The 72,089-nt window shown below is 44.8% G+C and overlaps 1 protein-coding gene across 4 annotated transcripts; it reads right to left on the reverse strand.

The window, feature by feature from the left end:
- Positions 1–4,780: 4,780 nt before the first annotated feature.
- Positions 4,781–35,334, reverse strand: ATG101 (autophagy related 101). 4 transcript variants are annotated; one of them, XM_086963771.1, is made up of 3 exons: positions 35,088–35,334; positions 31,423–31,709; positions 4,781–5,417 (listed from the first exon to the last, which is right to left on the reverse strand). In XM_086963771.1, the coding sequence occupies exons 1-3, from the start codon at positions 35,137–35,139 to the stop codon at positions 5,013–5,015; spliced, it is 744 nt and encodes a 247-aa protein (XP_086819897.1). In that variant the 5' UTR covers positions 35,140–35,334; the 3' UTR covers positions 4,781–5,012. The 4 variants fall into 4 exon arrangements, with proteins under 4 accessions (XP_086819897.1, XP_086819901.1, XP_086819900.1 ...); XM_086963775.1 differs by having other exon boundaries at positions 35,051–35,096; XM_086963774.1 differs by having other exon boundaries at positions 31,423–31,711; positions 34,932–35,089.
- Between the last annotated feature and the right edge of the window lie 36,755 nt (positions 35,335–72,089).

A 72,089-nucleotide genomic window follows, 5' to 3' on the forward strand; every position in this document is an offset into this window, starting at 1 on the left:
GAATATCCATCGTCCACAAATCCACCCTCAAAGTCGTCACCCACGTAGACGACACCCTCAACACCGCCGAACACCTGCACTTCCGGATCCACACCGACCCCAACACCACCCTCAGAGGAACACTCATCTACAGACCACCCGGACCCCGAGCTCAATTCAGCGACTCCATCGCCGACCTCGCCAGCACCCCGCACTTGAATCCACGGAGCACATCCTCCTCGGGGACCTGAATTTCCACCTCGAGAACAACGACGACGCCAGCTCCACCACCCTGATCGACAACCTCGGCTTCAGACAACTCGTCACCGCACCCACCCACGCCACTGGCCACACGCTGGACCCCATCTTCTCTACAGGCACCCACGTCACCTTCGACCACACCACCGAACTCCACTGGACCCACCACCACTGCATCCATTTCACCTTCAACAAACCAACCACGCACCACCGCACCCAACAGCTGCCCCGCCGCTGCTGGAGCAAAGTCACTGAAGACCAGCTGATCACCACCCTTGCCCAAAACCCACCCACCGACACCACCAACCCAGACACCGCAGCCCGCAACCTCAGACAGTGGATCGACGACTGCGCCAACACCCTCGCCCCACTCAAGAAACCCTCCAACAACCACGCCAGCAAGAGAGCCACCTGGTTCACCGACGAGCTGCAGACCTCCAAACGCGCCTGCCGGAAACTGGAGAAGATATGGCTCCACGAACGCACTCCGGACAACCACGCAGCTCACAAGGATGCAACACGCAGACATCACCACCTCATCAGATTAGCCAAGAGATCCTCCTTCAAAGACCGCCTGGATAACAACGCACACGACAGCAAAGAGCTCTTCAGCATCGAAAGGAACTCTCCAACCACAGCGCCAACGACATACCGCCCTCACAACAACTGTGCAACTCACTAGCCATCTTCTTCCACCGCAAGATTGCTGACATCCATGACAGCTTCAACACCATGACCGCCCCGAACACGCCAGACCCCACCTCCCCGGTGAACACCACCAGCGCCAATCGTCATGAATTCCATCCACTCAGGATCTCCGTCAGACCCGTGCCCACACCGCGTATTCAACAAAGCAGACACTGCCATCGCACCCCAACGACGGAAGGTCATCAACATCTCCTTTGAAACAGCGACATTCCCGGAAAGCTGGAAACACGCAGAAATCAACGCCCTCCTCAAGAAGGCCAAGGCGGACCCCAAGAACCTCAAGAACTTCCGGCCCATCTCCTTGCTCCCGGCGAAGGTCATCGAGAAAATAGTCAACATGCAACTGGCCCGCCACCTGGAAGACAACAACATCTTGGACCCGTCCCAGTCCGGGTTCAGACGAAACCACAGCACCTAGACAGCCCTCATCGCCGCCACAACGTCATCAGGCGCCAACTACACAACGGCGAAACATCAGCCCTCATCCTCCTGGACCTGTCAGCCGCCTTCGACACGGTCTGCCATTGCACTCTAAAGACACGCCTCCTAGAAGCCGGAATCCAAGAGAAGGCCCTTGACTGGACCACGTCCTTCCTCTCCGGCAGAACCCAGTGCATCCGCCTCCCGCCCTTCCGATCCGAGGCCACCGACATCATCTGCGGCGTCCCCCAGGGCTCACCCTCAGCCCGACACTGTTCAACGTCTACATGGCACCCCTCGCACAAGTGGCCCGCCAACACGACCTCAACATCTTCTCCAACGCCGACGACACCCAGCTCACCCTCTCCCTCACCAAGGACCCGCACACCGCCAAAACCAACCTCCACGAGGGAGTGAAGGCCGTCGTCGACAGGATGAGGAACAGCCGTCTGAAGCTGAACTCTGACAAGACGGAGGTACTCATCCTCGGACCCACCCCCTCAGCCTGGGACGACTCCTGGTGGCCGACCACACTGGGAACAGCACCGACAACCACCGACCATGCACGCAACCTAGGATTCATCCTAGACTCCTCCCTCTTCATGTCTAAATAGGTCAACGCCATCTCCTCCTCTTGCTACAACACTCTCTGCATGCTTTGCAGGATCTACAAGTGGATCCAGACCGAAACAAGAAGAACAGTGACACAGGCCCTCGTCAGCAGCAGACTGGACTACGGCAACGCACTCTACGCAGGAATCTCAGCCAAACACCTACGACGACTACAAAGCATCCAAAACGCCCCCGCCCGACTGATCGTCAACGTCTCCCGCTGCAGCCACATCACCCCCCCCACCTGAGAGACCTACACTAGCTCCCCGTCGACTAGAGGATCACCTTCAAGCTCCTCACCCACGCACACAAAGCACTCCACAACTCCGGACCAGCCTACCTGAAGAGCAGACTCAGCTTCTACACCCCGACCCGCCAGCTCCGGTCCGCCAGCCTTGCCCTCGCCGCTGTCCCCCGCATCCAACGAACAACCTCTGGCGGCAGATCCTTCTCCTACCTCGCCACCAAGACCTGGAACACCCTCCCTACCCACCTACGGCAGACCAAAGATCTACTCGCCTTCAGAAGACTCCTCAAGACCTGTCTCTTCGAGCAGTAGCGGCACCCCCACCCCTCAGCGCCTTGAGACCCTCACGGATAAGTAGCGCGCTTTACAAGTACTCTGATTGATTGATTGCTGGTTTTGAACTTATATTTCGTTCTACATATCGGATTGTTTTACTGATATGGATGAAGAATATATTTGAGAATTCAGAGAAAATGTGTTCCCATTTTAGCTTTCTAGGCACTAACCATAATATCTATGACAAAAAGAAACCAGTCACTTTGTTCATTTCTGAAGAAAATACTTTTAAGTTTTACAGTTTTGATTCTACCAAGATTAGCCTCAGGTGTACAACAGTTTTGTCATAAATGCAGAATGTTAGAGCTCTAGTTGTTCATTAGCTGCAGCAGAATGCTGGGGAATAAACTGCTGCTGCTGGAAGTACATATTTTACTCAGAAAATCAGACTTTATTCTTATATAGCTGAGGAAGAAAGTGTGCTTATAAAGAAAATGTGCTCTCATTTTATGCTCTGGAGCACCTTCCTTAACATATATGAAAAAATCCTGAGAGAAAACAGTTTTTTTCGTCAAACATGGTTCATCAAATCTCTGAAGAGGATCAGCCTTTTTCACAGGTAAAATCACCTTAGAACACACCACAAGTCCTAAAATGAGCATGATACCACCAACAAATGACTTGTATTGTGACTAAAATATGGTGTCTCCCTTTATATGGGCTCCTTTTTTCACCGTGCTAAATAGGCTTTCACTACATTTATTTAAGTGGGGACCATGTTGTTAAGTTCTCAAATAGTTGCCACAACAAGTTGTTTCTTTGGTCTCCTTCCCCCCACCCCAGAAAATGCCCATTGGGGTTAGAGTATGCTCACCAAGCCCTTATATCATTTTTTAAACTAATTTTTCGCAAGCAGGGACAATATCCGAGTCCAGCATTGGCTACTGCAACATTTTGTTGAGGCTGTGGCCAGCCAATCATGATTGACTAGTACCCTTTAAAGTGACTAATCTGAGTCTATCTGGACACCACAGTCTAGATATACCTAACTTTTGAACCCCTTCATGATGACCCCAAGCACCACTTAAAACGTGAATTTCTGGAAAACGGTAGAAAAGATTTACACCTACTAATGAAAAGCATGCTTTCTGAGTAAAATTCTAATTTTGTCAAATTTAGTGCATGCCAATTCAGCTGTTTATTTCTTTGTGCGTAATAAGATTAATCATGGGGATTAACATGGGAATAAATGGGACTACCTTTTTTCTTGGCCCCCACTTGAGGTATCCACCCCTAAACTATCCTTCAAAGAGCTGTGGTGGATTAACTTTTTTGGGGGAAAAGTTTCATGAAGATTTGTCCACTGGCACCAAAGTTATTAGTGAAACAAAAAATACCTTTCTATTGTAAATCTGACCCAACTAGAACTACCCCGTGGCGACACGTACGTGTGTGTGTGTGTGTGTGTGTGTATATATATATATATATATATATATATATATATACATACACACACACACACAACACCTGCTCAGACGTCTAAAATAACATTTGCAAATTTGTTTTTCTTCCTGCTTAAAGCACAACTACATCTTTGGCATTATTGCATATTTACCAGCATTTTAAAATCACTCCCATATTGTTATCCCATGCTGGTGTCCACTGCACACTTAGCCTAACTGTTCAAGTAAGCTTAACATTGTTCTCAAGTTATCATATACAAGCGAGAAACTACATATTTAGTGAAATCAGCTTTCTAAAGCAGCTTTGTTCAAGGTCTTCTCACATTCCTCCCACAGGAAGTGCCAGGCAACTGCTTGTTAAAGTCTATCTGAAGTTCTTATTCATCACATGTACTTTTCTCCGATTATTGCATTGAGAAACACTGTATAAATGTAAAGGAGAAATGTATATATTGTACGTGCTCCAACTGATCTGGAGAAGCTCTGGTCTGTTGAAATGGATATGTGCACTTACAAAATGTTTTATGCCTGTTGGCTAATCGTGTATTAAATGTGTGTTAGACTTCTTTGAGATCTCCGAGTGTCTGTGTTTTTTCACAGTATTACAAGGGGTAATGCGCTAGTAGAGGGCAGTGCTCACCAAGAGAGAAGTACTAGAGGCTGAACGTTGAAACACACAGGAAGGCGTACTATACCACCCATATTTTCTACTCATGGGCATTTAAGGTACCACTGAATGAGTGAGTGCTACCAGTTCAAACTTGGGCAAAAGAAGCAAACTCCCACACACATTAATGAGATCACCTCAGAAAAGGGATGAAAGGTGCATTCCTACATATAACTAGATTTATTTTACATAAGACGTTAACAGATTTAATTATATGGAATGAAAGCCTTATTTTTACAAAAATAAAAGGAGTCCAACTCAGTCAGTGAATGAATCCTTATTGCTCCTCTCAGCCAGAAACCAGAGCTACCAGAAGCTGCTGATGCTGATCACAAGCATGTGATAAAGGAGTGCAAGATGATATGTCGTACAGCATGTCCAACTACAGAGCCAGAGTGTCCTTGATTAGCCTCCGCATTGTGGTGGTAACCGAAGTCCCCAGGGAATCAGTAATCTGGTAAGATATTTTGTATAGGTAAGGTTGGACGTCTTTCAGGCCTGTGTCGAAAACATTGTCCACCTCAGACTGGGTGGGCATCTTAGGCAGGTATTCATGCCTGTTCATCACCTCCACTATATTGATTATCTTTTCGCCAAGCTTTTCTCCCACCTTTTCCCTGCAGATCTGACGCTCCTGTTCATTGGCGAGGCTGACGACATTGACCTTGATGGTCCACACTTCCCATGGGATGCACTCATCAGAAAAGGGCCAACGGGACTTCTTTTTTTGATAGAACTCCAGGGAAATGTGACCCATTCCATCACTCCCAGAGTTCCGCAGGGCATCCTGGAAAAGAACAAAAGGTTTAGTACAGAGCTTCCTTAACCCATTCTACCAACATTTTAACACGCAAACTATTGCCCCTATTAGCAGAAATGAGACTTCTGTGATTCCATTTTACAAGCCCTTTATTGCCAATAAAACTGCTAAGGAGACTTCTTAGATACTTCTTATAATTTGCTGTGCTGTTTGTGGACAGAAGTTGGTGCACGAAAATAAAAGTCTTATCAAGTAACTTTATTTAAGCAAGGCCCTGTCCGCCCCTATAACTGCCAATCAAAACTAACATTTCATTCAGTAAACAGACATGATTGGATTTCAAGAAAGAGATGATCAACTCTGCGGGATGTTTGACAGGCTTCTCTTTATTAAAATTATATGCTAAATTGAATAGATCTTCTGATGCCTTCGACAAATCATGAATTAAAACATCTTCCGCATTTGATAATCTTCCTTAACAGGATTTTAGTGAAGCTAAAGTGTCAGTGCTGCTCCCAGGGCAGTCGGCCACCAGGAGTTGTCCCAGGCTGAGGAGGTGGGGCCGAGAATGAGGACCTACCTCTTGTCCGAGTTCCGCTTCAGACGGCTGTTCTTCATCCATTCGGCAACTGCTTTTATTCCTTCATGGAGGTGGTTTTTGGTGGTGCGAGGGTCTTTGGTGAGGGAGAGGATCAGCTGTGTGTCGTTGGCGTAGGAGATGATGTTGAGGTCGTGTAGCCTGGCAACGCGGGCGAGCGGGCCATGTAGATGTTGAACAATGTCGGGCTGAGGGATGATCCTTGGGGTACGCCGCAGATGATCTTGGAGGCTTCGGATCGGAAGGGGGGGAGGCGGACACTCTGTGTTCTGTCGGAGAGAAAGGAGGTGGTCCAGTCCAGTGCTTTGCCTCGAACTCCTGCGTCGTGGAGGAGAGTGCGTAAGGTGGCAGACCGCGTCGAAAGCTGCTGAGAGGTCCAGGAGGATGAGGGCCGCCGTCTCGCTGTTGTCCAGCAGGGCCCTGATGTAATCGGTGGAGGCGATGAGGGCTGTTTCGGTGCTGTAGTTGCTGCGGAACACGGACTGGGACGGATCCAGGATGTTGTTCTCCTCGAGATAGCGGGTCAGCTGTTTGTTGACGGTTTTCTTGATAACCTTTGCCGGGAACGGGAGCAGGGAGATGGGCCGGAAGTTCTTGATGTCCCTCGGGTCTGCCTTGGGTTTCTTGAGCACGGCGTTGATCTCGGCGTGCTTCAAGCTCTCCGGGAAGGTCGCGGTCTCGAAGGAGATGTTGATGGCTTGCGGAGGTGTGGTGTGATGGTGGCGCTGGCTTTGTTGAAGATGTGGTGAGGGCACAGGTCTGGCGGGAAGCCGGAGTGGATGGTGCTCATGATTTTGATGGTATTGTCGTCGTTGATGTTAGTCCAGATGAGCAGGGGGTCGCTGTGGGTGGTGGCCATGGTGTCTGAGGTGTCGTTGGCTGCTGTGGTGGTCTGGTCGTCGAAGCGGTCGTGGATGTCTGCGATCTTGTGGTGGAAGAAGGAGGCAAGGGAGTTGCACAGGTCTTGCGATGGTGGGATGTCGTTGGTGTTGGTGCTGGGGTTGGAGAGTTCCTTCACAATGTTGAAGAGCTCTTTGCTGTTGTGTGCGTTGTTGTCAAGGCGGTCCTTGAAGGAGGTCTTTTTGGCGGATCTGATGAGGTGATGGTGTTGGCGCATGGCGTTCTTGTGGACGGTTTGGTTCTCTGGTGTCTGTTCGTGGCGCCATTTCTTCTCCAGTTTTCGGCAGTTTTGTTTGGAGGTCTGGAGGTCCGTGGTGAACCAGCTGGCATTCTTGTTGGTGTGTCTGTTGGAGGAATTTTTGATCGGGCGAGGGTGTTGGCGCAGTCTTCGATCCAGCATCTGAGGTTGCTGGCGTCGGCGTTGGTAGGGGCTGTGGGTGGGCTTCGGACGAGGGCGGTGTTTGATTAGGATTTGTTTGCCTCTCTGTTTTTGTGTTATTGACTAGGAACGTTTTGTCTCTTAGTTATTGATTAGGCCTTGTATATGTTTCACATCAATGAAAAGTTTGGGGTTTTATTTAAAATATTGTGCAGTCATGTAAGAACTGTGGAAGTGAATGAAAATGCCTGATTAACTGATACCAAAATGAAAAAGAAATTTCAGTAAAAGTAACAAGATATATTATGAAGAAAAAGGTCCACATGTCGGTTTCTTGAAAAGGAGAATGCTACTACCTAGTGCTACTACCGGGCCCAACACCTAGTGTTGGGCCCGGATGTTTGCAGTTTGTATTTGTTGTAGAAAAGTCTTTGGAAGTCACAGGATAGGTGACTCCTCCTTTGGATCATACTGCGCATGGGCATCGGCTCCATCCCCAGATTGTTTTTCGCCATTAGGGAAGTGATGGAGTCTTACAAGAAAGTAGTGATGTCCATGTAATTTGTATCTAATTAAGATAATACTGGAACAGATAAAAGGTAGCCGGGGAGGCGGGTGGGCGTGTGTAACTCTGCAGCTCTACATGCCAAGAACAGATGCATGCTGGCAAGTAGCATTTTCGGTTCGAGGCATATGAGCTGCAGATTACACAATGTGCATAGATTATATAGCAGTACCCACTTTTAGCGGCGACCACCAGTATCTGTTGGAGTTGTTTGAAACAGGGTTTTTAGTACAGCCTGGCCCACAGTTGCTTGTTGTTTAGTTTGCACATCTACACAATAGTGTTTTGTGAATGTGTGCGGTGTAGACCATGTAGCTACTTTGCATATATCATCTAGGGGAATGTTCCCCAAAAATGCCATTGGAGCCCCTATTTTTCTTGTAGAATGGGCTTTGGGAGGAATAGATAACGTGCATTTAGCTTTGTGGTAACAGATTTGTATGCATTTAACAATCCACCTAGCTATTCCAGATTTTGATATGGGGTTACCTTTATGTGGTGGGGAAAAAGACACAAAAAGTTGTTTAGTTTTACGAAAAGTTTGTGTCCTTTCAATGTAGTAACACAATGCTCTTTTGACATCCAAGGTGTGAAGAGCTCTTTCTGCGACTGTTTGTGGTTGCGAGAAAATACGGGCAACTCAACAGACTGATTTAGATGGAAGGGTGAAATGACTTTTGGAAGAAATTTAGGATTAGTACATAGAACCACTTTATTATGATGCATTTGCAGAAAGGGTTCTTGAATGGTAAATGCTTGTAGTTCACTAACTCTTCTGAGAGAAGTAATAGCTACTAGGAAAGCTACTTTCCAAGTTAGGAATTGCAATTCACATTTATGTAACGGTTCAAAGGGGGGTCTCATTAACCGTGTGAGAACAATGTTTAAGTTCCACACTGGTGAAGGTGGTGTTCTGGGAGGGATTATTCTTGAGTCCCACCATGAAAGCCTTTTTTGGCAGGTACTCTGAAAAGAGATAGATGTTGTCTATTTTGTAAGTATGCTGCAATGGCCGCAAGGTACAGTCTGATGGACGTGTACGCTAAATTACACTTTTGAAGGTGTAGTAGGTATCCTATGATGTGTTGAATAGACACATCTAAAGGATTGATGTGGTTGTTTTGACAGTATAATATGAACCATTTCCACTTAGCTGCATAACATGCTCTAGTGGTAGGACATCTAGCTTCTTTAATAAGGTTCATACAGTCTGGAGGGAGGTTAAGGTAACCAAACTCTATGACATCAGGAGCCAGATCGCAAGGTTGAGCTGCGCTGGGTCTGGGTGTCTGATCTCTCCATGGTTCTGTGTTAATAGGCGTGGAGATGGGCTTAGTTTCTGGTGTGGTACCACAGAAAGTTGCAGCAGCGTGGTGTACCACAGTTGTCTGGCCCAAGTTGGAGCAACTAGAATAAGTGTTAGGGAATGTTGCTGTAGTTTGCGTACCACTAACGGAAGTAGTGGGAGAGGAGGAAAAGCGTACGCACATTTTCCGGACCAGTTCATCCATATCGCATTGCATTTGGAAAGTGGGTGTGGATATCTGGCGGTTAAGTTTGGGCATTTTGCATTTTCGTGTGTGGCGAAGAGGTCGGAGGTTGTCCCCACAGTTGAAAGAACAGTTGAAGAACTTGCGGATGAAGTTCCAACTCGTGGATCTGCTGTGTCTGTCAACTTAGCAGATCTGCCATGGTGTTTTGTACTCCTGGAACATGTTGGGCTAAGAGGAAGATCTTTAGTGGTATAGCCCATCTCCATATCTGCTGTGCTAACTGAGAGAGCTGCAGAGAGTGTGTCCCCCCTTGTTTGTTTATGTAATACATTGCTGTCATATTGTCCGTGCGGACTAAGACAGCTTTGCCAGACACTTGCTTTTGGAATGTTTTCAGGGCTAGAAATACAGCTAGTAACTCCAAGTGGTTGATGTGGAGTAACCTTTGTTGCAGTGTCCACCTGCCTTGCATGGTGTGATGCAGTAGGTGAGCTCCCCATCGGAGAACGATGCATCTGCCGTTATAACTATTTGAGGAACTGGCTCTAGAAACGGTCGGCCTTTTGAAAGGTTTTTGGTGTTCCACCATTGCAGAGAACGATGAGTCCGACTGTCTACCAACACTAGGTCTTTTAATTAACCATGAGCCTGGTTCCATTGTCGTGCTAAGCACTCTTGAAGTGGACGCATTTGTAGTCTTGCGTGAGGTACTATGAATATGCAAGATGCCATCATTCCTATGAGCAGCTGCATGAACACTCGAGCTGGAAGCGAGTGTTGCAGTTTGAATTTTGTTAGGAGTGTTTGTATACTTGTTATCCTGGCTGGAGAGGGATACGCTAGTGTTAATTGGGTGTTCATTGTAGCGCCCAGATATTGTTGTACATGTGACGGTTGCAGATGTGACTTGGTGTGATTCACTGTGAATCCCAAGTCGTGGAGCAGTTGAGTTGTGGCGTGAGTGTGTTGTACACACTGGCTGTATGAGCTGGCTTTTATAAGCCAGTCATCTGGATATGGGAAGACGTGAATATGCGGTCTTCTTAAGTGTGCTGCAACTACTGCTAGGCATTTGGTAAACACCCTTGGTGCTGTTGTGACTCTGAATGGGAGTACTTTGAATTGGTAGTGCTGACCGTCTAGTACAAATCTGAGATATTTTCTGTGCGCTGTGTGGATAGGAATGTGGAAGTAGGCGTCCTTGAGATCTAGTGTGACAAGGAAGTCTTCTTGTAAAAGGAGCGGAAGGACCTGTTGGTGTGACCATATGAAAGTGGTCAGACTGTTTAGGGGTCTGAGGTCTAGGATAGGCCTTAGAGATCCGTCCTTTGGGATTAAGAAATACAGAGAGTATACTCCTTTGTTTTGCTGATGCATTGGAACAATTTCTATTGCATTTTTCTGCAGGAGGGATAGAACCTCCTGTCTGAGCAGTGTCAGATGTTCTTGTGACATTGGATGCTGTCTGGGTGGTATGTTTGGGGGTGTAGATGTTAGTTCGAGACAGTAACCTGACAATTATTTGTAGCACCCACCTGTCTGATGTGATGGTTTCCCAGGCTGGTAGGTATTGTATTAGTCTTCCCCAGCCAGGAGTGGAATGGGGCGGGGGAAGGGGAGGCAAGTCATTGGCAGGGGTAGAGGTAGAGCGGGAGTTCTTGTTTTTCCCTCTGCCCTTACTGTTGTCACCTCTGTAACCACCCCTTTGGTAGCCCCTACTATAGTGGGATTGTGTGGGGGCTTTGTAAGAGGCAGAGGGTGTGTCTGAAGAGTATCCTCTTGTGGCGCCTCTGTAAGAGGAGCAGCGAAATGAGCGTTTGGGAGCCTGCAACTGCAGGGCTCCTACAGATTTGGCTGTATCTGTATCCTTCATCTTTTCAAGGGATACGTCTACATTAGGTCCGAATAAGTGTTGCTCATCGAAGGGCTGGTTAAGTATAGCACTTTGGACTTCAGGTTTGAACCCTAAAATACGTAGCCATGCGTGTCTACGCAGCAAAACACTGGTGTTAATTGCTCTTGAGGCAGTGTCTGCTGCATCCAATGCACAACGAATAGAGTTGTTTGTAATATGTTTTCCCTCTTGGATAAGCTCATTTGCTCTATCTTTATATCTATCAGGGAGGTGCTGCATTAATGATTCTAATTCATCATAATGTGCTCCGTCATATCTTGCCAATAATGATTGCGTATTGGCAATACGCCACGTTTGCTGCCTGAGACGCCGTCCTTTTACCTGATGCGTCCAGGAGCTTAGACTCTTTATCTGGTGGGGGAGCTTCACCTGTTGTTTGTGAATTTGCTCTTTTGCGTGCATTAGAGAGTCTTTTGGTACTGGGCCTTTAACATATGCTGGATCTGAAGGGGCAGCTTTATATTTTTTCTCTATGTGTGGATTGATGACCCGCGTTCTAACTGGGTCTTTGAAGACTTCAGGAGCATGCTTAATAACTCCCTTAAGCATGAGTAAAATTGACGAGGATCTTTGCGAATTATCAAAAGTATCCATTAAGAAGTATTCATCTACAGGGTCAGGGTGCATGTCTACCCCATGGTATTGTGCAGCCCTGTGTACTAGCTGATTAAATCCCATAGTGTCTTCTGGTGGGGAAGGCCTAGAGGGATATAGGTCGTCTTGAGGGATGTTAGGTACGTCTGGGGTTAGGAATAGAGGGATCATCTGCACCACCCCCTGTATCGTCAGAGCTATCATCCCTGTTGTCATCATCTGGTATGATAGAAGATGTAGGGGAGTGCTGTGGTAGGGCAGCAGGTGGTGATGGCATAGGTGGAGGAGTAGGGGAGGGTATCCTTAGAGGAGAGGTAGCAATGTCCTTCTTTGGATGAGGAGCCGGTGCAGGTGTATCCAGTGGTCGTTTTTTTGAACTAAGAGTTAGCTGACCAGCGGTTGGATCCTTAACAAGAGTCTTTTGTGCAGGGTCTGGATGAAATAAGTCCTCTGCAGGAGGCCGATCTTTAGGTGCGGATGGAGTTCTTGGCACCAAAGCTTCCTTTGGCTTTGAAACTTGTTGTTTGGTAGTGTCTTTAGCCGGAGTCTTTTTTGGCTCCGCTGCTTTTTTCTGCGTCGACGAATGTTTCGGCTCTGATGGTGTTTTGGGATCCGACGTTTTTTTCGGTTCCGATGAATTTTTCGGATTCCGATGATTTTTTCGAATACGAAGCGTGTTCGCTTGAGTCCGATTTGGGTTTCGGTGCTGAGGGACTAGCAGTAGGCTTTGGTGCCGATTGTTTCGATGTCGGCGTGGTAGCCGATGATATCTTTTCCGTTGCCAGTAGGTTTGCGCCGGCACCGTGGGCAGACAGACTCGAGCCCGAGTCGCCAGAAGGCGGGGCAGTGGAAGCAGTGTCCCGGTGTGCAACCGAGGATGAGGGTGTGACCGAAGACTTTTTTGAATGTGTCGAGGAAGGGTTGGGGTCGACAGTCTTACTTACTACCCGCTGTGTTGGAGTGATGTCCGCGACATCGGAATCTTCGGCCTCAGAATTGCTGTCGACGCCATGATGTTCTGGGACGTTGACGCCTTCTTGGAAGAGGTCGTCTGGAATTGGAGCTGATGAACGAGCCATTGTTCTCCTAGCTCTTCGGTCCCGGATATTCTTTTTGGAGCGGAAGGAGGCACAAGCTGAACAGTCTCTGGCCTTGTGCTCCGGAGAGAGGCAAAGGTTACACACCTCATGTAGGTCAGTGTGGGGAAGCTTCGACCCACATTGAGGGCACTTTTTAAATGGAGTCCTTTCCATGAGCTGGAAGTTGAGGCTTAGGTGGGCTCGAAGGCCTTCGACGACGACCGGAATCGAAGACTTCGAGTTGAAGAGTAGCGTCGACTGGAAACACGTTCAAAACTATATCGGCAAAGCTGGTGAGGATTGCGCGCCGAAGGAAATCGGTTCCAACACGGAGCGCTGGAAACACATCCGAGCCCGGTGGCGGAAAAACACAATCTGGGGATGGAGCCGATGCCCATGCGCAGTATGATCCAAAGGAGGAGTCACATATCCTGTGACTTCCAAAGACTTTTCTACCACAAAAACAAACTGCAAACATCCGGGCCCAACACTAGGTAGCCATCTATGCACAGTGTGTAATCTGCAGCTTATATGCCTCGAACACAAGTTTACAATTGATGGTGAATGAGGGTTTTTCTCTGTACTAGTGTATTACAGAATGTGCTACAAGTGAATTGTCAATACTGTACGATCCGCAAACATGACTGGCCTTATTTCAAAACAGATACTTGACATATTCATTAACCTTCTCAAGGAGAGCTGTAAATGCCAAGTCATCATTAGGCACCATGGGCAGAAACGTTTCAAGGAAGAAAACAGGAACTCCTGTGAGAACCTAGATGTGGAGCTATATAATGTAATCGATACTAGCCAAAGCTCGATCGATGTTGCTCTGTATTAAATCCCCCGGAGCCATCCATTTGCTACTAAATATCCTCCAGCAGAAGCTTCAAATTAATTTTACATAATAAAGATTATAGGTCTCTGGTAAGCCTCCCCAGCAAATGGGCATGAAGAAAGCAATCCCCCTAAAATAATCAGAAGTTAATTGATGGGGAACAACGTCACAGAAGCAAAACATAATTTCTTGTTATTCAACCCCAGACATTAGTGGGATACTGGGCTCCATTTAATGCATACGAGCCTTATGAAATGACCATCAGGGTCTGCAGGTTGTAACCTATGTTCCGGAGAGAAAGCAGTTTTGCCCCCGTGCCCTCCCAAAACCATGCCCATCTTTCTGCACTTTTACTTGCCTTTCCGATGGTATACAACTATTTGCCCATCACCTGAAAGGCTAAGGTTGTCAGTGTAGTTAAAGTCATGATTCAGTATACATCCCACTGAAAAATTCATTGATTGACAATGAATGGAAATGGATCAGCCAGCCTAGCTTGCCTTCCAATGTCGGCATACCACCTTGCATCACATGAACATCCGTACTACCCCATCCCGAAAATAACCTAGGTAGAGTTGGTCCCACAATTCCCACCTTCTTAGGAAAGGAACTGTTACCGCTGGCAGACATCTTTCGCTGTATAATGTATAAGGTGCATTGTATCATACAGTAGCTCAGCGCTCCGTTAACTGCGTTCGGCAGGTGAAGTCTGCAAAAAGTGCTTAAATGAAATGCGGATTGGCTGGTTGCAGCCTACAAAAAAGGGTGAACTGGTGGCTACAACTTGTCTTGCATTTCAAAAGGGATCAGGGATCCCCTGTGTGTGCAGTTAAGAGATGCACACACTTGCAGGGGGCGGACTAGGAAGTACCTAGGACCTTCATGTCCCACTCTCAGGGCACCCTCATAGGGCACCAGCTGTGAGCACCTCTTTGTGGCAGAGTCAGTGTGGCTCCTGACAGTCTCTTCATCTCGTGCCCATAATTAGCTGTGGTAACAATTGATAGACGGAATGCTGAATAAATCAAATATTCATCCCCAATCAAGAGATCCGAGCAGGGCTGATGCTAGGCATGGGCCATGTGGGCAGCTGCCCAGGGCCTCACGCTCAGCTAAAAAAACAGGGGGCCCAGCTTCACTGTGAAAGGCCACACTTTCACAGTTGGCCAACCTGCTCCTCCAGGCCCCCGTGCCCCACACAATCGCATTACAAATGTGAGATGTCTTGACCTTGCTGGTCAAGGCGTGGTGGCATTCCTTGGGGTGCAGGGGTGGGAGGAAGGGACAAACAGAATGAGGACGGCACAGTCAGGGGCGGGGCAGCGCCTCTGTTAAGTACCGCCCATTCTAGGCGCCCTTTCTGCATTTTGTTTCTAGGCGACAGAAGGCCCCTTTGTTTCCAGGACCAGCTGGACACAGGTAAGGAGAGGTGGGTGAGGGGTGGAGAGAGCTGCCAGATCAACTGGTTTTAATTAACCCTTGCATCACCCATAGCAAATATTTTTTTGATGTGAATGAGCAATTGAAATGTATGTAGAACTGCCAGTGGTAGGGCAGTGTTTTGCTAAAGGCCTCCTTACTGCTTCGAGACCCAGTGGAGGGGGGGGGGGGCCCTTTCCTGGGGCCTCGATGCACTGGAGCAAGCTGCAAGGTCCAAGTGTGGGGGCCTCCTTTCCTGGGCCCTGTAGGCATTACTCCCTCTTTCCTCTCCTTTTTTGTTATTTGTTCCTCCGTGAAATTGAGTTAAAAAAAAAAACTTTTGATGGAAATGTCTATTTTAGACATTTTTCTATTCCAAAGTGCAGCCTCAGGATGGAGAGAAATAAGAGGTCAAAATGTGAAAAATAACTAAACAAAGCTAGACAGAGTGGGTCGCAAATGGCCAGATTTATTTTATTCATACCCTAAGCACATCAGCACCCCTTTACAGAGTTTGCCATCGAAGCGCTATATTTGTTTTCTTGTCTTTTGTTGAACAACATTGTTTTTCCGGGTGGGGAAGTGCACCATTCCTGGATGTACTGCAATACCTGGTTGATGGATGGATTGGAAAATAAAAGGGGTACCGCAGTTCTGTGTTCATGGATGTGGTCTTTTTGAACCATACCGCTTACGTTTTGTAAGGATATAAGTAATGGACATTGAAACGGGTCCCTTCTGGCCCCTGTAGTCATGTCCTTAACTTTTCAGGCAAAAGCCCTAACTGATTTCTGAATAATAAGTGCAAAAGCATTAAAGTAACCATGTTGTTCCTTCTAACATTTCACATGCGTTAATTAATCTTGCACTCCCTTGAGTACATGCTTTTTCCAGTATGTAGTTACTTTTTTTAGGCAGCGTATTATTCTTGTCTAGTGCGTAATTTGAACTGAGTCGCATCCATGCGTTTATAGCGGGGCACAATTGGGTCGTAGTTGAAAGCAGTGCGAGTTTCTCTCAGTGAGGCAGTATTGTGTTCAGTGGGGGAGAGGATGTGGCACTATGGTCAGAGCTGCTGAATTTGGGACTGAGTAACCAGGTTCAACCATCATGAGCCGTCCACCAGACCACTCTCTTGATGGAGCAAATTCCTGTGCTAGACCTTAGAAGGCCCCCCCAAGACTTTAGTAGCCCTGGTGTCTTAGCACCAGCAGGTGGGCCCTAGCGGTGGAAAGTGTGGGTTAGCCTTGATGGCCTATCCACCACAATCCATACTGAAGTTCGCCTCCAGTCTTGCGAGCAAGCCTATGAAGCAGCACACCCTACAACGTCAGTGACTCTGTCACTGAGGTTACAGGACTCTTGAGCAGGGAAGCTCCAGGGCGGAGATCGCACTGAGCGCTGACTTTGGATGAGGGAAATCATGTTTGCAAGTATATTATGTTTTTAAAAGCACTTGCTGCCTCCTTCCTGGCTCACAGCAATCTTCTGCAACAATAAAAATGTCATGATAACTCCGGTGATTAATGTTCTTTCGAGAGAGAGACGGAGTTTTGCCAGATGGACGTTTTGACTCGTGAAAAGGTAGCGCAGAGGGTTAATGTGCGTGCTGTACAGTGAGCTGCTATTAAATGTCATTTAAGAGCTGTATACAAATGCAAGGAATAAATAAGAGCAATATGTTTCCCCCCCCCAGTCTTTGATTATCCTAATGTTGCAAAAAGGATTCTTTAGACAGAAATCAATTCTGGTTATTAAAGAGAATCCCCCCAACCATGGTATTACGTTCTAAATTCAGAGTTTGTGTTTCTCCAGGCCAATCACTATTAAACTATACTGCCTACAGTATGATTGTCATGTGGCTCCTACACATTGTAGTCCTTTGACTTTTGTAAAATTTCCTATACAGTGATTTACACACGTATGATTGATTGTCTCGGTGTAATGCGTGTGATATAAAGTGCTCTGACGCCCTACTCTGGTATCAGTGGCGCTGTAAATCAAATTAAATGCATCAGAGCGAGAATGTGGTTATGGAGACTTGAGGGGCACTGTTAAAGGCTGGTAGTGAGGGAATCCATGGCAGAAGGAGTCAGTAGGGGGGGGAGGGGGGAGACCAACAAACATTGTTGCACAGGACTCCACCAGCGCTAAAGCCAGCCACTACCACTTCCTACAGTTCTAACACCAAATTAAAGACGTTGATTTGAAAATCCCTTGAATCTGCTGCTTACCTTCAAGCCAATGTATGAATTAGTAGTGGTCTCGGCTGTTCTAATCTTTTTTTTATTTTTGTACAATCTTAATTTGTTTGCAGTGGTGTGTTGTATTTTTGCACTAAGCATAATTCTAACGAATAAAGAGACCCCACACAAAAAAGATTGTACTACTACTTAGCATGTGCGAGTGGGATACTGGTGAGAAAATTTACGTTAAAACAAATTACTAAGTATTAATGTCATCCTAAAGTAGCACAATAATGGCACGGAAAGATTTTGAAATTTGCGATTATATCCATGATGTGAGGGGTTTTCTCATTTAATTTTATATTTTGAATGATCACGCCCCTCATTACCTCGACAGGATCTCTCCCCTTTATGAGACAGAACTGTAATTTTTATCATGCACTCGTCTGGAAACAATCAGTTAACATGGAGTAAAAATATCCATCTTTGTGAGACATACACCTAGCTTTTCCATCCAATGTGACAAATGTAATCCATTTAATACACTTTTAAAATATATGGACTTATTTGATTTGTGTATTTATAGTTTTGTAAAGGTCACTGATATCCACATTAGGGGGCCTATTACGATTGCGGTTTTTCCGCATCCTCCGGGTCGGCGGAAGCCACCGCCGGGCCGGAGGATGCGGAAAAACCGCAGCGGACCCACCAAAGACCCACCGCCACATTAGGATGGCTGGTGGGTCCTGGTTTCCGTCCGCAGCTTTTCCCCCGCGGTTGGCTTACAACCGCGGCGGAAAATCTCTAATATGGTGGCGTGTCTCTCAGACACCGCCAGCCATATTAGGATGGGCTTTTAAAAATGCTTTTCCGCTGCGGGTTTTCCGCCGTGGAAAAGCATGTGAAACTTCACTGCGGGGGCCCGTTGCGGGCCCCCTGGGTGAAGGGGGTGCACATGGGGGGTACCTATGGTACCCCCCTGCATTTGTATGCAGAAATCAGCAGGCACCGCACGGTGCCTGCCGCTTTCTGCATACAAATGCAATGTATGCATTTTTACCATTGCCGCGGGTGCAGCTTGAAGCCGCACCCGCCGCAATGGTAAAAATAGAGGATGTGACCGCCAGGGTGGCGGTCACATCCTAATTGGACAGGAGGGAACTCCGCAGGCCATGTGAAGGTTCCCTCATCCTCTATGGTCGCGGACGGACACAAGTCCATCCGCGATCATAATGGGCCCCTAGGTCTCCTCAGTGATGTCAAAAAAGATCAATAGTCCTGCAATGTCACTTCTTGTGATGGTACATGCAAATTAGAGGGGCCTCACAACATCCCTTTTGCCCAGGCCCCAGAAGTTCTAGGACCACCCTGGATCAGAGTTAAATCCATTGTTCTTTTGCTCACCACGCCACACTAGTTTGGACCCAGCCATGATGTGCATATGTGTGGCGTGGTGAGCAAAAAACAATGGATTAAAACCCAATCTGTGACTGAGGGTGAATGTTTGATTTGTTCAGCATTTCATCCCTCATTTGTTCCTTTTGCTTTTGTCGCCCTAAGTGGGAAGGTTATTTCAAGACGTGGGTCCTGTGCCACTGGATTCAAGCTAGCCTGGCTGATGAGGGGTGATACCTTGAAACCAGTCCCAGGATGCTTGTTTCCGGTCCACAGAGGACCTGGCTTGGCAGTTTGAGATGGTCTGTTGCAAGATCAAGACTGATTTGCATATGGCTGGGTCCAAAGTGGGGTGGCGCGGTGAGCCAAAAAACTATGGATTAAACCCAGATCTGTGACTAGGGGTGAATGATTTGTTCAGCATTCCGCCCATCATCCGTTCTTTTTGCTAGTGTCTGTAATATAGCACAGGAGCAAAGGCAAAGTGATTTCCTTCTTTACATTGTCACGCCCTCTTACAAAGGAACACCCCTTGTTATTGCTCTCTGGCAAAATGTGCACTGGTGTGATTCCTATCATGAAAGATGCCAAAGCATCCATAGGGGGACAAAAAGAAGGTGCACATGCCGAGAGCACCGCCACGGTATTTTCTGTAAAACAGCCCTATGTGGTGACATTTGCCTGGACTTCAAGAGATCATCTTGAAGTGAAGCAGATTGAGTGTGCCACACCTCATGCTGCCAGTCAGATTTCTGAAGGCTGCCTGGGTGACATGACCATGTTGTGGTTGCAGTGGGATAACTGCACTGCACCTCCTTCTGCTGAAGAAGCCCAGAACCTGCTGGTTTTCCAGTCAGCCTGTGCATGCAGCCTTTCACCTAGTTGTGGATCATCCCGAAACTGTTAATACCTTTCAATTTACATCTGTTTTGCCAAGTAGACTCATAAGAATCAACATATCATCTCACCCAGGTCACCAGCATTGAGAGGTGTTCCCAGAACCAAACACTGCCAATCTGTAGCTTACCCAAAGCATGATTTGAAGTGTCGCTGCCTTTCAGCCAGTTGTATTACTCTGTTTGTGGATGTGTGCCCGCTACAGGGACCCAAGTTCAGTTGTTTACATCATTCCAATGGTTGCCAGCTAGGACTTTCCTCCATCTCTGGCAGCCAATGGCCCTTGCTGCAATCTAAGGGTAAGGCCCTAAGCTGCTGTATGCTCAGTTGCCACCGTTGAGCATTATTTCCCTATTTCTTCTGGCAAAGTGTGGACCTCATTCTCTAAAGCCTTGTTCAGCCAATCTTGATACTTTTTCCAAGGGCCCCAGTAGGATTAGACTAGTCATCTGGACTGCACTCCAGGATAGGGATAAATTCCCTGGGATTCATTGCGATACTGCACACAACTGCGCCCTCAGTGGAACCTTGCTTTCCAGAGGTACATGTTTATATTTCAGACATATAGTACGAGGGGGAGAGCGAGGGGCGCTAGGTGGCGCGCAACGAAGATGGCCACGAGCCTGTGAGGCTCTTCCCAGTCTGGGAGATAAAGTCTTTATAGGTCCCATCCTGTAATGCCATAAAAACCTGCAAATTACCAGCAGTGAGGGGGAACATCAATACATCACAGCGGTGAGGTTTCGAAGGCATCAGCGCCCCGTACGACCTCCTGAAGCCGCAGGAAACACCTGCGGCGGGAGGAGGAGCCTGGTGTACCCAGACGGCAGCAGAAACTACTCGAGCCCATGGCTGCTCATGTGTGCGTGGGCCTCACCGCCGGCCGCAGCGTGTCCGGGGTCGCAGGAGTAGGCGCAGCGGCGCGGACGGAGACCCGCGGGGACACCCTGGCTGCGCAGGAGAGGAGAGCTGCATTGGAAGTAAGATGGGACAGCCGGGAAGCTTCTCATTGCAAACACATGGACTGTCTGAAGGGCCGGTGGGGAGAGTCCCTGAGTGTGAGTGCGAGGTGTGGTTACCGCGGGGCCCAGAGGGACAGCGCTGAGCCTTGGAAGTGCGGACAGCGATCCCCCCCTGATGTGCGCAATTTGTATCAGTGAAACACGCACAATATTACAGGGGGAGGTGCTGCGCGGCCTGCGCTGGTCCTGACGGCCATCTCGCCTACATCGCTGGTGGGGCCGCCTGCCATCTTGTGCGCCCAGCCTGGGACCCTGAGCCTTGCAGTGAGTGACATAAATCCCTGATAGAGAGCCTACTCAGCCCCCCCAGCCCCCACAGGATATCGCATCTATGGTGTACTTACGCTGACTTTAAACAGTGAATTCCTGCTAAATACCTGCCGCCTGGGAGCCGGTGCTGAGCCCTGAACTGCTGACAGCAGCAGCCGCCATTTGGAAGCACCAGTTGCAGAGGTGTTCTTCAGCCTCGGTTGTTCCCGCTATTGAACAATCCGAGGAAAAAAAGGCAGATACTGAGGTATTTAGATAGGCTTGAAAATACCAAAGATCAGAATAGATCGTGCACAGCTTGTACTTTTCCCTCTGTTTGACAGTGTACCATGCTCCTGGGAATCACTCCCTGCTCGGGAGTGTAAATAATAAACACTCTGGTAGCAACCCCAAATCCTTAGGGTGTCTCCCGTGGCAAAAGTGTAAGATGCTGTTTATACAGCCAAGGACACACCAAGGATTTGGGGTTGCTACCAGAGTATTTAGATATGCACCATATTAGTATTGCCCTATTTCAGGAGACACACCTGCACCTAGGGTCTAATCCCCTATTCGCCACGAGATGAGCATCACATCGTTGCTTCTAGTCTTACTCAGGATACTCAAGGGGAGTTGCCAATCTTATTAGAAGAGGAGTGAGATTTGAACTGGGAGGCTGACTTTGACGGAAGGTATTGTCTCATTTGGGGTAGGCTAGCAAATAAAGATGTAAAGATTGCAAACTACTATGGCCCCAACATGGATGATCCACACACTCTACTCCTGCTCTGGGGCAAGATACAAGCAATAGGCTCCACGTATGTAATCTGGGGAGGAGATTTTAACATTGTAATATGCCCTCAGCAGGATAGGACCCATGCCACCCCCCTTGCACTATACCAACACACAGGGAGCGCTAAAGGATCTGATAGACACAAACTACCTACTAGACTACTGGAGATACAAACACCCTACACTGAGAGAAGGCACGCACTTCTCAGCGGTACACTCCTCGTGGTCCAGGCTGGATTATCTGATTGTGTCGCTGGGCATGGCACGCTGGCTGGAACAAGTGGAACACTTTCCGACCACTCCCCGGTGAAGGGTACTATACAGATTCCGGTTGACCAAACCCCGTACGTCAGCTGGCGCTTGAACCCCCTGCATTTGGTCGATTCAGTTTTTAAGGAGGAGTTTGGGCAGGAGGTACAGAGCTTTTTTGAGAGGAATATTACACCAGAGATTAGTCTCACCACAGTATGGGAAGCATTCAAGGTCACAATGAGGGGGTTGTGCATCTCTAAAGGGGGAGGCATCCTCAGGGACATCAGGCGTGAACTAAACAACCTTGAGAGAGACATCAAAACTCTAGAGAGGGACCTCACAAATGATACGGGGGCTAATACGACCAAAGCAAACCTCCGGGACAAAATGATGGACTATGAAAATGCGGCCGAACGAGAGAGCAAATTCAAGGGAAAATATCTCAGGGCTAGAGCATATGGGGAAGGAGACCGACCCGGTAAGGTCCTGGCGAACGCAGTGCGCCAACCCAAATTCTCCAACTACATCGCAGAGATTCAAGACTCACAGGGTAGGCCACACAGAAATTTGCCGGACCAACTCCAGACATTTGTGGAGTACTATAGGTCCTTATACACCTCTCAGAGAGAGCTTCCACTCGACCTCCCACAGTATTACGAAGACACAGCTCTGGCCTGGTTAGAGGACACACAGCGTACATTATTGAGCCTAGACCTGGAAATAGATTAAATAAAAGAGGCGTTAATGGGGATGATATCGGGACATGCACCGGGGTCGGACGGTCTGCCCATCGAATTTTACAAGACGTATCTGCTACTTCTGGCCCCAGTATTGAAGGATGTATTTTATAAGGCGTGGGAGGAAGGGTGCCTCCCTAGAACCATGAGGAAAGCCCAAATAGTTTCTCTGCTTAAACCAGATAAATCTCCATTTCTTTGTGAATCATACCGCCCCCTTTCTTTATTAAACTGTGACACTAAAATCCTTGCTAAAAGCCTCTCCAACAGACTCAGCCTTCTGATGGAACGCTTGGTGTTGCCAGATCAAGCGAGCTTCATTCCGAACAGAGCCACTGCGAATAACCTACGAACACTCCTGGCCGTTATGCAGGATATAGATCTGTATAGCTCAGAAGTGGCAGTTTTCCTAGACGCTACCAAAGCATTTGATTCTGTGGAGTGGGATTTCCTTATTGGCACATTGGGCTATATGGGAATGCCCTTGTCTTTTCTGAATTGGGTGAAATTCATATACATGAATCCGATAGCAACGGTGCTGCTAAATGGCGCTCGCTCCCATAGTTTTACCATCTCAAGAGGCACCTGGCAGGGCTGCCCACTATCCCCCATTTTATTCGCCCTAGCAGTCGAACCCCTGGCGGCAAAGATAAGACAACACCACCAGGAACGGGTACTAGTATACCCCTCCCGACAGCTGCTCATATCCCTATACGCGGACGACATTACTCTATATATTAAAAAACCCCAAGTTAATCTAAACCCGGTCCTTCGTGAAATGACCAAATTCAGCGACATCTCAGGGATCCAAATAAACTCGGCTAAATCGGCGATTTTCCCGCTAATGGACAAAACCACTGCATACCCCTTGGACTACCCTATAGTTTGAAAAACCGATAACATTAAATATTTAGGTATACATATTTCCCGTGAAAAGGATGTACTCATGCGCACAAATTATGGCATTGCTATAGAAAAGTTCACTGACAATATACACAAATGGATACACCTACCCCTATCGATGGCGGGAAGAATCTCCCAATAAAAATGGTCATTTTGCCAAAACTGCTTTATCTCTTTATGAATATACCCTATCACCCGGGAAGGTTTTTTTTTTTTACAACATTAAACACGCAACTCACACGTCTAATATGAGGAGGCAAACCAGCGCGGCTACGACTGAGCACACTAATGCTAACATATAATCAGGGAGGGTTTGAAGTCCCTAACTTGGAGTACTATTATTATAGTGCCCAGGCGCACTTTGCCTCCTACTGGTTTCATACCCCCCTTACATGCCACATCTAGCAGTGGAAGATGGCTATATGGCCCAGATTCCTACCACTGGATACCCGTTTGTAGAGGTAAAGGAGCAAGACAGAGACCCGTCTACAGTGGACTGCACCAATATAGCCTGGCTCGGAATTGCCCACAAATTGAATGCCCCAATGATATATTCCCCCATACTCCTGATACACCGCAACCCCCTGCAGCAGGTCACTAGTGAAGGGATATATAAACGGATGTTAGAACCATTGCAATACACCACATGGGGTGAAATATGTGGGGGGGCATTCCGATCCAGGGAGCAATTGTTTGGAGCACACCTCCCTCTACCATGGACCTATTTATGTACATAAGACTTTGGCAGAGTGCCAAGGAAGCTACTCCGGCATTCCCGCAGAGCCTCCTATACTGGCCCCTTTGCATACCCTGCTACAGTCAGAGGCCCCCAAGCACGTTACTTCTCTACTATACAGGCACCCGCAGGAGGCGGCCCTTACACAACCATCGCCTGCTCGAGCTGACTGGAACAAAGATTTGGGAGGCCCCTCTGGCAGATGAACAGTGGGAATTTAGTTGTAGGCAGACAGAGGCGACCTCATCTAGCAGTCGACTAAAATGCATTCACTACAAATTCCTACATCGCCCGTACCACACCCCTATCAAACTACATAAGTTCCTCTTAAGAGATGACGATAAATGTGCTAGGTGTCGGGGGGAGGGAGCAGACTTCTTGCAACTAGCGTGGCAGTGCCCGCAAGTGAGGGAATACTGGGAGCAGGTGTTTGCGGGGCTCTACAGAATGCTGGTGATACAGATACAACCATCTCCCCATATAGCTCCGCTGGGCTGTATACAAGAGATCATCACAGCTCATAAAAAATTCTTAGCCTTTAAGTTTACTCCTGGTGAAGCGCCAAGTGGCCTGTCGGTGGGGCAGGGGCCGTGCACCTAAATTTAAAGACTGGTTACAGGACTTATCTACCTGGCAAGGACAATTGAAGTGCTATGCCGAAATTTTATCCCTGAAATCAAGACCGAAAGATATTTGGGGCCCCCTCACTGCATATCTCCTTGAACAGGCAGCAGGGAAGACCAAGATGCAACGAGAGGGGAGACTGAGGCACCTATAGAGGTGGAACCTACTAATGCCCCAGCACATCTACTGGGGTAACTTGTATCCTTGATCTATAGTGCGAGGGGCAATGATGGAACGTGGTGCAATCTGCGCACGATGAGAATATGTTCTGGTGTCCTGACATGTGTATAAAGCATATATCCTGCCTGCTGAGGTAGCAAACACACGGACTAACCTAAAGACACTCTATAGGGCTTCGCCCCTTGAGTCGAAAGAATGCCAATGTCCGCTCCACGTGATATGACTGAGTTTATTCGTATAAAGACAGATGCTTAATGGGCTCACGGGGGTTGATGTTCTTGTTTTTGTTTAGGGCACTGGTACTTCTGATATATTCTATGAAGAGCTTTGCTATAATCCAAATGTGATCACATATTGCATTCACTATGTAAGGTATGCCTTGTACTGTGCCAAGTTGACCGAAATAAAGGTTTTTAAAATAAAAAAATATATTTAAAAAAGACATATATTACGAGGGCATAACCACAAGTACTCCATTACTCACATTTAGTAGTAACCCCATACCCCTATTCCACCCTCTCGCCATTCAGAAGCACTTGATCCCCAAGGCAAAACACGTCTGACACACACACATCCAGTTCAATGGTGATGAAACCTGAACAAACTCCTCTGGAGACACTTCTGCCACCCATACTCCTTCCTACCCCAAACTGGGCAAGTCACCACCGAGCAAGAAGAGGAAGTTGGCACCTACCATAATTTCTCTGTATTTTCGCAAAGTGCCTTAAGTAATAGAATGCAATAAAATTGAATTCTGCAATTAAACAAACTACTCAGTAGTGCAAAGAGAACAATGATTTGCTTGGTTCCTGGTATCTTTTCAGGGCCACATTCTTGGAATCTCTGTCTATTGCTGAGAAAGGCAACACAATTCTATTATTTCTAGAACGTGTGTGGACAACGGGCAGGCACAACACTAAACTCATAAATAACAAGGTTGTTTAATGGAAGATACCCAAAGCCAGACTAAAGTGTCTGGAGAGTTCATAGATCGCAACGGTGCAAGTTCCTGCAACATCCTCATGTAGTCTTTGCAAAAAAACCTACGTAGAAAATGCACCAAATGTGTTTGTGCATCAAGTCATAGTATCTCTCTAAGGAGGGTAGAGGCCACCAAGAGTTATGTATAGATATTTCCTATGAGCAATCTTCATTAGAGTGTGGACATTGTAAAAGTTGAAAACAAAACATTTTGAAAACAAATTGTTGCATGCATGATAACAGAAGCCTGTCTCCAACATAGAGTGCCTGCTACTGAACTTAAATACACAATCAACTTTTGTTTAACTCATGAGCTGTCAATCTGTGCAAAACATGGTTGTTGGGGGGTCTGGTAGCTAAGTACATCTTTAAAAGTTGTAAAGAGGTATCTGCCCCATGGCAGATAAGTAGCACTGAATACGAACAAGACAATTATTTAACTTTTGGTACCACTTAGCAGAGAGGGGTGTCACTATGAACGTGCCCGCTTTGATCCAATACTTTGGATAATGGCTATTATGGACAAAAGGAAGCTGCACTCAGCATGTCTCCAGCTGAAAGCAGAAGCTTCAGATATAAATGGGATCTAGCACACCTTTTTCAGAGGCATTTGAATTTATTTTGGTAGCACTGTGCTAGCCAGTGAAATTACCGCTGGCTCAGGCATTCACTTGCTCATCAATCAATCAATCAGGGGTTTATATAGCGCACTACTCACCCGTGAGGTCTCATAGCGCCTTGGGGGGGGGGGGGGGGGGGGCAGCGGATCAGTCGAAGAGCCAGGTCTTGAGGTCCTTCCTGAAGGTGTGCAGGGTTGGTGAGTGTTTGATGTTCACGGGGAGCTCGTTCCAGTTCTTGGCTGCGATGTAGGAGAAAGCTCTCCTGCCAGTTCTGTTTCTGCGGATGAAAGGGGCCTTTGCCAGAGCGAGGTTGGCGGAACGGAGGTTCCTCTTGGGTACGTGGAAGGATACTCTCTCGTTGAGGTATTTGGGTCCAATGTCATAGAGGGATTTGTAGGCGTGGGTGAGGAGTTTGCAGGTGACCCTTCTTTCGACAGGGAGTCAGAGGAGGTCTCGCAGGTGCTGGGTCATGTGTTCGTGACGCGGCGTGCCAAGGACGAGTCTGGCAGCGGCGTTCTGGATGGTCTGGATTCTGTATAGTAGGCTTTTGTTGATTCCGGCATACAGGGCTTTGCCGTAGTCCAGTCTGCTGGTTATGAGTGTGTGGGTGACGGTCTTTCTGCAGTCGGGGGGGGGGGGGGGGGGGGGGGGATACACTTGGAAGGTTTTGCGGAGGAAGCACAGGCAGTTGAAGCTGGTGGAGGCGACGGCATTGATCTAGCTGTTCATGGAGAGGGAGGAGTTGAGGATGATGCAGAGGTTGCATGCGTGGTCAGTGGGAGTGGATGGATTCCCGAGGACGGAGGGCCACCAGGTGTTGTCCCAGGAGGAGTTGCAGGATCCGAGGATGAGGGTCTCAGTCTTCTCTGAGTTGAGCTTCAAGGGGGCCATATAGACATTGAAGAGCATGTGGCTGAGAGAAGAGCCTTGGGGAACTCCACAGTTTATATCGGTGGCGTCGGAGAGGAAGGGAGGGAGTCTGATCCTCTGGGTTCTGCCAGAGAGAAAGGATCGGATCCAGTCGAGGACGGTTCCTTGTTTCCCTGCAACGTGAAGTCTGGCTGCAAGGGTGCAATGAGAGACGGTGTCGAAGGCTGCGGAGAGGTCTAGGAGGATGAGGGCCGCGGTGTGTCCTTAGTCTAGTAGTAAGCGGATGTCGTCGGTGGCCGGGAAGAAAGCGGTCTCTGTGCTGTGGTTGCTGCGGAATCCAGACTGGGAGGCCTCTAGGATGGAGTTATCTTCAATGAAGGTGGTCAGCTCGCCATTCACAAAGGGCTCAGTGACTTTCGCCGCGAAAGAGAGGAGAGAGATGGGCTGGTAGTTTTTCAGGTCCGTTGGGTCGGCCATGAGTTTCTTAAGGAGGGGTTTAACCTTCGCCCATTTCCAGTCGTCTGGGAAGATGCCGGAGAAGAGGGAGGCGTTGATGGTCCATCCCAGTTCAGGTGCGATAGCGGCAGCGGCCCTGTGGAGTATGTGCAGTGGCAGGGGTCCGTGGGGCTCCTGAGTGGGTTTTCTGCATGGTAGTTGTGGAGAGTTTGACGGTAGCGGCATTCCAGGTCATGATGGTTAGCCTATCGGCAGTGTGTGTGTGTGGGGGGGGAGAAGGTGTCGTCAGGCGTAGGTTCATTGAAATTGTCATAGAGGGCCTTGATCTTCAGGTGGAAGTATGAGCTGAGCTGGTCACAGAGTTGCTGGGAAGGTGTGATGTCCGTGGCTTCGCTGGGGGGGGTTTGTGAACTGCTGTATGACGTTGAACAGTTCCTTGGCGTTGGTAACGTTGGTCAGGACTTTGTCTCTTATGAAGGTCTATTTGGTGTCCCTTATGCGCTGGTGATATTCTTTCAAGGCGCCCCGGTGGTTATTCCATGCTTCCGTCGTTTCCTGGTTTCACCAGGATTTCTCTAGGTGTTTGAAATCTACTGGCAAACTCATCATGCATTTAGCAGCCTTGTTGACTTGGCATGAGTGACAGGCTGCCCTAGTGGCTACTTGAACATAAAATAACTTTTCATCATCAAAAAACCTTTATTTCGGTTCAGTGGCCATAAAAGAGCAAGTTTGCACACAACACACCAGATAAATAAAACAGTAAAAACATTTAAGATCATTTTTTATATCATATGGCATTTTATACAAATCTGTCAAGATACATATCAAAATGATCCAAATGGAGCAGATGAAACAGGGCAAGATAAAATAGATTTTTTTTTTTAAAGAGAGAACAGTAAGAATAAAATCCAATCCATCAAGCGAATAGGCTCTTCTGCCTAGGTCTCCACATATGATTCAAATACAGAGTAACAGCGAAATGATACATTGTCTTGTATCACTCCTTAAAATTCTAAACACAGTCCTATAATTGTTAATCCCACATTAAGACAGACTAGTAGAATCCACTTCCTTCTAAAACCATGGTAAGCTGGACAGAAGAGCACAACATGCCTCGGCGTTTCACCACCCAGGGGAAAAATTAGAGAACATATTGGGATCAGAGTTGTTGTGTTTCCAAGAGGCTGTGAAGGAACGCATGGGAAGAATCCCAAATTGAAATGGAACATATAAGGACTTGGAAAGGGGAGGTTCTATCTCCTCAAACAAAATGCCTCAAGATGGTAATTAGCCTTAAACACCAAGAAGGAAACAGTGAGGGATCTAGCCCTATGAGAATGTAGGGTTAGATTCTTAATATGGTGTCAATAGGCCCCTTTTAATTCAGACTTGGAGACCAAGATGACTTCTTCTGCGGGTGCCAAAAGATTCTCAAACCCAATCTGCCTAAATTGATCTTTTATAACCAGAAACCAGGGTTCATACGGGGTCAAAGCTGCCCAAATAGGTCTTTGAGGTCCCTACAAAAAGAAATAGGCTCAGGAACTAACCAAAGTCTCCACCAAAACAACAGCTTTAAACTCACTATATCGTTGATAAGTTTGAGGCCATGATCTAGCCATAGCGAGACCAGTGGGGTACTGGGAAGGAAGTTACTTTAGCTTCTCATAAATCGATTTTTAATTGACTCAAGGGTTCTACGGTCTAAAAAGGTCCACAGTTCTCCACCATACAATGCTGTCCCTAGGGCTTGACATTTGTAGATCTCAAAAGCTGGTGTGATTGGGCGAAAGGAGGAGCCATGATGAGCCTGCAAAATACTCTCACAATATTGCTCAAGCTTGAGCCTGCACTTTTGGACATGGGATGACCAGTCAAAACTTTCTGTAAGAGTGACCCTCAGGGAGATCCTGGTCTACCCGATTCCAGATTCCATAGGCTTTGTGCTCCTGGGCCTTCGGGACCCGCTTTTGGAGCACCAGACCAGGGCAGAGAAACACATCCTTTGGCTCTGCGTGGGTGCGGCCAAGTTGACCTTGGCTGCAGCATGGAAGAAGAAGAAGGAGGCCCCTGCTCTTTCCCTTTGGTTCGCTAGGTTGTGGAAGTTGCTGAGTGTGGAGCGTATGGCGGACATTTTCAGAAATGACTTTAAGAACTTTGCTTTCAAACGGGGCCCATTGGTCCGCTTTCTCTCTCGAGGGTTGCCGTCGGCGGTCTGCCCACCCACCATACGCGCCTTACATCTGTTTCAGGTGTGAAGTCTGCTTGAGCGAACGCCTGCTGCTAGGCTGCCACCACTGGGGGGAGGGAAGTAGCTGGGTGGTTGGAGCCTCTGGGGGGGGGGGGGTTTGGTTCGTTTTTCTTTTCTAGAGGGGGATGGGGGTTTTTGTTATTCCATATTTGGCCTTGCCGCACTGTCTTCCTCATGGCCAGGACGCTTGGAGGCGCAAATGGACTTGGTCGAATAAGCCTCTGACTTGGACAGCTTTGCCCGGTGCCAGTAAGGGCTTTTGCCCCTCCGGGACTTCTCGGGGGGTTTGATGCTGTTCCGGGCGGACTTTTGAGCATTATCTTGCCCTGAGCGATGACGCTGTATGACCCTTCATCACTATTATTGCTGCTTGGCCTTATTGAGTTGGCCCCTGCGAGGGCACTTTTTTGCATTTCATGTGATTCCATCCTTTCTCTCTTCTGTTATTTCTGTCTTCCTATCTTCTCAATAAAAATATCTTTAACAAAAAGAGTGACCCTCAGATAGTCAAACACCTGTACACGCTCCAGGGCTACGCCGTTAAAGGTTGGATTAGAACAGGGGTTAAAAACCATGTATTTATTTTTAGCGAGATTGATCTCAAGCCCCTGCTGACTGCAAAAGGACCCCAGGCAGTCCAAGAGTTCCTGAACCCTCATAGGAGATTTAGATAACAAAAGGGTATAATCCGCACACAGTAACGTCGGAATATTAACCCCAGCAAGACACGAAGCAACATCCTCACACATCTTAAATTAAGATACTAATTCATTAATCTAAAGGACAAATCGGAGGGGGGCCCAGAACACATCCCTGCCTCACTCCCCGATTTACAGGAATAGGATCTGTTAGCTCGTCCTGGAGCCTGCATCTAACTTGAACTTAGTTGTTAGAGTGTAATCTGATTAAGACTTTTAAAAGATTGGCAGGAACACACGATTCACCAAGGACCTTTCAAAGGGACTTTCTAGGCAAGAGGTCAAAAGCGGACCGAAGGACACATAAAAGTCTCTACCCAACTTTGATAGATAGGTGGCTGCTGCTTGTCTGAGACTTGGCTCCTCAGGATTAAATTAGAGAAAATGTTCTGCTGCTCACCTTAAAGTCTCCTACGGCCTTCTTCAGAGCTCTGTCCAGTTCATCGGAGGAGACGCGCACATAGGTGAATTCTATGAAGTCACAGTCTGTATCCTGCATGCCCACTGTGCCAATGGAGTATGTTCCCTCCTTCTTATAATGGAACTTGCCTGTGCTGCGGTGCAGGAGGATGGTGTGCAGCACTGCTAGCATTGCCTCCTCGATCTGCCGGCCTTCCACTGACACTTCGAGCACCTCTGATCTGCAGTTCATCTTGTGGGATGGCTGATGAGGCTGCACACACCTTCCTCTCACATGAAAGACAAGAACAGAGGAGAACCTATACAGACTGTTAGGGATAACAGTGTTCTATACTTAGCTGCTTCAGCACTATCCAGCTCCACATAATACTGGACAAGTGACAGCGGTAAAAAATACAGTGCTGTCCAGAAAGTAAACTATACAGACATTGCAAGGCATTTTTAAAACAAGCATTGGCAAAGTCAGTAAGTCTAGCCTATAATGACAATGCTTTGTGGCCATGCTGTACAGCAGCATGGCTAAAAACCATTTTTAGAAAGTGCTATGGGGAATCCACGGTAACATGTTTAAAAAAAAAAACACACAAAATGCCTTTTCTTAAATTATTTTTAGACATGTACTTTCCCATGCCCTTCCGCCCCACTCGTGTCTTTCTCTGGTTGGCACAAAAGTGACATCTCTAAAATACAGCAGAAGAATCCTTGGAAAACTTTGGAAGAAATCCCTGGAAAACTTTGGAAGAAATCCTACCAGAATAATGGAAATGTATCCATTTTACGCCACTCCAGAAATTATATGGCCACTATTGTGAAAACAAAATAAAAAAACACTTCTTATCCCCCACAACCGAACCTTGAACAACACCACTGCCAAACAGTACTCAACACTCTGACATCAGAAGATATCACCAACCCAATAAAAGCTGGGGCTCATCAGGTGACCCGCGTGTCCAGCATATTCAAGAATATATTTCTCAAATGTTCTATCACTCACCCGGGCAAGATACAAATCACTCATCCGTTTTTGGAACCCACACAAACGAGCACAAAACCACACACATCAAACTAATATTTAAAAAAAAAATCAGGCTCCAAGTCTGCTGAATCCACAACTTCAGAACATCCCTTTTTTAAACAAACAAACTGAAATAACTGCTTTTAAACAAATAACGCCATTCACTGAAGAGAATAGCCTGAGTTGTGACTACCAAATTGGAATCCTTCCTCTCTGGCAATGAGACATCACGGATCTCAACATGAGTTGGCATTGACAACAACTGGCTCCAAGGTCCTCGAGAGAACCGATAATTACTTGGAAGTGTGGTGGTAACTGCTACTGCGAATTCTGAATTATGAGTTTTGAGGGATTTTTTATTGGACTTGGGACAAACTGGGTGCCAGGTGCAACAAAAGTACAATAAAAATGCATTCCCTGTTAAATTTCAGGTCATTCCCAACTAAATTTAAAGGGATAAAATGCCCAGTAATACCAGAACCAGCAGACTTTGGTGGAGCATTCGCCAAAATCCTCATGTTATGTCCCATTTCTTCAACAAAACTCATAATATAGGATAATTACCAGGTACAAAAAATTCGAACACCTCAGTGTTGCACTTTATCAATACAATAATTATTTAATCAAACCTGGACCACTTTTAATGAGGGCCTAGGAAAGTGGCGGCAATAATTCTGCTGGATAGGTCCTAGGGTTCTCAAACAAGATATCACCCTACACTTTTATAAAGTCTCTATGACCTAGGAGCTCAGGGAATGTCCTCAAATGGGTTAAATATAATTTCGAAGACAAGGGGCTCACCACTTCACTTACCCCTTTCTTTTATGACCCATTCTACTCAACAGCTGGTGTATTTCAAAGCACAATCATTGCTCTCTTGTTCAACAACACTACCAGGCCTCACTTTCCTGCAATATCCGATGCTATAAGTATGCAAAAGACAAAACATTCTAGAGTTCGAAAACTCATCTGCCATTAACAGGCGTACGGTGAGCAAACGCCTGTAATGAGTTGATCACTGGATGTTTGCCAGCCACCCCACAGTTCAAGATCTCAAAAACAGACTCTTGCATGAGGAAACTAGAGTAACTAATACTTCTCGACCATATGGTCGCATAACTAGGACTCCCCACATTCAGCACAACAAAGCTTCCACATGATGTGAAGTCTTTGATGAGTTTTCCCATACCTCTAGTTGCCACGATCCAAGCTACCCTCACAATAGTACTCTTCAACCTCGAACACGTCAATAGACCCTTTCTTGGAACACTAATTTCAGTACTGTGTAAGCTACAAAGAATTTAAAGATGTGCCAGTAAGACAACTGCTTAAACAACATAGCCATAGCTAAATTATCTTGGCTCTACATTGGCCGCCTGTGGCCATAAGGAACACCTCTAAAACAATGTGCATAGCTTACTGAGCAATCCATGAAACTGCAAAACTCTTCCTTCAACAAAAACTCTAGACCGATCAGCAGTTAAGAGCTCTGCACTGAAGACGTACCCCATTATTTACCTGCCTTTCAAAAACACCAAAACCAGTGGATATGCCTCTGTGACGCCAAAATCTGAAATTAAATCCCAGCACAATTAAGGAGAATTGACAACCACCTCAAATACCTGAAGGCACTAAACGCATGGCTCATCTTCTCACTGTAAACAAAGGGTGCTGGCTGTGATGAGTATAGTTGGTAAATAAGTAAAAGTGACACCTCCACTTCCGTTATCTCACAGTCTCTGCAGCACTTCAATAACAAGCGACCTGACACATATTGCACCATTTTTGGAGCAGGTCTTTGAACCGTATGCACCGCAAACACCACTCACAATGTGCGAATAAAATATTTCCAACGAACGGTGAAAATAAGAGCGCCTTGAGGCCTCGTAAGGACAAGCAACATACAACCTCTCCAATACAATACCCTTTGGGAAGCAAAATACACCTGCCTATCGCGCTGGATGAAGGCCTTGTCCAACTGAGTGAAATGTTTGCCAAAGGTTCCTCAATTAACCAAACCTTAACTCTTCTACCCTGCATCTGAACTTTATCAACTTCAACTTACAAATCATAGTATTACCTTACTTCAGCTCTCATACTCCGCTTTGTCACTGCAGCCCCCCCCCAAATTGGATATCCCCCCATTACTCACTCAACTGACGACGTTATTCCTTCACCTCAGCGCTCAAACGCGGACCTCGTCCTCATTACGGTGCCTCGACTTCCCAACTTGTCACTGCCCTTAATTCCCATGACACCCTCTCCACTGTGTTTCAACTCCCCAACTTCCACCCTTCCCCTGTGACTTCAAGTCAACTCTCCCTCTTTTTGCACTGTGACACATTCCCTACTATTGCAGGTTAACTGTTCAGTCGCACTGCATTAGGCATACTCTTTCTTCGACTCCACTACTGCATACTTCAACCAAATCCATCAATTCCCCCCGAACACGGACCCTCGCTCTACCGCAATACCTCATAATTTCTGTAAACCTCGTCATCCTATATTAGCCATTGGCACTGGGCATGAAGTACAACCCCCCGCCGTCCAACCCCAACCCGAGCGATGGAGACCAGCTATGTCAACCCCTCACCTCCCTCATAGACGGATAAAGAACTCCCCGTCCTCACCTGTCTCTGTACTGACACCGTAGAGCTCCGGCATCACAACAAGCAGCGTCATAGGTCTCTACCACCTACGCGGGGGTGGCGGCAGTTACATAAGTGTTGTGTCGGCCAGGCAAGGGCATTTTGCATCCGCCGGGCGCAAACTCACAGCACAAATTTCAATGTAACTATATATAACGGATACGTTTTATCCGCTTCACGGGATACGGTTGCAGGCAAGCAAGATCCTCCCTCCTGTCCGCTTGGAATGGTCCCTCCCGGCTAGTCGGTCGATAGTCTCTCAGTCTCACATTCCGAGACATAGACACAGAAAGAGGACTTCCCAGCCATTTACCCAACAAGCATTTACAATGCAAAAGGTCTCAAATTTACGAGAGTTTGAGCTATTGGCATTGTAAATTAAAATGCCTTTTATTTATGTGTTATTTTTAAAACAGATAAATAAAAATATTGTCATTTACAAAAGCTTAAACTCTCGCAAATGCGAGACCAATTGCATTGCAAATGCGTTCAACACCGTGCTATCAAAATAAGATCTTTTTTAATAGTGCGGGGGTAGGGACTTTACTAACACCCAAACTAGGCCACAATAATAGGTTATAATAAAAGGTTGTTTGGGCGTGCGTTGAGAGTTAATGTATTCTACAAACCACTTTGGCCACTAAAGTGGTTGGGTGTATTTATTTCACCTTTTTATTTTTTATTCAATTGTTCAGTCCATTGACCATTAAGTCATATCACACAGAAATACAATATATTTTTAGTGACATTCAACCAGTTCCGATTCCGCTTTACTGAATCGACGCTGATAGGAGAGAGACGCTCACCGAGAGCAACGTTAAAAAATTAGAACTACTTTTAAGACCGCGTTCTCAACACAGCCATACAGAATCGAGCACAAAGAACATAGTGGAACTTGAAGAATAGAGGAGGGCTCCGCCCACACCCAAAACTTTCCCAGTGAGGCGGCCCTGAATGCGCGACTCCACACAACAATTAACATAAAATTGGTATTGGAACCGTCATTTGGCAATTCTCCAGTTATACAAAAGAATCCCTCCACATCAACCGACCCGTACATTATACGTGGTCAAATACAGCACCCAGGATCAATACCCCTGAATGTGGCGACCCGTCCTGGTCCTGAGTAGAACCCGGAAATAAAGTAGGGTTCTGAAAGGAGTCGACCCCCCCCCCCCCCCCCCCCCTGTTAGCTGCAATCTCCATCACCCTACTGATTAACGCAGTGTACAAACAAGGCAATCTGCCTGCTGTATTTGTTGTACCAGCTAGCTGTGTATGGCAGGTGGTGCAGCGCGGCTCCAAAAATTCTTCATAAACCATCACCTTAACCCGCGGAGCTACTTACTATTTTCTCACAACTGGGCCCATCATTCTTACCTTGAATTAATTCACACATTTACTCTGCTCCAAGGGTTCAGTAAGGATCCAAAAGAGAAGTCGCGGTGCTATGGCAGAGTGCCTGAACTAAACTTTATACATTATTTACAACTGCAGTTTTATTTCTTATACCATGGCTTCTAAAAGAAGAATTTAAAAAACACCCCACTATTCATTCATTAAATGGATCTGCTAGTAAAAGTTAACTAAAAGACAACAAGATCTGCTTAATTCTCCATTTATTTAATCTTTATTTAGAGATTTAATCTCCTAGCATGAGCTCTACGTTTTACTAAAATAAAAATATTTCAGTTATGCAATAAATCCCGAAAGAAAAGTTAAATTTCAATAACATTATTTATTAGCATGACAGCTTTGAAAAATAAGTCAGAGACATATTACCGAGATATAGAGATGTAGACATCAGCATAGAATGTAATAGTTCCAAACAAAAACCTCTCTGTCTGTCTCTCTCTCTCTCTCCAAGGACTTCGCACCCATTCAAAAGTTAAAGTTCAGAAAAATGTCAACGTCCCTGCGCCATAGGAAAAATTGCGCAGACCGACAGCATCTCGGGGTGCAAAGATCAGGTCAAAAAGCGAGCTTCTTTCAATGTCCCAAATGTCCTCTTTTAAACCCTTTTACACTAACTTATCTGTCTAAATTGGTAACTCTTAAGTCCTAGAATGTCTGTGATTGGTCAATTTAGAATCAGATGAGCAACACCTCATCGTTTTACAGTTCAATTTTGAGCGGAGTCATCCTTATATCGCGGATAACTGGGGTACTATTGTCCTGACTTTTACTTCCTTCGAAGTGTCCTTTAAATTGTCAGTTGATGTACTTTTCCCACGAATCAACATGCTGACTTCAACAAACTTGGCTTGGGCCCCATGAAATGGGCCACGCTGTCCTTGACCCATACTGATCAGTCACAAGCAGCTCGCATCTCCGATCTGGCGCCTGTGCACTTCTACCACCATCTCGGAAATTAAGTCAGCATCCATCTTTATTGGCTCACATAGGCCTCAATTTAGGAACTATTACAGAAACAAACACAAATAAATGTAAATTTACGAAAGAAAGCCCTTTCTGTTTAGCTCCCCTTTTCTAATGATATCCTGGTTAGTATTTACCTAGCTTTAAGCAACATATATGCGTGATTTGACTTACCAATCTTCATGATTTATGCCACAAATGAACAGACAATAGCACATTCATGCAATTCTCAATTAGATTACAACAAATGCGTACTCTTTATGACACAATATACGACAAATTAGTACATTATGCTTAGCAATTCCATGCAAATTAGTATCCCATGTGTATTTGTGTGTGTGCATTCTATTCCATGTTGGTTAATTTCAAAACCACACATTTAGTACTTATTACTGTTATGGAAAGTTAATCTCACAAGGGGTATACAAAAGTTTTTGTTTCCAACTTGCTCCATCAACTTTCCCCTTTGGTGATTTTATCACCAAATACCTCCCAAAAATGTAGACATTTTTTAACTCAACATGTTTCAATTTTTTTTAATTAGTACTTGTTACATTTCTGTTTCTTCTAATTTCTTTGTATCTTGATATTATTTTTCTTTAAATTGTTCCATCTCAATATAATCTTTTTCTCTTTTCCCTGTCATGTTTTTCTTCAATCTTTTTCTTCAAAGACCTTTTGACATTTCTTCTCTGCCTACATTGACAAATTAATCTCAAAATTAAGATCACTATTATAATTACAGTTACTGGTATTAGTATTTTACCTATTATAGATCTACTTATTTCATAAAACCAATTTCTAACTGCTGATAAACGTCTACCAAGTTTCTCAAGAACACCTTCTACTTCTAGTGGTTCTATTTCTTTATGCAATTTTGTATATTTGTAATGTATCTCTCAATGTTCTGACTCTTGTCAGGAATGTATGAACAACAGTGTTGGACTTTTAAAATTCCACAGACTCCTCCTTCTTTTGCCAAGATTATATCTAAAGCAAGTCGATTTTGCATTACCATACTTCTCATAGCAAACATTTCAGTGTTAACCATTAAAAATCCTCCATCTGTGTCTGTTGACAGTCTATCTACTATTGTTGATAATTTTCTAATTCGATTTGCATTAAATGATATGCCTACTGCTGGTATCAGTGCTCCAAAAACACCCCCTATTATTTCAATTACACTTTTTTTTTTCTATGACTTAGTGGTTTACCTATTTCATGAATTTCATTCGTACCTCTGTCAACATGAAAATGTTTTGGAAAAACCAATCCAATATAGCATGAACCATACCAGCGGTCAGGTAACCTATAATAAGCTTTATTCCCAGAAAGAAAATACATTCCCGGAAAAACTGGGTCATTTCCACCTTTAAATCCACATCCCCCTTTGATAACATATGTATCTTCACATTGACTAGCACCCACAAAGTAATTGTCTCTTTGAAAACATAATTTCCCTAACATTGGTGTATCTATACTTATAGCCACATTTACTTTATAGCCTTCAATATTTCCATCTGAAAATATCCATTTTGTGGATTTAGTCTGTTTCACTTTTTCTCGTCTCTTATATTGTTGTCTCCTTTCTTCTACCATATTCAGAAGAACTTTCTCTTAATTTCTCATTTTACAAGTCAAATTATGTTTAAAAGCATAATCATGTTTCAATTCTTGTGTTTCTAAGAAATATTCACCAAAAACTTTAGCAGGCTTAATTTGATTTAGTTCTGCTACAATGTTGAATTTTGCAAATACATCATCTGAATCAGGATAATAGTATTCTAATTTTCCAAATATATAAAATAAACTTGATATAACACTACAAGTCACTCCATATGTTAGCGGTAAATGGTGGTAGGTCACACCTTCTGACACAGATGAAGGCAGCTTTACACAAACATAACAATGGCTGGCAACAATGGTCCTCACATAATCAGACAATAATTTTGAAAAGGTGTATTTAGAAAAATCACTGATCGAATTATCTTGATGGATTTCAGACCTATATACATGTAATTTCTCATTTTTCAAATCATTATTTTTATCTTTCAAACTCTCATTTGTTTTCAGTCTTTCAATGTCAGGAGTAAAAGGAATAAAAATAGCAAGAATTAACCATATCAATATCAATATTCCAGTACAAATTAGCTACATTCTACACCATTTTCTAAAAATAGAACATTTGGATTTAGTCACTTCATTAGTAGCCTTTTTATTTTATTTTTTACACAGCAAAAATCTCAATCCTTTTACTTTCAGTTGTCTTCTTTTAACCTTGGTTTTACTTACAATGTTCCTTCAAATTCAATTACAGCTTTCGTTTAGATATATATATCCCTTTCGTTGCACTGTTACACTTTGACATTCTTATTCTTTTCTCTGTGCTACAATCTACTCACTTTTTGTCAACACCTTGACAATGCAAGTTCTCCTGACTGCTGTTTACTTCTCTTATTGTAGGTAGTACCATGTAAGTCCACTCAGGTGATTTGTATTTTTGATTTGGTCTCCTCACTCTTTTTGGCCTTTGTACAACTTCTATTTTCTTCGCCAACAACTCCTTTTAACTGGTTATTTCATTTACTTGATCCTCTTGCACTTTTGCTTTATTAACCAGATTAATTTTCATTCCATCAATTTCTTTAGGCCAATTATCGCCTTTTCTTACTCTTTTTATTTCAGGTTCAGTAGTGTTTCGCTCCACTCTCCAAGTTCGTTTTCTCAAACTTCTCCTCAAATCAGCTTCATCATCACTATCATCTGTCTCTGTTTCAGATCTTTCTGTAGTTTCATTTATAATAAACTAGCAGCCCGTCCCGACGTTGTCCGGGTATGAATTGCTGCCGGCCAGTAGTATATTGTTTTGAAGGATTTCGTTTTGATAGCATTTCTTATCTGTGACAGGCCTGTGAAACGCTCCGATTCGCAGTGCACTGCTGATGCACTTAAGAGTGCGCGTTCAGTAGTGTGTGAACTCGAGTTTCCCTACTTTATTTTTCCTTGCAATATTATATAGCGCAAGCTCGACAACATGGCATGAGCACAATTTACATTACAGAAGAACACATTCATTTGTGGTAGGCACGGGGAGACAAAGCGATTTGCCTGGAATCACAGGATTTTGAGCTGATGCCGCGATTCGAACGTAGCTCCCCAGCTCTAAAGTTCGCAATTCTAGAACTTGTGGCGGGAGGTGTGTCTAAAAGTGTATTTTGGTGCTGGCCATCAATGAGAGAGACCTGTGCATTTTTCAAATGGGTGGTGAAAAAATATGAGTATGTTGCTGGAGATGTGGGTCGCTGTGCCACCAATGTACTTACCGGGGGAGGGTAAACACCCATTATTCCGCAACTTTCTTTCCACATACCATCACTCCGCATATTTTCATTAAGAAAGTACCATGACTCCACAATGCCATTATAACGCATGGCATTACATTTTATATGCTTTTACCACGCATATATTTACAACGAAATTCGTTGTAAATGCATGAATGGTAAAAGCATGTTTTTTTTAATGTTTGGATAAGGTAAGTATGGGTATAGGGGTATATGTTTTGGGGTACTGAGGTATATGTTTTGGTGTGTTTGGGTATTTTAAGGGTTCAGATACAGTTTTGGGTTATGGGGTACAGGGGTAGTTTTAGGGTTTAGGGATAGGTTTGGGTTTTGGGGTATAGGGGTATTTTTAGGGTTCAGGGGTAGGTTTGGGTTTTGGGGTACAGGGGTATTTTAAGGGTTCAGGGCTAGGCTTGAGTTTTGGGGTACAGGGGTATTTTTAGGGTTCAGGGCTAGGTTTTGGTTTTGGGGTACAGGGGCATTTTAAGGGTTCAGGGATAGGTTTAGGTTTTGGGGTAAGGGATATTTTTAGGGTTCAGGGCTAGGTTTGGGTTTTGGGGTACAGGGGTGTTTTTAGGGTTCAGGGGTAGGTTTGGGTTTTGGGGTACATGGGTATTTTAAGGGTTCAGGGCTAGGTTTGGGTTTTGGGGTACAGGGGTATTTTAGGGTTCAGGGGTAGGTTTGGGTTTTGGGGTACAGTGGTACTTTTAGGGTTCAGGGCTAGGTTTGGGTTTTGGGGTACAGGAGTATTTTAGGGTTCAGGGGTAGGCTTGGGTTTTGGGGTACAGTGGTATTTTTAAGGTTCAGGGCTAGGTTTGGGTTTTGGGGTACAGGGGTATTTTTAGGGTCTAGGGATAGGTTAGTGTTTAAGGGTGTTGGGGTATTTTAAGGAGTAAGGGTGGGTTATGATTATGGGGTGCAGGGGTATTTAAAGGGAGCAGGGTGGGATTAGCACACAATATGAGACATGGCATGAAGGGCGGAACGTACCACACGCCCCCAGCGTTTGTCACGCCCCCAGCACACACCCACAGCACAATGCAGACGCGCCCACAAGGGACTACTTTTCTGGCACGGTTCTTTTACCTTTTAAATGTATATGGTGGGCGTCTGCATAGCCTATGTCCTTCTGCTGCAACTGCCCTTTCCAACGCTGTATTGGGTGTTGTGATTGGTGCTGTGGTTCCTAAGTTTACCCGCCTCAAAGGTTTGGGCTTTCTCTTTATTATATTAGTATGGATTTCACAGGATCTGATTCTTTTTCGGAATTTAAATTGTCTCTGGTCATTTCTTTCACTCTGTTAGGAATTTCTCCATAGCTGGTACCTGGAAGCTCATCCTCATCGTGAGTTTTTTCCTTTTCACCAGTTTTGAGATTTCGGTTCCTGCTTTCAGAGCTTTCAGAGCTTTCAGACTGTCCTTCAGTATTTTCCGAATTACCAGCTTTCTTTTCACTGTGCTCAATGTCCATGCTGGTATCAGTTGCTACCAAATCTCGACTTACAGGTCGATCTTCAATATTTGGTATTTCAACAATTTCATTTTCTCCTTCTGATGCAGAGCTAGTATCTGATATTTCCAGATGTCGATGAACAGGTCGAGCTTCAATATCTGGACCTCTTTCTGGTTCACCTTCAGTGTCTGAATCAGTGGTGCTTTCACTCTCCTGCAGATTTTCAGGCTCTGGCACACGAATAGTGTGACTGGCGTGCACCCATCTTTTGATTGCAGCACACTTAACTGCAGTGGTACTGACAAGAATGACTTGTCGTGGTTTTTGCCATCGAGGCACCAGACAATTTCTTCTCCTGTGAACCTTTATTCGCACCCAATCTCCAGGGACTAGGTCATGAGCTGGATGGTTTTCTTTCGTTTGTGACTCAGTTCCCACCTGATGGAACACAGAAGTTACTACGTCAGACAGATTTTTGCAGTAATCCAGTATGATGTCATCATTTATGCTCAACAGTCTATCAACTGGTACAACTGCTTGTCTCATTACTCTTCCGATCAAAATCTCATGTGGGCTCAATCCTGTTCTTCTTTCAGGAGTACTCCTCAGGGTCATTAGAACAAGTGGCAGTGCATCAGGCCATTTTAGTCCTGTAGCCAAACACATTTTGGCAATTCTGGTTTTTATTGTTCCATTTACTTGTTCAACCACCCTGAAGCTTCTGGTCTGTAAGCACAATGCAACTTTTGATGAATATCCAACTGCTTCACAAATCATTTGCATTAGCTTGTTGTGAAAATGTGATCCAGGATCTGTTTCAATAGTTACTGGGAAACCGTAGCGTGGTATTATTCTCACGTAACAGGAGTTTGGCAACAGTCACTCCATCATTCCTCCTAATGGGGAATGCTTCAACCACCCATTGTGGGAATAAATAAATGATCACAAATACATACCTAAGTCTGTTACATGGAGGAAGCTCAATAAAATCTAACTGCATTCTGGTGAATGGACCGCCCCCCCCGTCCTATGGTTCCCAGACTCACAACAGTTTTTCTTCTGGGATTCAGTTGTTGACAACCAAGGCATCTTTGACAAAGGCTTTCAGCAATCATCCTAAATTTTGGTTTGTACCATCTTTGCCTATACAATCTAATCATAGCGTCTCTACCAAAATGAGCTTGACCATGATACATTCGGGCCAAATTTGAGATCATGTTATCTGGCATTACTGGTCTTTCAACTTTGTAAACCCAGATTTCATCCTCTTCTCTTTGTCTACATCCTGCCTTTAACCAGTTATCCTTTTCTTCTTTACTAGCTTCTTCCTGCATTTGTTTTACCTCCTGCCATGTCTCCACTACGGTTGTTAGCATCAAAGGACTTGAAACATGTTCAGTTTGTCTATCCCGATTAATAGATGCTTGATTTTTGGCACAGTATTTTACAATTGAATCCACATATTTATTACCACGTGTAATGTAGTCATCTCCCTTTTTATGAGCTGCACATTTAACCACAGCTAGCTTATCTGGGAATTGTATGGCATCAATCAACATTTTAACAAATTCAGCATTTCTAATGGGGGATCCTGCCAAAGTCATATAACCTCTTTGGGACCACAATTGACCATAGTCATGGATAACCCCAAATCCATATTGACTGTCAGTCACTATGGTAACCCTTATTTCCTTTCCGAACTCACATGCTCGAATCAAAGCAATCAATTCTGCAATTTGAGCTGAACGGATTCCTTTCAGACAAGATGCTTCCAAGACATCTGCTACTGTACAAACAGCATACGCAGCGCTCAGTACACCCTCATCTGTTCTCAGACATGATCCATCCACAAACATCACATAGTCAGATTCAGGTAAAGGTACATCTTTGATATCAGACCTTGGTTTGGCGCAATAGTCTAGTACATCCAGACATTTGTGATCCACTTCATCTCTTACTTCCACATTCATGACATCCGGTAATAATGTAGATGGATTCACATTTACACATCTTGAAATTGTAACGTTATCTGCACCTAGAATTGTCTTCTCATATTTTGTCATTCCGTTATTGGTAAGGTACTGTGTCTTAGTTCTAGTGAGGAGAATCTCCACCGAGTGAGGCACATACACTCTCAACGGAAATCCCATCACTATACCTTCACTTTGTTCAATACTCATGCTTGTAGCAGCTACTGCTTTTAAACATCCTGGCAATGCCTTTGCAATGGGATACAAAACAGCAGAAAAGTATGCAATTGGCTTTCTCAGCTTTTCATGTCTATGTATTAAAACTGACAAAGCACATCCTTCCCTCTCACTGCAGTATAGCTCAAACTCTTTTTCATAATCTGGCATTCCTAAAGCTGGTGCTTCACATAGACTTGTTTTTAGCTGCTCAAAAGCTTCCAGTTCTGCCTTATTTAGAGTTATTGGGTCTTTTACATCTGCTTTTGTCAATCTCTGTAAAGGTTTAGCTATTAGTGAAAACCTACTAATCCATTGTCGACAATATCCGACCATTCCAAGAAACATTCTCACCTGTCTCTGTGTTTTTGGAGGTTTAATTCCTTGTATAATTTTGATTCTTTCTAAAGTGACCTGTCTAATTCCCTTAGCAATCTTGTGGCCCAAATATTGTACTTCTTTTTGACAAAACTGTAATTTTGACGGTGACACTTTATGTCCTTCGTCTGCCAGATGATTTAACAAGGTAACAGTGTCTGAAACACATGCTTCTTTTGTTTTTGATGGCAATAACAGGTCATCAATGTACTGCACTAGAACTAATGCTCCAGGTAGACTCAGATCTTCTAATGATTTCTTTAACAATTGATTAAAGATTGAGGGACTTTCAGTATACCCCATAGGAATTCGACACCATAAATGTAAAAAATGTAAATTGATACTTGTATAGCGCACTACTCACCCGCAAGGGTCTCAAGGCGCTTGTACGAATACCGCTGTGGAACCCATCCTGACTTTCCCTGTGAGGCGTCCACTCCTGGGCACCCCCAAGGTGGAGGCCAGGCATCCTTAGCGTTGTGGGGGCCGTTGTGGAGATTAAGCAAGCTATTGCCCAGAGTTGCAGAGTGGGACTCCATGATTGGAATAGGCACCGAGGCGAGAATTATCAGGTCCATGGAATTTTTGAGCCCAAGACCCGCCGAGGTGGGGAATTGAATCCTGGTCCCGGGCTAGACCTCTGCATCAGAGTCTGCCGCTCTAATCATTAAGCCACACATCTCTATGCTAAAATACGGTTTCTGAATTGGAATGCAAATATTGGTTGGCTTTCAGGGTGTAATGGAACTGTGAAGAACGCATTACATAGATCAATGACAGTATACCATTCTGCATCATGTGGAATTTGGTTTAAAATTACTGCTGGGCTTGGCACAAGTGGACAACATGGAACAACTATCTTATTTACCTTTCTCAGGTCCTGTACTATTCTGAACGTTCCATTGGGCTTTTTCAATCCCATTATCGGTGAATTAAAAGGACTGCTTTCTATTTCTCTCAAAATCCCTTGCGCAATCATTTTTTCTATCAATGGCGTTATTCTTTCAATTGTTTCAGCTGTCATCTTATATTGAGGAATATTCGGATAACTTACTCCTTCTTTTAAAGAAACCATTACAGATCTACATTTTTCATCAAACCAATATCCTCTCCTGTAAAATTCCACACTTGTTCTTTGACTACCTCCTTCAGTTCTTTGGGTATTCTCTCTCGATCAAACACAGGAAATATTTTATCCTTTTCTGCTTCAATTAGTGTCATTGTCATTTTATACAGACTATCCTCATCTGGAGTTTGGAGCTCAATGCCATCTGGTGAGCAATAAATGGCATAGTTCATTTTACACAGTATGTCCCTTCCAAGGAGATTTACAGGACTACTGTCACACACGACAAATCGATGCATGTCTTTGAAATTTCCAATCTCTATATCAATTGGTTTTGTTAAGGACGTTTTAATCTGCTGATTTGCTACACCTACCACTTGAATGTGTTGACCCGAGAGAGGAAGATTTTGAATTTCCACTGATCTAACAGTAGAACGGGTAGCACCTGTGTCCACTAGTAAAGTCACATCTACATCATTCACCTTTCCATTCGCATATGGACCAGACTGATCTACCTCTAGAGTAGCGCCAAGCACGCACTCTTCTCCCTCTCTCAGGCACCGTCAGAAACTATCATCCGACTCGCTTTCGTCTTCTTTTAGCCAATATTGCGGACTCACATGCACTCTATTATTATTAAATGTAATTATTATTATTAAATTAGTTTTGTAACGCGCGCAGCTACCCAAAAAGGGTTTCACGGCCTCTAGCACACAAATTGCTAGAAAAGGAGCAGTCAAGAACCATTTGCTACTAAAAGAGCCAAGTTTTAAGATGTCTTTGAAAGCTGAGATAGGACGGGTCATTCTTCAAGGACACCGGAAGAGAATTCCAGATTTTGGGGCCAAGACAAGAAAAAAGGACGGCCTCCCATTCTTGCAAGTTTAAATCTGGGGATCACGAAGTCTCCGTGGGCTGTAGAGCGCAGGGGACGTGAAGGAATGTAAGGATGGATGAGCTCTTGCAGATACGCTGGTACCACACCTTGTTTGATTTTAAAGATGTAACACAGGGTTTTAAATGTAATTCTTTGATTAATTCGAAGCCAATGAAGGTCACGTAAATACAGCGAGATGGAAGCTTGTCTAGGAACTCGACAAAGAAGGCGTACTGCAGAGTTCTGAACTACCTGTAGCTTTCTCAGTACCGTTTGGCAGCTACCGAGATAGAGAACATTTCCGTAATCGAGGCGAGAGGTGATGAGGGCCTGGACTACCGTGCATTGGGTTGAGGCAGGAAGCATCCAAATGATCTTATAAAGCCATCTCAAGATCGTGAAACAGATGGCAGCAACACTCGCCATCAATAATGATGCCCAGATTACGGACATGGGTGACAGGTAGGGGAAAGGAACCCATTTCCTGAGGCCAATGGTGAGGGCCCCATAGGTCCTTGTGCTTGCCCATGTTAAGGACCTCAGTCTTATCCCCATTTAACTTCAAAAAGTTAAGGAGCATCCACTCTGTCACTTGCCGTAAGCCGCACTGAAGGGCAGATGTCGTAGCGTCTTTAGTGGTGGAAAGCGAAAAGACAATCTGCGTATCATCTGCATACGGATATAGGGAAAGACCCGCCTCTTCCACAATCTCTGCCAGAGGTCTGACATAGATGTTGAAGAGCAGGGGGCTTAAAATGGATCCCTGTGGGACTCCATGTGCTGATACGCAGATCTTAGATGATGCCTTAGCAGAAAAGACTTGAAAAGTACGACCATCAAGGAATGAAGCAAACCAGGATAGGGCAGTGCAGTCCAGCCCAAGAGACCTAAGGGCGTTAAGCAAGATGTTATGCAACACAGTGTCAAATGCGGCACTCAAATCTAATAGAATGAGTGCCGCAGTTTCCCTTTGATCTAAATGCTGGCGCAGTTTCTCAGTAACCCCAAGCAGAGCGGTTTCAGTTGAAAAGTTGGCTCTGAACCCGGATTGTGAATAATGAAGAAAGCAAACTTTGTCCATGTGTTGTGTCAGTTGAGTATTGGAGAAAGCCGAAAGCAGAGATATAGGTCTAAAGTTAGATAGTACAGAAGGATCTCCTCCGGCCTTTTTCAACAAAGGGATGACCATGGCTCGCTTCCACTCGGGGGTACCAAGGCCTCCCGCATAGAGGCGTTAAGAAGATCGATAAGGACGCCTTTAGATGTGGCAGAGAGCTGACAAAGGATGTTAAAAGGCAAAGGATCAAGAAGAGACCCCGATTTAATACTGTTTAAACAATTTTTTCTTGTTCCCTGGTCTCTTGCGCAGAATCCTGTCTCTGTACTGTATCTCTGTTCGTTGACATTGTGAGGAAGTGGAGGTTCTGGCACCTGACATTGTGGATTAACTGCCTGTTGCGGTGGCGATAGTTGCTGAATTATCTCATTCTGCACCTGTGTATTTAACAATGTATTTTCTGGATTAACATTTCGGTGGATATTTTCTCCAATATCCCATCCTACCGCAATTATGACATGGATATTTTTTCTTTAATTCTTCTATATTTCCAGTTCACTTTGGCTTGCTAAAATTTCCTTTTACTTTATTTTGGTTACCTTCTGTATTTTTATTTTTTAACTGAGCTACTTGATGTTCTGCAACCTTTACTTGTGCCCACATTGCTTTCTCTTTGAGTTTTCTTTGTTTTACCTCAATTTCATCACTACAATATTTTGCATGTCTCAGAAATTCGTCCACAGAACATGATTGCCATCCCATCAAATTATGCTTAATCATATCCCCTATTTCTGGTCTCAATCCAAACACAAAGCGATATACAAAGTGACTCATATCTTTTTCATTTAATTCCTCATATCCACTATACTGTTTAAATACCAATAACAGTCTTTCATAGAATGCATGAACTGACTCTTTGGCTTCTTGTATTGTCCTGTCTATTTTTACCCAATCTGTCTTTTTTGGTGAAATTTTATTTTTCAAAAACACTATCACTTGCTCACATTTTTGCATCACTTCAGGTCCAGGAGCACCTGTCACTTTATCTCGTGGATATTCCTCTTTCGGCCAATTCACCGTAATCTTACATTCTGACCATAAATCTGCTGGCACTACTATGTCAAACAACCCATTTAAATCTTCACATAAAACTTTTGAACCTTTCACAAATCGATCTACTTGCCTATACCATTCTACTGGTTTCTCTCTCAATCTGGGAAAATCATTTGTGAATGATAAAATATCTTGTCTGCTCTAAGGGACATGTACATATCCTCCTCCAGGTATTTCTCTCATAGGGAATTCTTTTACCACCTCTTCCTTTTCTCTTACCAGGAAGGCTAATGTGGATTTGTCGCTGCTTTCCTCTTTTTTCTTTGTCCAAATCATTTTCCACTTATCAATGTCTCCCCATTTTCTTAATAACACAATTAATTGTTTTATTTGAGTAATTCTCCCTGCTGTATTCATGTTTTCTATATCTTTGTCAGTAAAATCCTATCTATACGGATTCTGCAATATTTTGTATTTTGTAAAATCCACATCCATTTCACTTGCTAGGCTTTCAAATCTTTCATGCATGCTTTTTGTTTTCCATGTAATACTTTTGTACATAAATGTGATCTCATCTTCCTGATAATTGTTCAATCTATCTGTACCAATTGTTCCAATTATTAGTTCTTCCATATCAACTTTTAACCTGGCTACATCTAGCAATTTTGGTTCTGTTTCTTTCAGTTTTAAAGTTTTGATCCAATCACTTAATTCTTGCTCTGTTGGCCCTACTGGAGTTTGTGTTAAATCGATTTTCTCTACTTTTTTCTCAGGAGTTACAAAATCTGACTCTGCTCCTGTTGGGAATTTATACGGAAGACTCTGATTAAAAGTCAAATCTGGCGGTGTCATTTGGTTGGTATGTTTAATTTCTGACAAATCTGGATAAACCTTTTCTTTTACTTTTTGTATACTCTGATTTAAAGGAATAGTTAAAGATGGCTCTTTTATTTTATGATTTTCAAACACTGGGATTACAAGACCTATTGTTACCGGAACAGTTACAGCTTCTATATTTTTAGTAAGCTCCTGTATCTTTTCAGCTAATTCATTTGTTGAACATATATATTCAGCAGTACTCTATTGTGCTTCAACTTGTTGTTCTACTCTATATTTCCCGTACTCTCCATTCCATTTCCTTGTTTATGTGTCCCCGTATGTTCCGATTAATAGAACATCTGGTTCGTATCTCATTTCTACTCTTTCTGGGAGAACTCTAAAATTTGAGAATCGTTTTGGAGTTTCTACTAGTCTAAACTCCAACTGTGGAGCACTTGGAGTTGTACCCATAGAATTTGCTTGGTATGGCGGTAGTCTCCTATTTAGGATTTCTTCCAATACTGCATCCTCCGACCCACATTCCTCATACCTCCTCTTTCCTGTTTCTATAATATTTCTCTTTTCTGTCCATTTTCGCCCTTTTTCCTCATCTACCAATCTAACCGGATACATTCCATAACACATGTTCGCATCTCTCCATCTTCCCATTCTAGTCTCATGCGCTTCTCTCCAAAATCTACGACCTCTATTCCTTGGTCCTAGGTAGTCTCCAAACCTTTCTTGCTCTAAATCATTGATTTCATCTTCCCATTCAGCCAAAGCTTCAAATTGAGTTGGTCTAGACCTTGGTTCAAGTTTCATCATTTTGTCTCTCAGTTTCTTAATATCGCAAGACTGAAAGATCCTTCTTCTGGAAAAAGCTAACGCACCATCATTTCTGGTATACCTTGCCCAATTCTCTAACCATATACATGTATGGTAGCCATATGTTGTCATCATGTATGATGCAGGCATTTTCGAGGGAGGAATTATTTTTCCCTCTCTTGTTTCGATTACTTTGTCTTTTTTTAATACGTTTTTTAATTTTTGAAACCATCAAGGTTTCTCTTTCTCCATTCCGTAATAAAATTCCTTTTTGTTATTATTCTCCTGTCTTTTCAAAAGATCGCACACACTTCCGTAAACTGCTTCGTAGCACCAGCCTATCGAAGCGCAGTTCACACTATCGCCCCAATTAGAACAAGATACGTTTCAAGATACGCACCAATCAGACCTTACTCTGTGTTGATCACGCGGACCAATCCTAGCGCAACACTTTTGACGTCAGCCCTGATCCGACTTCTGCAGCTTTGACTGACCCCTCCTTTACAAAATTTATTGGCACACTGTCAGCCGCGGTCGGTAGGGGAGTACCTGCCGGGGCGGTGACGTGGGGAGGGGGAGGGGCTGTGTGGGGGTTAGTAATGTATGGATAATGGAGGTTTGTAGGTAAGTAAACATGTAAATAAATCAAACGAATTTCGCTGCGCACACTGCATCCCCAAATGCAATGCAGTGCGCTCAACGAAATTCGTTTGATTTATTTAAATGTTTACTTACCTGCAAACCTCCATTATCCATACATTACTAACTCCCACCCTGCCCATCCCCCTGCCCACGTCACCGCTCCGGCAGGTATTCCGCTACCGACCGCGGCTGCACACTGTATTTACACTTTTTATACAGCAAAATCAGTTAGTAACTACATAAAACAACTCCATTGGTCTGTTTCGCTAAAACCAAAAGGATAGTTCTTCAAGCACACAAGAATTCTGTATTTCCAGTAGACAGCGCTTACCTCTTCTCTACACAGAATTTTACTTTTGCCGATAAAGTAGCACTTCCCTCTACCTTACCCTTCTCTCACGCTAAGGTTAAACTTTATTACTCTCCTCGGGTAGAATTTTAAGAGAGAATACGCAATGATCCCTGTGCTCAAACCCAAGATTTCACAGGTTGCCCACGCTATACATTCACCACTTTTACACGAAAAGGTCTCTAACCTGTAACATACGACAATGTCACCACTTTGAAACAGACTATGCGATGTGCGACTTCACTTGCCACACTTCTCTGCCTGCCGACAGAGTGACCAGCTTCCCACACTTTCCGTAAGCCTTTTCAAAACTACATATAATGCAATACGAACTCAACAGATATTAGTCCAAAATTCTGTACATCACGATTCTATATGTTCTACTCTACACATCATATATTCTAGTTAACCTACAGCAACCTATGCTCTGCTACCAAGTCTTACTGGTGCAGTGCGGCTCCAAATGTTCTTCATAAACCATCACCATCACCTTAACCCGCGGAGCTACTTACTATTTTCTCACAACTGGGCCCATCATTCTTACCTTGCATTCATTCACACATTTACTCTGCTCCGAGGATTCAGTAAGGATACAAAAGAGGAGTCGCAGTGCTATAACGGAGTGCCTGAACTAAACTTTATACATTATTTACAACTGCAGTTTTATTTCTTGTACCATGGTTTCTAAAAGAAGAATTTTAAAAACACTCCACTATTCATTTATTTAATGGATCTGCTAGTAAAAGTTAACTAAAGGACAACAAGACCTGCTTAATTCACCATTTATTTAGTTTTTATTTAGAGATTTAATCTCCTAGCATGATCTCTACGTTTTACTAAAATGAAAATAATTCAGTTAACAATAAATCCTGAAAGGAAAGTTACATTTCAATAACATTCATTTATTAGAATGACAGCAAAACCTATCGGGGGCATTACTTGGACTCTGGAACTGGCTTTTTGTGTGTCCCACTGTTGGTCTCTCTCCCGCTGCTGCATCTGGCCATCAGCGCAGCGTGGTTAGACAGGGGGACTACAATTCCTGTGGGCCCTTGCGGCGGAAGCCGCCACCACCTACACCGCGTCCGGAGGCGCTTAAAAACGAGGAGAGCCCCGGTGGAGCGGGGTTCTGTGGCAAAACCTATCGAGGGCATTACTTGGACTTTGGAACTGGCGTTTTGTGTGTCCCGCTGTTGGTCTCCCTCCCGCTGCTGCATCTGGCCATCAGCGCAGCGTGGTTAGACAGGGGGACTACAATTCCCGTGAGCCCTTGCGGCGGAAGCCGCCACCGCCTACACCGCGCCCGGAGGCGCTTAAAAAACGAGGAGAGCCCTGGTGGAGCGGGTTTCTGTGGCAAAACCTCTCAGGGGCATTAATTGGACTCTGGATCTGGTGTTTCGTGTGTCCCGCTGTTGGTCTCCCTCCCGCTGCTGCATCTGGCCATCAGCGCAGCGTGGTTAGACAGGGGGACTACAATTTCCGTGAGCCCTTGCGGTGGAAGCCGCCACCACCTACACCGCGCCCGGAGGCGCTTAAAAACGAGGAGAGCCCCCGCGTCGCGGGATCGCACGCAGGTCGCGCCGGGTTAAGCCCGGGACAAGGGCGGGACCGTCTGCGGCCGTCAGAGGCCAGAGGAGGCTGGGCTGGGCCACCCCTCTAACCCCTAAATCTGGACATAAAGTAAGCGGAACGTATTTACTGTGACATTGAAGTAAATATTTTGCTGACAGCTTTTTAGTGGCGAGGGGGCTACTCTTGGAGTGATTAGTGTACATATCATAGCTGTATTGTGATTGTTAGTGTCCCTGTTAGTTATAGCCTCCCTAATCACAGGTTAAAACCTTTTTAAAGTGCCTAGCGAATCCAAAAGTCTTTAAAGAGCGCAATATTAAACCGGGGCTATGACTTCCAAACATAACGGAGTGGGACAGAAGGGAGGGGTAGGGGTTAGTGTGGTAGGCAACCTAGATGCCTTTTTGTTTAGAGCTGGTTCTTTGCTCCAACATGAGATTATGCAAACAGAAAAAAGGCTTTCGCTAGGAGTGTACGCAGCTCAAAAGAGATCTTCAATGGGTAACATTCAATCGGTTAAATCACCTGTGATAGCGGTCCAACCTATAAGCCTCTTAAACGCTGACCCCACAGATCACGCACAGGGGGTTATAGGGGACATAGTTTTAAGTCCAATTTTGGATTTGAGATTCGGGCATAACTCACGGTCACAGGAGTGTATCACTCCCCAGGATGGTATTGAGTTTGAGGCTATACAAGATAGGAGTGTGGTTCCTTCTACCCCGCATAATCTGGCCTGTCCTCCTGATCAAACCGTAGAAAATGTTAAAACTTTTCCCCCCTTAGATAAAGGGGAAATTTGCGACACCCGATCAACCAGGCCGAAAAGGTCGGCCAGGGAATGTAACCGGGCAAGTGGTGGCTTGGGGGAGCCTGTGGGAAAACTAAAACTCAGAAGGGGAAAACTCAGAAGGGGAAAACATCAGGTACCCCTGATGTTGGGGAGGACCAGGACCAGGTTGTATACTTTGATGTAAATGACCCATGTGACTCAGGGGGTAGCCAGGTTTTCTGGGAGCGTATGGAGTCATTAATATCATCCATTCTTGCCCCCTTTTGGACCAAGCTTGAGGTCATTGAGGATAAAGTCACTAGCTTGGTAAAAGACACTGAAGTAAGAAATAGCACTAACCAACAGAATGTAGGAGGAGGTAATGCACCCATTAACAATCCAGGGAGCATAGCGTTAGGTGAGATTCTGGGTAAGCAAAAGACCATTACGGCTACTGACCACCAGAATCCCAGAAAATCTATTTCCAATCATTTAGTGGCGGGTGGGAGTTTGCATTCTGGCAGCCAGATATTGTTAGCCGGTAACTCACAGCAATATCTAGCCCAGCAAATTCACCAACACCCTCCAGTTGTACAACGCCCGCAACCCTTAAACAATCTGCCTGGAATGGCGAATGTTCCCACAGTAGGGCAAGGTAGCGGGCAGGATAGACAAGCCCATAATATCACGATGAAACCAGCCCAAGATATCATTGATTTACCAGCAGCCGCGGGACCCTTGGTTGTAGTCCTGGCTGGTGTTCCTCCATTGAGATCAGACCAAGTTGAAACCTGGTCCCAGTTAAAAAAGAAAACTGTGGATTGGCTCACTAGACACAAAGGCTTTAGACCATTCTTATCGAACAACATCCTGATGGTCCGTAGAGTGGCATGGCTTGGCAATTCACAGAAAAGGATAAGGGGGGATTGTGTTATTGTTAATTTTAGAAGACCGGCATTTGCCCAAATAACCCTTGCAGCACAAGATTACTCCACAACCACTACCTGTATTGTGGCTCTCCTATTGGGCTATTTGTATAGGCCCTCTGTGAGTTCACAAGGGGGGATTATTCAGTTTATCCCAGTCTCAAATAGTTTTGAGGCACTGCCAAATTTAGATGGCCATGGTTGACTGCAGGACAGGGACGTGCCTGTTGTATGTCAGCCAGCAGTGGGGTTGTTGGCAGAGGGGAAGTCCCCGGCTCTGGTGCCTGACCTTGAAGATGAGGCCGTACCCCAGTGTGTACACCCACATCCGGTAAATATAGCGGTCTTGGAAACAAAACAAACAGGGAAGACTGTATTCGAGAATAAAGTAGAGATTCTGTCATGGAATATTGCCGGGCTGCGGTCAAAAAGAGGGAACATAAACTGGGAGGCCTTTCTGTCAGCTCATCATATCATTGCCCTGCAGGAAACTTGGGAGGCTAGAGATCCCTACCATCTGGATGGGTTTTATTCTTTTAGTAAATACGCTGAACCATCTGTAATGAGGAGATCGAGGGGGAGTCTCTTGTTATTATTCAGCCTCAAATTATTGTACAGGATGGAGTTGGTAGCGACAAGTTCCCCAAACATTTTAGCTGTTAAACTTGTAGGGGATAACCTCCCAGCAATGCTGGTGGTAAATTGTTATAATTGCTTTACTAGGAGTGATGAATTGGACCATTTAAGAGCATTGGCTATTGTTTTGGATGATTATGATGTAAATATTGATATGCCTTACCATCTTTTAATTCTTGGCGATTTTAATATTCATGTCTGTCATCTAAACTGTTTACAAAGTATTGAGTATGAATACGGCCTGCATGGGGTTACCCATTTTGAGCATACAAAGAGCGGGACGTACCTGGAGAGTCTTTTATCCGCCCATTACCTGTTCTGCCCTTCACAAGCAGAAACCCTGTGCCCTGTCCCTACCTTCATAGGTCAAGGTCACTGTAGTATTATTGATTACATTTTAGTTTCATCCCCTTTGATAGACCTAATAGGCTTTTTTGTGTTACACAGAATGGTCTGAGTGACCATAATCCCCTTACAATGGATATTAAAATTAAGGCCCTTGAAAGTGAGATACCATCGGCCCTTATTTCAAATTCTAGGATAGCTACCAAATTTCAGGGTCGAAGATTGAGATGGGAGGTAATTACCCCAGCTGACTTCCTTGACAATTTGTATATTAGTAATTCTGAGGATCTGAGTTTATGTCCAAATACGGACTCTGAGCCAAGGGCAATCCTTGGCGCCTTTGACCGTATTACAAAACAGGTAGCGGTAAATCTGACTCGGCGTGGTAATCCAAGGCCTAAGAAATTTAAAAATTGGTTTGACCAAGCTTGTATTACTGCACATACGGCTCTTTTGGAGGTTTTGAAAGAGTCTGTTATGGACACTAATTAGATTGCAGAGGCCAGAAGGGCCTATAAATACGCAATTAAAGGAAGGAAAACTCAGATAAAAGAGATGGCCTGGGATGAACTGACCCAAGCGAGTATTCTGACAAATAGCACCCATTTCTGGAAAGTAATTAATAACCCATTATTTGATGAGACAGATAACACAATTAAAGATTGTCTCATCCCCCCAGAAAGGCGGGTGGAACACTTTAGTGGCCTATACTCCGAGACCAGTCAGTCACCGTTCACCCATCATGGGGAACCCTTAAAGGCCCCAAAAATTAATTTTACAGAGAACGAAGTAATGGAGGTGATTGTGTCCACAGCAAAGGGGAAAGCACCAGGCCCGGACGGGGTGCCAGCTGATATATATATAGGGCCGACTCCAGTGTATGGGCAAAGATTTTAACTTCTGTTTTTAAAGCAGCATCTAAAGTTGGCCTTCCAATGTCCTGGGCTGAAGCTGTGATAGTGCCAATATTTAAAAAGGGCTCAAGAGAAGACCCGGCCTGTTATAGGCCCATCTCACTCTTGGACTCTGCTGCCAAGATTTTGGGAAAAGCCATCCTAACCCGCCTTACAGACTGGCTGGACAAAATTCCGTTGTCTCGGACTTACAGTATGGGTTCAGACAGGGAAAGGGCAAAACAGGCCAATGCCTTAATGTACATCTTGTTATAGGGAAGTACACAGTCGGAAAGCAGGGGGACATACATCTAGCTTTTATGGATCTGTCCACTGCTTTTGACCTTGTAAACACGCAAAAGCTATGGGTTTACCCCTATGGTATGGGGCTGGACCCTGCATTGATATCTTTCCTGGCTGCTATCCATGAGAATACCACGGCAGCTGTCCGTTATAATGAGAATTGGAGCTTAACAGAAGCTTGGCCAGTTAAGCGAGGGGTAAGGCAGGGATGTATCCTTGCACCCTTGCTGTTTACGCTTTATATTAACAATTTAGGAGACGCATTAATTTCATCTTGTAAGGATATCCCAAGAGCTGGCTCAAAAATGATCCCTGCACTATTATATGCAGACGATGCAGTTTTAGTGGCAAGAACGGCAAGAGGGCTACAATACCTTTTAGATTGTTTTATTAATTTTATGGACTCTCTAGATTTAATTACCAATTTTAAAAAGTCACACTCTATGTCAATAGGTGGGGGGCGGGCAAAGAAGGCTACATTTTTCTGTAAAAGGATGGAGCTCATCAAAGTCCCAGCCTTTCCATATTTAGGGATACTTTTTGACGACAGAAGGTCTTGGGTCACGCACCGTGCTCATAAAAAGAATACCCTTGCCAGGGCATCTGGGGCACTGTTAGGGTTTGCAAAACGGTTAGGTTCTAAACCACTCCCGGCACTCATGAAAATTTATAACGCTAAGTGTGTCCCAATGGTGCTATATGGGAGCAAGGTATTGGCAGGCGCGGTTCGTCCATTGGGGCGTGGGGGCGTAGCCCCCCCTGCCCGACGCGGCCCGCAGCTCCCTCATGACAATCATGTCAATGAATCAACATGACGTCAGACCGCCGGGCGGGCATCATGTTGATTCATTGAGATCGTACAGGCGGCAACACAAGTACGCATGCGTGGGGACGGAGGGTGAATTTTTTACCAGTGCCCACGCATGCGCACTTGTGTTTTTGCGGCGTTGTGCATGCGCATCAGAAGCCCTAATGGGTGTGCTGCGGGCGAGAGGGTACCTGTGCCCCTGGCGCCAGGATTGGCCAGGGGCGCTGTGAGCCTGTGACGTGTGGGGAGCAGAGCCCAGAGGTGGCGCGGACCGGGACCGGCAGCAAGGTAAGAGTGTGTGTTTTTAGTGCATTACTCCAGTCGTCTCGTCTCTTCGTCTACCACGTCCCATATTTATTACCCTCTCAGTTCAACACATCTCCCTTATTTCTTAGCTTTTTTCTCACTCGTCTTTATTATTCTGTTTTTAAAGCTCCGTGCCGCTCTTCCCCTCTGCCACCTGTCTCCCCCCGCCCCGTTACTGCTCCACGCCGCTCTGAACCTGCTTGCTACTCTCTCTCTGACTATGCCTCAGCTGCTTCCTGACACTCTTTCCGTCTCAATCTCTCTTTTTCTTTAAAATTTCAAAATGTTAACAAACTGTAGAGGCGGAATAGCATGATATATGCATTTATTATTGCACGCATGTTGGTGTATGTTTGTATGGGAATTTGTATAGTACATACCTAGGGCTTACAGGATGGCAAATACATGGGCGGTAGAAGGTTTCTAGCATAAAAAGGTAGGGGTGATGTAATATGTAAACTGGCAAATCCTTCAACATCGATCCTAAAGGCTTGTTAGAGTCCATAATTTATTTTTATATGGTCATACAAATACATGAATGATGGATGGTTGCAGGGTGGGTGCATTAATGATTGTTCGGTGGATGGGTGCATGGATGGATGCATGCATGATGGGTGGATGGATGCATGAATGATGGATGCAGGATGGATGGATGGGTGGGTGGATGGGTGGATGCATGAATGAATGATGTATGGATGCAGGATGGGAGGATGGATGGGTGGATGCATGAATGATGTATGGATGGATGCATGCATGATGGGTGGATGCATGATGGATGGGTGGATGGATGGATGGATGGATGCATTAATGATGTATGGATGGATGCATGATGGGTGGATGCATGATGGATGGATGGGTGGATGGATGAATGGGTGGGTGCATGAATGAATGATGTATGGATGCAGGATGGGTGGGTGGATGGATGGATGGGTGGATGCATGAATGATGTATGGATGGATGCATGGATGCATGCATGATGGGTGGATGCATGATGGATGGATGGGTGGATGGATGGATGAATGGGTGGGTGCATAAATGAATGATGTATGGATGCAGGATGGGTGGGTGGATGGATGGATGGGTGGATGCATGAATGATGTATGGATGGATGCATGGATGCATGCATGATGGGTGGATGCATGATGGATGGATGGGTGGATGCATGAATGAATGATGTATGGATGCAGGGTGGGTGGGTGGATGGATGGGTGGATGCATGAATGATGTATGGATGGATGCAAGGTGGTTCGGGCTCGCTGGCTGCGCTCGATCGCTGCGGTGCAATATGCAAATTAGTTTACCCCTCACCACTTTCAAATGTCACCAGCCGACCCTGGGTATTGGGTTACACAGATGTTAGCGAAATTCAAACAGCAGAAAATGTCTTTTTACAAAAGCTGTTGTCGCTCCCAGCTTCTGTTGCAACTTTTAATATTCATGAGGACCTTGGTGTTGGTTACATTTCAGACCAGATTGCTGTGGCCCCATTATTAGGTTGGTTGAGAATCTGGGCCCAGCAGCCACCTAACCTAAACCAATTGATTATCCAAGACTGTTTATCTTTAGACAGAGCCCTTGATATCCTGTGGATCGGTTATATTAAAACCCAAATGGACTCACTGGGCAGCCCTGATTTGTTCACGAACCCTAGTGTGTTAGGCAAAACGGCTATTAAAGCCGTAAAGTCTCAGTTCCTGAACAGGGCAATGTTAATGAGGAAAGAAGGGGAATAGGTAAAACCTTCAGTCAAGAGTTTTGTAATGCTGAATATAGGGGGAAAAATTCAGCAGTTCTTGACCTATATAAACAAGCCATAGCATCTGTTTGTTTTATTAACACCATCGCTGCTGCAGCAATTCCCCTCCTGTGCTGAATGATGCTCATTCCCATTGTTCATGACGAGCTCAGCTCGTCATCAGCACAGCTCAACCATGCCTCATGACGAGCTGAGCTCGTCATGAGCATCGAAGGGGTTAAGGTTCAAGTATAACATGCTCCCATGGCTATTATCATTCCCAAAAGGTTTTTCCAAGGAAGGGGCTTTGGGGCCCTGTCCTTGTGACAATTTTTCTGAGCAGAATACCTTACATATGGTTTTCTTCTGCGATTTTTATGTTTCATTACGTAAGAAGTTAATTTTGCCATTGTTAAGGGGCTGTAACTTTGAGCAAGTTAGACCGGCATTGGCCTACCTGCAAATGCTTGGGACCTCAGTGGTGTGTTTGGGGGTAGCTAGTTACATCACAGGGGCCACCAGGCGAAGAAACAAGGTACACCTGCAGCAGTAATTGCCCTTTACCTCTTTCCCTATAGTGATTTTTAAACAGAAAATTTGTGGTGTGACGATTTAGCAGATGAATTATTGGATTTTAAATGGTGAACTCAACGGGTGACAAACTTTTTAATTTATATATTTGTACGCCAAGTGTTCTTTCTTTGATGGCGCTATGTAATATATATGGTTTATGCACTATTTATAGTATTTGATTATTTGTAATACATTATCAATATTATCTGTTTGTTCGTAATGTGATTATTTACATCATGAAATATTGTCCTGTGCTTTGATGGTTTTAAATTTTAACCGAATAAAGCAAATCTTTGACTTTGACTTTGACAGCTTTGAAAAATAAGTCAGAGACATATTGCCCAGATGTAGAGACGTAGACATCAGCATAGAATATAATAGTTCCAAATGAAAACCTCTCTGTCTCTCTCTCTCTCTCTCCAAGGACTTCACACCCATTCAAAAGTTAAAGATCAGAAAAATGTCAAAGTCCCTGCGCCATAGGAAAAATTGCGCAGACCGAAAGCATCTCGGGTGCAAAGATCAGGTCAAAAAGCAAGCTTCTTTCAATGTCCCAAATGTCCTCTCTTATACCCTTTTTCACTACCTTATCTGTCTAAATGTGTAACTCTTAAGTCCTGGAATGTCTGTGATTGGTCAATTTAGAATCAGATGAGCATCACCTCATCGTTTTTCAGTTCAATTTTGTGCGGAGTCATCCTTATGTCGCGGATAACTGGGGTACCATTGTCCTGACTTTTACTTCCTTCGAAGTGTCCTTTAAATTGTTAGTTGATGTACTTTTCCCACGAATCAACATGCTGACTTCAACAAACTTGGCTTGGGCCCCATGAAATGGGCCACGCAGTCCTTGACCCATACTGCTCAGTCACAAGCAGCTCGCATCTCCGTTCTGGTGCCTGTGCACTTCTACCACCATTTTGGAAATTCAGTCAGCATCCATATTTATTGGCTTACATAGGCCTCAATTTAGGAACTATTACAGAAACAAACACAAATAAATGTAAATTTATGAAATAAAGCCCTTTCTGTTTACCTCCCCTTTTCTACTGATATCCCGGTTAGTAATTACCTAGCTTTAAGCAACATATATGCGTGATTTGACTTACCAATCTTCATGATTTATGCCACAAATGAACAGACAAAAGCACATTCATGCAATTCTCAAATTGATTACAACAAATGCGTACTCTTTATGACACAATATACAACAAATTAGTAAATTATGCTTAGCAATTCCATGCAAATTAGTATCCCACGTGTATTTGTGTGTGTGCATTCTATTCTATGTTGGTTAATTTCAAAACTACACAATTAGTACTTATTACTGTTATGGAAAGTTAATCTCACAAGAGGTATACAAAAATGATTGTTTCCACCTTGCTCCATCACAGGCTGTTAGACAGTGAATTCGCAAATAACCAGCGCCGCCATTATTGCTTTCTTAAGTATAGAATCGGTCAATCTTGTTGTTTGTTAGTATTTGTAATGTGTTTACTTTTTGTTATTTATGTGCTGAATAACATATGTGCTGTGATCATTGTTTGATACAATGTTGAATGTCACTAAAATGTATTGTCTTTCTGTATGATATGACTTAAATGGTCAATGGACTGAACAATTGAATAAAAAAATAAAAAGGTGAAATAAATACACCTAACCACTTTAGTGGTCAAAGTGGTTTGTAGAATACATTAACTCTCAACACACGCCCAAACAACCTTTTATTATAACCTATCAAAATAAGATAAGCATTTGCAATGTAATATGCCTCGCAGTTGCAAGATTTTGAGCTATTGGCATTGTAAATGACATTGCCTTTCATTTATGTGTTTAAAAAACCTGTAATAAGAAAAGGCATTGTCATTTACAATAGGTTAAAGTGTGGAAAATGCAAGATCTATTTCATTACAGAGAGCGCTGTGTTCCTAAAGTGGGCGCCGTGCTGAGCATTAAAGAAAAAAAAAGCTGAAACAGAAAGTGCAGTGTCCCTGAAATGTTTGCCGCACTTAGCATTACAGTAAAAAAAGATGAAACAGAAAGCACGGTGTCCCTAAAGTGGATGCCACACTCAGCTTTAAAGTAAAAAAATCAAAAGCTGAAAGAAAGCGTGGTGTCCCTGAAGCTGGCACCGCGCTAAGCTTATAAGTTTAAAAAACAAGAAGCCACTGCCATTGTCCTGTGAGTGCTGTGTGGGGGTGTTGGGGTAGCTACTTTTAAAGTTAAAGTGCGCATAGCGCTTCATACAAAAAGCAACCTCCATTGTTCTGCAAGTGCTGTATGGGCGCTCTGCATATCCAAGAAGCAGCTGCCATTGTCCTGCATCATTCATTAAACAAGATAATGCTCGCAGACTTATAAAAGCAGACCGTGTAACAATACAAGTAAAACAACCAGTCGTTATGGGAGCTTACACATGCAGACAAGGCAGTACCAAGAAGCTACTACTAAGCCTATTTACAAATGAAGAGCAACAATTTTATAGGGACAGTAACAGGAGCCAATTAAAAAGATGGTCGGGAAATGAGCGGAGCTTGTATGCCATACCTCAATACAGCATGCCTTGCAGAGCAGCGTATGCACTGCCCAGGCTCGACCTAAAAAGCATTAGAAGAGAGTGTGTGCAGCTTGCAACAGCAGACAGGACGAAGCTTTATGAGAAAATAGTCCTCAGATGCTGTAATTGAAGCCTACAGAGTAACAACACATGTAACAGGGGATGTCGCCATTGGAGGTTACAAAATGAGTCAAGGCGGTACTAAAGAGGGACTACTAAGCCTATTGACCAATAAACAGCCACAGTTTTCAGTGAACAATGACACGAGCCAATGAAAACTAAGGGCGCAGAGTGGGCGGAGCTTCAAGTCCCTTCCTGAATACAGCATGCCTACCAGAGCAGCGCATGCACTGCAGAGGCTCGATCTAAAAATGATCATAGCTAATTCAGACTGAACGCAATGGTGGAGGAGCGTTGCCCCATGATGTAGCAGTGAAATAAAGTAAATATAAAGCGATAGTAACTTAACGTTATTATCATTTTATTTGTTCCTGTTGCAGCAACTTTGCAGGGCATGGCTGCTCTGCTGTCAGGGCAGGGGGAGGAGTGGTGTGCATACTCTGCAAGTGCGTATGAAGGTTTTGCTTGCCATCTCAGCGGACAAATATTCATGCGCACTTTGCATGTTCTCCACCGAGGCTGTATAGCAACCTGGGTGGAGAACATGCCCAGGCTCCCACTGCCTGCCTGACCGCCCAATCACGGCACTCAGATCAATCACAACACTGCATTGCAGCATTGTGATTGGCTATGAGGATTCTGGGTGTGCTTCCTGTGCCGGCGAGCGAGATACTACTTGGAGAGACACGGCGAGAAGGAACTTTTGTCATTCTTTTTTTTCTTTTCTCCCCCCTTGCACTACCCCGTCCCCCTCCCTGCCACCCCCGATTCGTACCGGCTGCCAGTGGGCATAAGGTACCAAAGCATCCAGTATTGAAACATTTTCAAGGTAGTATATATGGCCTTGAGAAGCCTTCAATGCTGTCAGAACTCTCAATTTTACCATGTTCATGAGTAATTAGCACATCCAGTCCAGGTTATTTTGCTTTGTATTCTTGGACTTGTAGAACTGATTCATACTGTACATACATATGTCATAGCTGCCAAGGTTTCAGATTGCTATGTGTGACATTTTCATAATTTTAGGATCATTATGAGTGACATTCAATGACTATGAGTGACACTTTCTCGTGAGCTAAATCAAGTAATGAAGATGAGGGAAACATATGAGTTTCAGAAATTACACTCATTGGAGCAATGAGAAACTCTAAGAAGCTATTGAAACTGCTGTAACGTAATCGACCTGTAAAACAAATATCTAACCATGATATTTAAACTTCAACTCCGACCTTAGCAGGAAAGTTTATAATATTGGCAGCATTCATTTTTTACACTTACCAAGTACCTGAGTCACAGTGCTGCAGATGGAATATATACAGCCTGCTGGCCACGGGTCTCCGTAGTCTCTTCGAGTCTGTCACGCTCCTTGGCTGCAGACAGCTGCTGGCAATCGGGATGAATTCTCACGTAGTGACGACGGTGTCAGAAGGTGCTAAGTAGTGAGAGCCATGCTACTGCCTTTTAAAGACACTCAGCACCTGCTCTCAGACTCATGCCAACAGGACACAGCCCCCAGGGACCCCCCACGCCAGGGACTGGGCAGGCAAGGCAGCAAGTGTCGAGGTCAGGAGGTGCCAGGTCGAACACCGGCGTCCTCCTGTAATTATTTAACTGGGCGCAGGGGTGGCAATTAACTCTTGGGAGCGAGGCGGGAAGAAAATTAAGATAAACATAACTCAGATTTTTAGGTCAAGAATTTAAGACCTCTTGTATATACTTTAGTATATGTTAAAATGTTTATGTACTTTGTGGGCTCTGAAGATCATCCCTAGGACTTGTCTGCTTCCGCTTAGGGACTTTTTTTTCTGTTCAACCGCCTCTATTTAACTGTCTTGATAGAAAACGACCAGTAGAGGTCAGTAAAATACCGGAATTGCTTTCTGCTTGTTCAACTGCCTCTATTTAACTTTTTTGATAGAAAACGACCAGTAGAGGTCAGTAAAATACCAGAATCACTTTAGCATTCTCTAGATTCCAGTCTATAGAAATTCTCTTCCACAAGCACCCGTAGACTATAATATTTTTTTCAAATCTAGTTTTTTTTAGTGCCTGCCTAGGCCTTGACTTCATTTTTTCTTTTTGGACAGTACTAGTAGTAGGAAGTACAGCGAATGAGCTTGCAGTACCGGTCTGCACACCGCAGACAGTGTAACTTTTAAAAGGATGAGAAAAGTTTGCGGGCACTGAAAAGGTGAGGAGGTGGGACTGCAACGGCTGACAGGACCAGGTGGGGTCTCTGTGCACACAATCCATGGAATGATGCGCTTCAAAGATGTTGAGCGAGGTTCTCAGCTGTGGCAGGATAAGAACATGTTTCAGAGAAAAGACTAGATGCAAGAGAGGGGAAATTGTAATGGATCTAATTACCCCACACAACAACAACTGTCAATGTATTCAGGAGAGCAAGACGTAGAGTACACTTAATAAAGGACTGGCATCCTTTTCACCAATACCCCCAATTGTCACAAAGGAACACCCACAGAGGAGGCACATTCTAACAATCTATAAAATATTTAGAATATAACCACCATCATTGAAAGACAAGATAGGAGGGGGATAGAATATATCAGGGCTTCGGTAGGAACAGGAGGCATGCCAAGCTACAGGACCAGGGTCTGCAGGTTTCAATTGATGAACAAATACAGGTATAGCTGCGGCATGTAAAACAAAGGGATTCTGCTCTAACTACTAAAATACCGAGGAGTGTGTGTTCTGGTGGAGCTCTTTTCACTATTTACACAGGGCTTTTTCTCAACTGTCATGGTATGAAGCCACTGTGTCAAAGGAGGTAAATACCTTGGCTAAGCCACCACTACTGTTCCCTTAGCAGTATTCATAAGGCCTCTCTGCACGCACTCTCGCGCACGCAGCATGATTAAGGAGTCTGTAGATATTACAGGCACTGCAGCAGAACACAAACGGTTCAAGCACTACAGCAGCTAGACTTGCGGCTGTCAGACTGTACGTAACTGCCGCCAACCCGGCCTGCCTTTAAGTGCCCTGTCTCGGCTGCGCAGCCATTGGGCAAATGATTGCAGTCACTCTCGTGACGTAACATCACGTGAATCAGAATGCTACTGGTGAATGTAACCAGAGCCATCCCCCAAGCCTCGAGCAGAGCAGACGGGGCTGACAGCTTTACTTAAGCAGTGCTAATTATTATACTGCAGTGCACCAGCCTTAACAGCTGAGGAGGCGCTATAATGCATGATCATTATTTTTAATGCAGTGATGCAAGGACTTGCCTTCAAATGCGTTAGGCTAACCTGTGATGCATGGCACTTGGCAGGGATGCATACCAACAGACCTTATTCAGGTATTTTAGCTGTCTCCTGCCTGATATTGCCTCTGCTTTAATAGAAGTCAGTGGTGAAAACAAATTCCCCTGATTTTTTTCTCAAAATCTCCAACTCTTCTGTTAAAAAATTTTGGCAAATTTCTGCATAAATGGCAACATTTGAAGAAAGGAAAGAGGGAACTTTGAAAGAAAAACATCTGGGATACATTTTTACCATTAACTTGCATAGAAGTTGAGGCATTGTTAGGCAGGAAAAAACTAAAATGAGCCTGAATTAGGTGGGTTGGCAAGTCTGTTCATTTTATAATTAAATAAACAGGTCGGGGGGGGGAGGGGGGGGGGTAGTCATAACAGCGACCAAAATGGCCGCTTGCTAGTGAAAATCCGGCAGCTGTGGCTCACAAAATATGTGAGGCTCATCCTTTTCAGGCATCCTACTCATCAGCCACATGAGATCGTGCCCCTAATAGTGCTATGCAAATAAATGATGGTCGGAATGCTGAATAAATCATACATTCACCGCAGTCAAGCGATCTGGGTTAAATCCATCGTTCTTTTGCTCACCATGCCACCCCAGTTTAGACCCAGCCATATGCAAATTAGTCTTGAGCCTGTGCCTCATGGGAATAGTCCAGACCGAACTGCCAAGCCAAGTCCTCCCTGGACCGAAAACAAGCATCTTGGGACCAGTGTCTGGGTATTACCCTTCATCAGCTAGGCTAGCTTGAATCCAGTGGCACAGACAGCAAGGGACCCACGTCAGGGCATACCCATCCCACTTAGAGTGAAAAGTGATACGTAAACAAATGATGGACGGAATGCTGAATAAATCATACATTCACCCCCAGTCAAGAGATCTGACCTAAAAGTGGCAAGGCACCGAGAGTTGTGGAGATTATTGATCGGCGAGCCCGCATGCCTGACAACTGCGAAGAGGACCCGTGCAAACCGGCACCGCCTCCGAAGCCCACGGCAACAACATTGATTGCATTGGCGAGCGCCTAGATTGGCAGACTACCAGACTTGACGGGGCAGAGGAGTGTGTTTCTAACCTCGATGATGGTGCGACATCTGTGCAAAGGTGCCTGGAGAGGCTGGAATGTCTTTTGAAAAAAATGGCCATCAAAAATTAAGATTTGGAGGCACGGTCTAGTAGAAACAATATTCGTACATTGGGAATTGCTGAAACAACTCACATGGAGCGACCAAATGCTTATGTGGAACAGCTCCTATCAGACGTTTTCGGCCACATTAACTTTGCATCCAATTTTGTGGTGGAACATGCACAGCACACCCTTGGCCCGTGGCCCCCGGTGGGCGCCCCTTCGTACGCACCCCCTCAACTATCGAGATAGGCACACTGTTCTCCGCTTAGCCTATGTACACGGCTCTCTACCGTATCAAGGACCCTCTATTTTGTTCTTCTCAGACTTTACTATCACTGTTCAAGAGGCAAAGTGTAAATGTACAGATGTGCCTTAAATACGCAATGCTTTATCCTGCGAGGCTGCGGGTTGAGGTCAACAGCAAAGCTTGTTTCTTTGATACACAAGCAGAGGTGATGGACTTTGGTAAGCAACATACCTCATCTGGCTCGACATCTCTACGCGCTACTCCAGATCACCCTAGCTCTTCCTCTCCTGCTGAGCGGAATCCTCCCTGACTACGGCTGGTTCTCTCTTGCTCTTTCCTCGGGACTGGCTGTCTCATTACTGCTCATCTCTCCTATACTTCTAGCCAGAAGGAAACTCCGCCGCTGCTGCCTTAGTTGCATCTCTGATGCCTACGAACAGTGACATAGTTATTGTTGTTCATGGTGATCCTCATTCTATTCCAAGATCTCTGACAGAGCGGCCCCACTGACTGAGGCGTTGCCTCCTCTCGTGGTGTACACCACTCTGTTCTATGGATTTGTTTTTTATTGTTCATGCTGTGGATTTGCTGGATGATGTACCATTCAGTGTGCGAGGGGGTAACAATTTGGATTTATTGTGGTTTTTCTTTGGTATTACATTACACATTGCATGTGCATACTGCTGTTTGTCGACATGGTAGATTTTCCTCTACAATCCTGATCTTAATGTCTACTCTTGACATTAGGAAAGGGGTGTCTGACATATCCCTCTTTACATGGAATATCCGCAGCATTAATGATTGCCATAAGGGTAAGCGTGTCCTCTCCTATATTTTGTAACACTGGGCTAACATAGCATTCCTTCAGAAGACACATCCCCAGCCTTGGACCTCACATACATTCGCTTCCTCCTTTGGTACACATACATATTTTTCTAACTACAGTTCCTATTCCAGGGGGACCAGTATCCTTATACACAAAAGCATGCCCTTTTCTCCCCTCTCCAGCCATGAAGATTGGAGGATCGATTTGTCATGGTGACCGGTATCCTGGCAGGCAAACACATCACTCTCCTAAATATTTACGCCCCTAACACCGACTCAACTGAGTTCTTTTATACTATCTCCGCTATCCTGGCCAGTGAGTAGGCGGACCTAATCATCCTGGGTGGGGATTTCAACACCATTCTGGACACTACATTAGATTCCACTAGCATACAACCCAGTAAACCTCACACTTGAGAGGCTATTTGGTCCTTTGTAGACACATATGCTCTTAGTGACTTCTGGCATACATTCCATCCAGAAGCCTCAGGGTACACCTTTCATTCTGCTACATGCAATGCTTGGACTCAGATTGATTATTGGCTGCTATCGGCCAATGCCTTGGTCTGGACAACAGAGATGCAACACCTGCTGTGCACTCTGTCAGCATCGGCTACGAAGCACCAGGACCCCCATTGAGGACCAGTGCTTGTTTGATTCTGCGATTTCGCGTGACGGGATAATCCACTTGGAATGCATAAGGACCCTTATTGAAGACCGCCACTTCCACATTTCTGCGATTGCGTAGGACGGGATACCTTCCCCTGACAATTGATATTCCAGGTGGCCACACCATTGTGAGTAATACCACGCCAGCCTGCCCTCCCCGTGGGTTTTGGTAATTTTATTGTTCTTTAGGCAGATATTATTGTCCTGAGGATGAACCTGAGATTGCATATGGTTCGAAACGTCGTCGACTTAATGCACTAAATGCATAATTGATTAATGAATTTGTGCATGCATATGTGTTTGTTGTGGATCTTCTGGTTATGATTTATGATATTCAGACGACCCTACTTTGCCTATAATTCCTTTGTTTTCCTGTCCCCCTAGTGTGTTAGTTAGGACATCGGCTGGTGTCCCACTTGTATCACACTGTGTACCACGTTTCCATTTTTGACAATGAGAAATTAAACTGTCCGGCTGGACATATGGAATATAGTACTATCTAGTCTATATTTATTTTTGCATTTATCTTTTCTTGTCTAGGGACCACTGTCTCTGCTAACAACGTGCACTCTGTCAGATCATTGCCCTGTTGCACTAGAATTGCATATTCCATATGATGGAGGCCAGACATACTCATGGAGATTTCCCAGTGACGCTCTACATGATCAGATATTCCACATAGAGATGTGCGATGCCCTAGATGAATATTTTACCTTAAAGGAGGGAATGGTGGCCATTCAGGCTATCCTCTGGAGGCTTTCAAAGCCTATATTTGTGGCGTCTGTATATTCAAGCATGTGGCCATCCTAAGAGACATTCGCTCACAACTACGCCAAATCAAGTCAACTTTGCAAGATGTTACTGAGTGGCTCCCCTCAGCTCCACAAGCACTCTCTTTTAATGACTGAGTTCCAAGATCGGGCAGATAGGGAAAGAGTGTACATGGGGAAACATGCTACTGCAAGGTGTTACGGAGAGAGCGAGATACCGGGGCATACCCTAGCGTGCCTTCTGCGTCCTAACCCTCTTAGCAGCTACATCACTGAACTCTACACTGGTGCTGGCACTACCATAAACGATAACAAGAGCATACTAGCAGAGTTTCAAGAATATTACAAACAATTGTACACAAGTTGCTCCTCAGGCCTCAAATGTACGATCGTAAACTATCTTGCTGAAGTTGCAATAGTGTGGATTACTGACGGACAGCGCAGTTTCCTTGCAGAACCAATAACACTCAAAGAAATAGTACATTTATAGATTCCTTAGATGAGTCTAATAGTCTAGGCCTCAATGGGCTCACAGGAGCATTTTATAAGGCATATAAATACTTGCTGGACCCATGTCTTCTTACCTCGTACACAGAATGGATACAGGTTCCCTACCACCTTCACTCTGAGAGGCAGTCCTCACATTACTAGTGAAGCCTGGCAAGAACCCACGTCTGTGCTCCTCTTATCACTCACTTTCCCTCCTAAATTTGGACAACAAAATACAGGCCAAGGTCATTGACACCAGACTGTCCCTGTTGATGGAACAGATTATTTCTCCAGTCTTGTCCAGCTTCGTCCAACATAGGTCTACATCTCTTAATCTCCGGACAGTGTTTGTGGTCCTGAACCAAGTGTCCCCTACCACCCCTGCAGTGGTAGCTTTGTTGGATGCTGAGAAGGCTTTTGAATATTTGGTGTGGCCCTTTCTCAGAGCAGCACTACTGAAACTAGGTTTACCTAAGTACTTCATTGCCTTAATTATGATCTTATACGCCAGTCCTGTGGCACACCTTAGGTTGACTGGCTCTCTCCCAGACACTTTTCCCATCACCAGGGGTAGCAGGCACGGCTGCCCCTTTTCCCCTCTACTCTTTATCATAGCATTGGTCCCCTTGGTCCGCCATCTACAGGAGTGACATATGCATCTCGGTCTCCAGGTCACACATGGTCAACTTCTATTGTCTCTTTATGCAGACTATGTATTGCTGTTTGCTTGCCACCCCTCCGACAGCTACATCATCTGATCCCCAAGATCCTTAGGTTTGGTAGTCTCTCAGGTCTTCATATTAACTGTACTAAACCTGAGCTGTTCCCACTAACCAACAGCGCCACTCCTGTGGAGCTGGACTATCCTTTGGCTTGGGATAAGGACTCCACCAGGTACCTCGGTATCCACCTACATAGGGATAAGGGTCAAGTACTCACACTCAAATATGGGCTGGCAATTGATAGACTTTCCTCGCAAGTAGAAAGTTGGATCAAACTTCTCTTGTTCATGGGGGGTCAGGACAGGTGGCAATAATTCAAATGGTTCTTTTTTCAATTTTTGTATCTTTTTTATTAATATTTCCATTCCACTCCCATCCAGTTTTTTACCTCCCTTTACAGCCTCCTACTCCGGTTGATTTGGGCCGGCCTCAAATCTTGCATCCAATGGGACACTTTAACATTACCCTTGGACCGCAGTGGCCTCAGAGTCCCAAATCTCCATCTGTTATATCTTGCAGCTCAATTTCATTACACTTACTGTTGCATCACACGGATGAAGGTGTCCCTTTTCTCCGACCTGAGATAGATGACCTCGATGACATACCATTCCCATCTGTTCTGCTGAATGGCATTACTTTAGTTGTTGCAGATATCCAAACCATATCCACCACTTGCTGGGCATGAAGAATGCTTTGCTGGCTATTGGGGGGTTTCCTCCTGTATTCTCTAGCCATCCCATTGACAGACAACCCCTGGCTTCCCCTCACAAAAGAGAACATTGTCAAGGGCACCCTAATGCAACATGACCTATTGTAGGAAGCTGGCTCTATATATATACCACACCAAAAAGAGGAATAGTGTGCACAGAGTCCAGTGAGTCCCCAAA

The sequence above is a fragment of the Lissotriton vulgaris genome, chromosome 1_1 (assembly GCF_964263255.1).
Source record: "Lissotriton vulgaris chromosome 1_1, aLisVul1.2, whole genome shotgun sequence".
Classification (NCBI taxonomy): domain Eukaryota; kingdom Metazoa; phylum Chordata; class Amphibia; order Caudata; family Salamandridae; genus Lissotriton; species Lissotriton vulgaris.

Bases quoted from the DNA above. Each gene is read 5' to 3' on its own strand.
- ATG101 (XM_086963771.1), bottom strand. From the start codon at position 35,139: ATGACGCTGCTTGTTGTGATGCCGGAGCTCTACGGTGTCAGTACAGAG. The intron at 31,710-35,087 runs GTGAGGACGGGG...TTCATGTGAGAG, and splicing joins CGGTGTCAGTACAGAGACAG to GAAGGTGTGTGCAGCCTCAT. The intron at 5,418-31,422 runs GTGAGCAGCAGA...GTTCTTTTCCAG, and splicing joins AGGCCGTAGGAGACTTTAAG to GATGCCCTGCGGAACTCTGG.